The sequence below is a fragment of the Triticum aestivum genome, chromosome 6B (assembly GCF_018294505.1).
Source record: "Triticum aestivum cultivar Chinese Spring chromosome 6B, IWGSC CS RefSeq v2.1, whole genome shotgun sequence".
In the NCBI taxonomy this organism is placed as follows: Eukaryota; Viridiplantae; Streptophyta; class Magnoliopsida; order Poales; family Poaceae; genus Triticum; species Triticum aestivum.
The window spans coordinates 507,218,468-507,271,494 of record NC_057810.1 but is presented as its reverse complement, the minus strand read 5'-3'; the positions used below and the strand labels follow the sequence as shown (position 1 = coordinate 507,271,494).

Sequence of the window (53,027 nt, the reverse complement as noted above, 5' to 3'; positions counted from 1 at the left end):
GGCGTAGGCGCACCACCGTGGCCGCGTATCGATGCACGCCGCTGACGCACCCCCGCCTGTTCCATCTCGCACCTGGCCCCTTCCCCGCCTCGAAGCTTCTCCCTTCCCGGTCGCGGCCGCGGAAGCTACTCCTCGAAGCTTCCCTGCTCTGGATTGCACTTGCTAATCTTGGCCTCCTATCTTGGTGTCAGTCTGTCAGCATTGAACCTCTGCATCACAGCATGCTGCTTGCTCAACCAAAGGCAGTCCAGGGGGTGAAACGCATTGTATCATTACTCCGGGCTCCGGCGACAGCTCACATGAGGCCTTCCAATGGTCTTCCTCGGCTGGATTACAAATCTGGAGACAGAGTTGTTCCTAGGCAGAAAACTCAAGCCTTGTGCATACTGAATATCCAAGAGTAGTCTTCTGTGAAAATTTTCTGAATTAATGTAATGGCTTAGACTCTTAAGAAAGTGAAGTGATGTAGAGTTGAGATTTCCAATGTAGTGACTTAGACTCTGAAAGTCTGAATTAATGGTCAATTTTTTTGTGATTTTTTGTTCATGTTAGTCGTTGATTTGTTTCTTCATAAATCATGTGTTTGACACTTGGATGTTCATTGCTGGAAGATGGTTAGCCTAACTTCAGTTGCTCTGTTTGCTAGAATAGGCATGATTAGCTGGGACTGTACGGAACACATGGATTGCTCTATTTCTTATTTGTGCTAGAATAGGCATGCTCCCTCTCGAGAACGGCGATAGCGCTCCCGAGCTCGTGTGCTCTCGCTAAGTGGACCAATGGTACAACGTGCACATGGGGCCGACATTAATACGTGGCGGGCTTAGAAGTGTAGATAATGGTTGATATACGGCCCTTGGCCCGTATTGCAGGGTTACGGCGTCAGGCCTTGCCGTCACGGGAACTGACGAGCCGTTTCGTTGGGACCACACACACCAGCAAGACGCATGCGCGGGCGCATCGCCGGCGCCGACCGGCGAGGCTGCCTCAACCGTGCAGAAGCGGAAGCGGGTGGAGGAGGAGTACGCGACAACCGACGTGCTGGGCCTCGGCCGACCAAGCGGCTAGTGTTGGGGTTCAAGCGCCGCCTTCAGGACAACCTCGGCGCGCAGATGAAGCACCCCGACGAGGACGACCCGCCATGTTTGCCGACTTAGAGCTCGCTCTCCACGCCGAGACGTATAGACTTCGTCTCTTCGCGACACGCCCGAGATCTTCCCCGATCTCATCCTGCTCTGCTCGCATCGTCCCTCTCCAGTGGCGTCATCCCGCCGCCTCCCAGCAGGCTTCCAAGCGGTGACGGGTGTGGAGCTCCATGGAATAATCTAAGGCGGCAGATGAGGTACTTCCTCTCCTCATCTTTCTCTCACCATTTCCTTAGTGTCGACTGCAATGTGAAGCGAAGTAGTACTGTCAAAATGTGAGCATACTCTTGTTTTTCTCTATTTAGGTTCAGTCCAGTTCAGTTAGGTTCAGGTTCACCTTACTGGCATGACAACATGGGGCTCTGAAGATGGCATCTGAAGCATAGTAGTAATGTGTACGCTATCGATTTGTAACGTTGGCCATTTCTTGAAAACGTCTTGTAGTGGTCAATGGCATTCGTGAGCGAAAGTGTTTTCCTCTTGAACATGGCAAATTTGAAAGAAATTTCTATTGGTCACACAACAAATTCAGAAATTTATGTTCCCCAACACATGGCAGATTTTAGGAAGAAATGTAATCATCACATGACGATTTATGAATTCTGTTTTCTAAATCATGACAATTCTTGAAACAAATTTATAGTTGTCTGATGACAATTCTCGAAACAAATTGTGTTTTCTATAAAATGGCCATTGTTGAAATAAATAGTACACAACTATGCAACCTTTTTTGAATTGTATTTTCTATAGAATATGTCATCGTGTTCACATGGCAAATGCAGGTATTCTTTTTTGAATTGGACCATGACAAATGTAAAAAAAAATGTGTTTATAATGTCATTTTTATTGTAGAAACCATGGCAAATTCTCCCTTTATTGTTTGTACTATGGCATTTTTATGGCACTTTTGCCGTGTTTCTAGAAAACAAAATTCCTAAAAAAATTGGCATGTCCCATGGAAAAATCTAAATTTGCCATAATAAATGAACAAATTCTTTAACTTTGCCATGATGTGCACTGTTTTTAAGAACATGATGGCATATATTTGCGTAGGCACCATAGCAAAATTTATACGCAATTGCAATGCTTTGGTTTTTCTCAACATCATGGCAAGTAGTGTCGTGGTAATTTTTACACAGATTTGCCATTTTTGCCATGTTGTCATTTATTAGTTTTGAGTGTTTATGATCTCTTATTTGCTTCCAACTATGTACTACCTCCGTCCTGGTTTATTTGTCCTCTTCGTAATTTGTGCCGAATTTTTACCAAATATTTAACTAACAAAATGTTAATGCATGTCAACAAAAATTATATCGTTGGATTCATATTTGAATATAATTTAAAACGATATAATTTTTATTGACATGCATGAACATTTTGTTAGTTAAATTTATGGTCAAAATTTAACATAGAATACAATGAGGACCAATAAACAGGACGGAGGTAGTACATGACATGACATTTTACTTGGTTTTGTAGCTATAATCTTTGACGTTGCAAAAAAATTTTACATGGGCAATTTAAGTTTTGTACTACAACTATATGATAGCCATGACAAACTTTAATATGTTTTTGCCATGGCACTTAAGTAGCTATTCTACATCTCTTTAGTTACCATGGTAAAAAAAGTAAGATCTTTTTTGCCATGCCACCTTAAGTTTTGCAATACATATATAGACATGTCATGGCAAACCTTTGTATTATATATGTATTCATTACATGACAAAGTTTTACTTGATTTTTATTTATAAACTAGCCATGGCAAACTTTCTGATGTTTTCGCCATGTGCAGTTTAAGTTTTATACTACATTTAAAAAATTGCACTTATGGCAAATTTATTATATCTGACCATCGAAAATTTATTGTATTGGCCATGTCATTTTTGTTTGTGGGTAACATCACAAATAATTTTTTTGGAACCTAGCATGTAAAATTTATTGTACAAAATCTACGAATTTTGCTATGTCATTAGTTGCCATCATTTTAGAAAAAAATAGGGAAGTGAATTTTTCGTTACATGAAAAGATAACAGAAAAATTTGGAGTTGCCTTGGTCCACTATCTAGTTTTGCCAGCAAAGTCATAGAAAAAATAGTTGCCATGGTATAAAAATTGTAGGGGTGTTTAGAGAATTGTCATGCGTTATAGAGAATTTTTGTTCATGAATGCCTTGCGAGCATTACAAGATTGCCATGTGAACAACAACAAAAATATGAATGTGTGCGCTTGTAGAGAAATAGCAAAAAACAATTTTGAAATTTTCCATGTGAGTATTGAAAAAGTTTTTGTTATTATTTTTGTCATGCTTTTTCAGAAACCAAAGTCTTTTTAACTTGCCATTGTAAGTACAATGGGCTCGTAGGTCATCTAGGTCGCGCTAACATTAACAATTTTTATATAATGTTTATGACACCTTCGTATGTATATAGCATGACAATTTTATTTTTAGGAGCATGACAATCTATATTATCTAGATCATCTGTCATTGCACCGTCGGTGAAAAACAGCTACTATTTGGCAAAAACCGGTTTCGGTTTGATGGAAAGTGATTTCTATTTAGTGCAAAGCGGCTACTATTTTATGCAAAGCGGCTTGACATTTTTTAAGTTAATAAAGACGGATACTAGAGGTATGAAGTTGGATGGCCAGCTTCCGCATTCATGTTCACGAACAAGTCCACGTATGAATACTAGTTCTATTTTGTGGCTCATGCAAAAGTTGGTGCATCAAATCTCTTGATTTGTACCCTCAAAAAAATTTCTCCTGATCTGTAATAGGTGTGCCAAATCACAGGCGTGGACGTGGAGCAACACTGTTATTTCCAGTGGCATGTGCCGGCTCGCACGTCCTGGACGTCCTCGCTTCTACGCCGTGATACACCCGTTAGTTAATCGTGGGTCCTGTCCTACCTGCAAAGCTCAGTACACAGCGTATACGTCCGACAATACCTGACATGGCCCAATCCCGGCGAAAACGAGCGCCTAGCGATTTCAGGAGCAGGCGAGCTCATCCGCTCCTACGGATTTTCGTGCTCCCTTCTCCAGTTCTTATTGTTTCACGTAGTCTTTCCATTATTTGGCGCTAGAACTGGGAATAAGTGGGATCCCACTTAATCCGTGTAATCCATGCAATTTTTAGTGGGATGACAGAATTTCCCCACCAAATCATGTTGGGACTGGGTGGGCTGTGGTGGGATGCCCACCTACAGTCCCACCTGCAGTCCCGTGTCTTCTTCCTCCAGCGTCCTCCCGCTCCCATCCTCCTCCACCGACTGCCGTAAGCCTGGGTGCTCCTCTGGCCGCTACAACGCCCACCAACGCCGCATGCATACGCCACCGCCCTGTGCAGTTCCGCATCATCCAGATTGGCCCCATTCTGTCTCAGATCCCGTTCAGGAGGTTGCTTTGTCCTAGATCAGGCTGATGCTACCTCGTCGTGCAGGAGGTTGCCGCTGCCTCGTCCGCCAGGCAGGCCATGCACCTGGTCGCAAACCGGTCCGCACTGCTCTATCTCCAAATGGAGCCGCACCGCCTCAACTCAATTGAATGACGGTGTTGTAAACGGCGGCGGTGCTGCGCAACAGTAGCGGCATTTCTATAACATCACCTATGTTGTGAAGTTTCTGCAACATCATCGAGGTTGCAAGGGTTTCTATATCTAACTATCTCACACCCACTAACCTTAAGGGGAGTGCTAAGCATCGATCGGATGATAATCCTAGAAAATCGACCGTCCAGGCTATTATTCGGTGGAGCCGCGGACAACCGTCCGATCTCTCCTCGTGAGTTATTGAGCTTTTGCAACAAGCCCCGTGTTGCGCTTAGCGCTTTGCAACACAGCCTTGTTGCAATCCTCCCGGACAATTTTTTTGTTGCTTTTTCTGCCCAACAACCATCCAATCTACTCGCTGGGTCTTTGCAACAAGCATCATGTTGCACTCGCGTTCTGCAACCTTTGCAACAAGCCTCCTGTTGCGCTGCAACATGAGCCTTGTTGTAGTACTAAACATTTATTTTTCTGTGTCCGATCTACTCGCTAAACTTTGGCAACAAGTCTTGTGTCGCGCTCAGCTCTTTACAACACGAGCCTTATTGCAAATCCATCGAACAATTTTTTTTTCATTTTTTTCTGCGAAGCCTGCAATGTAGTTTGTGTTGCGCTTGTGCGTCTTGCAACAAGGGCCATATTGCAGACGGCTCATGCAGGAACACGTGGTGCGCGCACGACGCGGTGGGTGTTTCGCATCAGATTGGCCGGTTCATGGGAAGCGTTTCTGCTAACCTATCTATATTTTATATCTAAATAGCTAACCTCTGCTAAAATATTTCTTCTAATATGCAAGCATGTCACCTTACTATTAATCTATTTCTCCTGACATGCAGGCATGCTACCTCACCAAGTAACGTGGACGAAAACGGATCCATCTCAATATGCAACCCCCGACCAGCCCCAAAATAGTAAGCATCACGTTATTTAATCTGCACTCGCTGCCGGTGGTCAAATTAATGGTTCCAACTCCCAATGATTCAACAGGATAGCACAGAATCACTACAATATCTAAGCTCCCTCGAAATTAAGCATTGTGAGCGCTCCGGGGCTGGTATGGTCAACTGGCCACGTCTCTTATTTTCTTAGAAGAATCATTTTGATTTTCTTAAAAAAATTATGGTTTTTATTAGGTAAGTAGATATTGTTTTTTCTTGAACACGGTATAATCAAACTCGCTCACATACACGAGCATATACTCATCCCTATAAATGCACGAATGCAGGCCCTGTCTCTATGAGTATCTCTGAGAGACTGAGTCGGCATACCATCTTAAGATTGATGAAGTTTCCAATAGTTCATGGAACATCTCCTTCCACTAAACGCACATCGACGAAAGGCCTGTAGTAAATCAGGAAAATGTGAGCACTAATGTCAAGTCTGGGACTTGGGACTTGGACTCTGGCAGGAGGGGATACCAATGTCCTCCTAACCATCCAACACTAAATATTATTTACTATTTGGGTTAACACCCTAACTACGTGTGTCCAACACTTAATGTGTTATGTGTCACTTACTCCCTAAACTAAAACCACAATATTTATATTAGATCAGAGCGACTACTTTTTTGCGAGGAAAAAAAAGTTACATGTCGATCATGTACATCTGGTACGAAGAAAACTAATGATGCGGCCAATCATATCTACGCCTATAAAAGTGATGTGTCATCGCACAGCGGCACGATCACCGCCAGCTTGCCCCATCACCGCCTCCTCTGTGTCACATGGCTGCATGGGCGCTGTCAGTCCACCACCACGCCGCATGCCCCCGCCCATCTCTCCATCTCCCCCCTTCTCTCATGGTGGTACGTCTGAGCCATCACCGCCTCCTCCGCACCACACGGTTGCATAGGCAGCCGCCCATCACCTGCTCCTCCGCATCATATGGTTGCACAGGCACCGCCAATCCATCGCCGCCTCCGCACCACACGGTTGCACGGGCGCCCATCCCACACCGCCTCCTCCGCCCACAAGGTTGCACGGGCTTTGCCTGTCCACCACCACACCGCACACCCCACCCATCGCTCCATCTTTCTCCCCTTCTTTTGTGCGGTAATTAACGTCCAACGACTTCGACGCTTGGGGCCTAGAGACGACTATCGTCTTTGGAACTTGGTCGCCTTCATCAACACGCCATGGCCCACAAGGTCTGTAGTACAACTCTTGATATCTCCTTCCTCTCCCTCTGCCATCCCTTGTTTGGCAGCCCGATTCAAATTCAATATCGATCTCTTCGGTGCTAAATAAGTAGCAGATTATACCGGGATTTTATCTCACCGTGTAAGGTTTCAATTTGAAAGCATCATGCTTCACTTTTTAAGTACCAACTCCGTGCTTGTGGATTAACAACCTCACCCTGTCACGCAGTTTATACATGTCATGCTTTATGCTGCCTCTGTTCCACAGTGCAATGCATATTAGTTTTCTTTAAGTCAAAGATGTCCATTTGATCAAGTTTCTAAAATAAACTATCTATATCTGAAGTACTAAATAATTAAACTACAACAATACATGTGGATGTTGATTTTTTTTAAACACTTGGTCAAACACTGGCATGCTTGATTTTTAAAAAAATTATGTACTATATTTTAGAACGGAAGGAGTATTAATTAGGATATGGTTCCAAACCTAAGGAGCACGGTCTCTAACTGAATTTAATTGGCACTAACACAATAAGAAAAGATGATAAGTAGGTTTTCCTATGAAGATAATTTGGTTAATTGTCACCGCATCGCTTATTACACAACTGATCAGGCCTTATTAATGCATCAGTAATGTTACATTCAAATAAAAACTGAGATCAATCACTTGTACTGTTATCTATTGATCCTCCCATTTATGTCTCTTCCTCTTAGAGGCTGCTATAAACGTGATTCATTCCCTTTCCTGTCGTTAGCCAGTGCAAATCATTGCTTTCATTTCAAATATGTTCTTTCTATTTCGATTCTAACTACCCATATGAATGATCAATATTGAAAACCAGAAGCCATATACTTTGGTGCAGTGCTGCAACTTCCAAGTATTTCTCGCTTTCACTACCTTTTACCACTATTGTTGGTGTTTTGTATTATTTGTATGTGACCAAGGTAAATTACGAAATATTGATTGGTTAAATCATAGAGTTGTATGATTGTTGTAGATGAATACTACAATCAGAAGCCTCATTTACGCATATCATAGTTTTCAATTAGTTTTGCAAATGAATATTATCATGTCCATCCAGTAATATGGTTTAACCCTGCAGGTCCGGGACATGCTTGACGCCAACCACTACTTTGGATATGTTTTTGGCAATGCTGCTAACATATTTTTTTTGTGAAGAACAATAGTTGTAAAAAAATGTGAGTAATATTCTATCAAGTAAATGATGACGTGTCTTAGCATCTAGACATATCATGTAATGGAATAAAGGGTGTTCTCACCCCAAAATTATGGAAGCTAAAACATAAAAGGCCCATGAAAACACCTGCAAATAGAACAACAAGCAATCTATTCATGAATTAACAATCAAACAGATAAACGGTAGAAAAGTAGAACGGCGCAGCAAAGCGCGTGTATGTTTCTAGTCAGATCATATCTTTTGCAATTATTCAGTGCCAACGGGGCCGAATCGATCGACAGGGTTTTCTGGTGCACAAAACAACCAAGTCAACGGTTCTCTGAGATCACCAAGCGATCATTCCGTCAATCCGCAAGAAAGGAGCAATGTGGAGCACACTACAAAGTTGAGTCATCTATTTTGAAACGGATGGAGTACAAGTTAGTACTCCTTCCGTTCCTAAATATTTATCTTTCTAGAGATTTTAATTGACTACTACATACAGATATATATAGACATATTTTAGAATGTAGATTCACTCATTTTGTTTCGTATATAGTCACTTGTTGAAATATCTAGAAATACAAATATTTAGAAACGGAGGGAATAGTATAAAACTAGTAAAGCTATTTGCTACTCAATAGACAACCGGGCCTTGTATTACACATTTACACTACATGACCGCGCCTACACGCAATGAATTATGATTAGCCTAGCCACTCGGCATGGCTACTCTCTTCCCCTGTGACGCCGGCGTTACCACGCCGGAGGCCGACGAGGCTAAAACATCTTCTGCCGTTCGGCCCCCCAAGACGTCAAAAAACGCCGTCTAGGGTCGAGCTGGTGCGTACTATAGGCGTGGGGGGCGATTGCATTTCCAATCGTCGCCCCCGCGTTGCCCCAAACTCGGTGTAAATTTGGCGATTCGATTCGAATTTGGCACAAACTAACAATTTTTTCATACAAATTTGTACAAAGAAACAGAAAACAAACGAACTAGCCCTAGCCCTATTACGCCGCAGCCGCCCGCCATCTATATGCCGAGGAGCCTGTAGAACCGGGTGTAGTCGCCGCCGCCCTGCGTGCCGAAGCCGCCGCCGTCCCTGTTGCACCCCTGACCAGGGTCCCCGACGCGCGGGGGGTTGGACGACCCGATCGCGTCCTCCTCGTCGCTGTGGAGGACGACGACGCCGCCCTCCTCGCGATCGCGGCACCGGGCCTTGACGGGGCATAGCGCCGACAACCCGAAGGAGAGCGAACTGGAGCCCGACGACGAGGAGGTCGCCGACCCCATTCGCCTCGGCGTCCAGGAGCTGCCACGGTGGCAAGAGAAGGACGGGTGTGCCGGGTACTCGAGGCGCGGCGTGTTGCCGGTCTCGATGTAGTCGAGGACGGCCTCGAGGGTGCGGCCGGGCATGCCCTGTTGGGGAACGTAGCAGAAATTCAAAATTTTCCTACGAGTCACCAAAATCTATCTATGGAGAGACTAGCAACGAGAGAGAGGAGTGCATCTACATACCCTTGTAGATCGCTAAGCGGAAGCGTTCAAGAGAACGGGGTTGAGGGAGTCGTACTCGTCGTGATCCAAATCACCGAAGATCCTAGTGCCGAACGGACGGCACCTCCGTGTTCAACACACATGCAGCCTGGTGACGTCTCCCGTGCCTTGATCCAGCAAGGAGAGAGGTAGAGGTTGGGGAAGACTCCGTCCAGCAGCAGCACAACAGCGTGGTGGTGGTGGAGGAGCATGGCACTCCAGCAGGGCTTCGCCAAGCACCGCAAGAGACGAGGAGGGAGAGAGGTAGGGCTGCGCCAAGAGAGAGCAAAACTCATGTGTTTGCAGCCCCCAATACCTCAAGTATATATAGGGGAAGGGGAGGGGTTGCGCCCCCATCTAGGGTTCCCTACCTAGGGATGGCGGCAGCCCCAAAACCCATCTAGGGTGCGGCCAAGGGGGGGAGAGGGGGAAACTTGCCCCCCAAGCAAGGTGGAGGCGCCCCCTCCCCAAACCCTAGGCGCCTTGGGCCCTGGTGGGGGGGGGGGGCGCACCAGCCCACCTGGGGCTGGTCCCCTCCCACACTTGGCCCATGCAGCCCTCTGGGGCCGGTGGCCCCACCTGGTGGACCCACGGGACCGTCCCGGTGGTCCTGGTACGTTACCGATAGCACCCGAAACTTTTTCGGTGACCAAAACAGGACTTCCCGTATATAAATCTTTACCTCCGGATCATTCCGGAACTCCTCGTGACGTCCGGGATCTCATCCGGGACTCTGAACAACATTTGGTAACCACATATATCTATTCCCTATAACCCTAGCGTAATCGAACCTTAAGTGTGTAGACCCTACGGGTTCGGGAGACACGTAGACATGACCGAGACAACTCTCTGGCCAATAACCAACAGCGGGATCTCGATACACATGTTGGTTCCCACATGTTCCACGATGATCTCATCGGATGAACCACGATGTCGAGGATTCAATCAATCCCGTATTCAATTCCCTTTGTCTAGCGGTATAGTACTTGCCCAAGATTTGATCGTCGGTATCCCGATACCTTGTTCAATCTCGTTACCGGCAAGTCTCTTTACTCGTTCCGTAACACATCATCCCGTGATCAACCCCTTGGTCACATTGTGCACATGATGATGATGTCATACCGAGTGGGCCCAGAGATACCTCTCCGTCACACGGAGTGACAAATCCCAGTCTTGATTCGTGCCAACTCAACAGACACTTTCGGAGATACCTATAGTGCACCTTTATAGCCACCCAGTTACGTTGTGACGTTTGGTACACCCAAAGCATTCCTACGGTATCCGGGAGTTGCACAATCTCATGGTTTAAGGAAATGATACTTGACATTAGAAAAGCTTTAGCATACGAACTACACGATCTTTGTGCTAGGCTTAGGATTGGGTCTTGTCCATCACACCATTCTCCTAATGATGTGATCCCGTTATCAATGACATCCAATGTCCATGGTCAGGAAACCGTAACCATCTATTGATCAACGAGCTAGTCAACTAGAGGCTTACTAGGGACATGGTGTTGTCTATGTACCCACACATGTATCTGAGTTTCCTATCAATACAATTATAGCATTTATAATAAACGATTATCATGAACAAGGAAATATAATAATAATAACTAATTTATTATTGCCTCTAGGGCATATTTCCAACAGTCTCCCACTTGCACTAGAGTCAATAATCTAGTTCACATCGCCATGTGATTAACACTCACAGGTCATATCGCCATGTGACCAACATCCAAAGAGTTTACTAGTGTCACTAAACTAGTTCACATCATCATGTGATTAAGACTCAATGAGTTCTGGGGTTTGATCATGTTTTGCTTGTGAGAGAGGTTTTAGTCAACGGGTCTGCAACATTCAGATCCGTATGTACTTCGCAAATCTCTAGGTCATATTGTAAATTCTGCTTCCAGCTCCACTTGGAGCTATTCCAAATGGTTGCTCCACCATATGTATCCGGTTTGCTACTCAGAGTCACTCGGATAGGTGTTAAAGCTTGCATCGACGTAACCCTTTACGTCGAACTCTTTATCACCTCCATAATCGAGAAACATGTCCTTATTTACTCCAAGGACAATTTTGACCACTGTCCAATGATCCATTCCTGGATCACTCTTGTACCCCCTTGACAGACACGTGGCAAGGCACATATCAGGTGCGGTAGAAAGCATGACATACTGTATAGAGCCTATGGCTAAGGCATAGGGGCGACATTCGTCCTTTCTCTTTCTTCTGCCGTGGTCGAGCTTTAAGTCTTAACTTCATACCTTACAACTCAGGCAAGAACTCCTTCTTTGACTAATCCGTCTTGAACACCTTCAAGATCATGTCAAGGTATGTGCTCATTTGAAAGTACCATTTAGCGGTTTTTGATCTGTCCTCATAGATCTTCATGCTCAATGTTCAAGCAGCTTAATCCAGGTTTTTTATTGAAAAACACCTTTCAAACAACCCTATATGCTTTCCAGAAATTCTACATCATTTCCGATCAACAATATGTCAACAACATATACTCATCAGAAATGCTATAGTGCTCCCACTCACTTCTTTGGAAATACAAGTTTCTCATAAACTTTGTATAAACCCAAAATCTTTGATCATCTCATCAAAGCGTATATTCCAACTCCGAGATGCTTACTCCAGTCCTTAGAAGGATTGCTGGAGCTTTGCATACTTGTTAGCATCTTTCAGGATTGACAAAACCTTCTGGTTGTATCACATACAACCTTTCCTCAAGAATAACGTCGAGGAAACAATGTTTTGACATCCTATCTGGAAGATTTAAAAAATCATGCAGTAATTGCTAATATAATTCCAACAGACTCTTAGCATCGCTATGAATGAGAAAGTCTCATCGCAGTCAACTCCTTGAACTTGTCGGAAAACATCTTAACGACAAGTCGAGCGTCCTTAATGGTGAAACTTACCATCATTGTCCGTCTTCCTTTTAAAATCCATCTGTACTCAAGAGCCTTACGACCATCAAGCAGTTCTTCCAAAGTCTACACTTTGTTTTCATACATGGATCCTCTCTCGGATTTTACGGCCTCGAGCCATTTGTCGGAATCTGGGCCCACCATCGCTTCTCCATAGCTCGTAGCTTCATTGTTGTCTAGCAACATGACCTTAAGACAGGATTACTGTACCACTCTGAAGTAGTACACATCCTTGTCACCCTACGAGATACGGTAGTGACTTGATCCAAAATTTCATGATCACTATCATAAGCTTCTACTTCAACCAGTGTAGGCGCCACAGGAACAACTTCATGTGCCCTGCTACACACTAGTTGAAGTGATGGTTCAATAACCTTATCAAGTCTCCACCATCCTCCCACTCAATTCTTTCAAGAGAAACTTTTCCTTGAGAAAGGACCTGATTCTAGAAACAATCCCTTTTGCTTTCGGAACTGAGACTGGTGGTATACCCAACTGTTTTGGGTGTCCTATGAAGATGCATTTATCCGCTTTGGGTTCGAGCTTATCAACCTGAAACTTTTTCACATAAGCGTCGCAGCCCCAAACTTTTAAGAAACGACAACTTAGGTTTCTCCAAACCATAGTTCAAACAGTGTCGTCTCAACAGAATTACGTGGTGCCCTATTAAAGTGAGTGCGGTTGTCTCTAATGCCTAACCCATGAACGATAGTGGTAATTCGATAAGAGACATCATGGTACGCACCATATCCAATAGGGTGCAACTATGATGTTTGGACACACCATCACACTATGGTGTTCCAGGCGGTATTAATTGTGAAACAATTTCCACAATGTCTTAATTGCGTGCCAAAGCTCGTAACTCAGATACTCATCTCCATGATCATATCATAGACATTTTATCCTCTTGTCACGATGATCTTCAACTTCACTCTGAAATTACTTGAACCATTCAATAATCCAGACTTGTGTTTCATCAAGTAAATATACTCAGTATCTACTCAAATCATCCGTGAAGTAAGAACACAACGATATCCACTGCGTGCCTTAGCACTCATTGGACTGCACACATCAAAATGTATTACTTCCAACAAGTTGCTTTCTTGTTCCATTTTACTGAAAACGAGGCTTTCAGTCATCTTGCCCATGTGGTATGATTTGCATGTCTCAAGTGATTCAAAATCAAGTGAGTCCAAACGGTCCATTTGCATGGAGTTTCTTCATGCATATACACCAATAGACATGGTTCGCATGTCTCAAACTTTTCAAAAACGAGTGAGTCCAAAGATCCATCAACATGGAGCTTCTTCATGCGTTTTATACCAATATGATTTACATGGCAGTGCCACAAGTAGGTGGTACTATCATTACTATCTTATATCTTTTGGCATGAACATGTGTATCACTACGATCGAGATTCAATAAACCATTCATTTTAGGTGCAAGACGATTGAAGGTATTATTCAAATAAACAGAGTAACCATTATTCTCCTTAAATGAATAACCGTATTGCGATAGACATAATACAATCATGTCTATGCTCAACGCAAACACCAAATAACAATTATTTAGGTTTAACACCAATGTCGATGGTAGAGGGAGCGTGCGATGCTTGATCACATCAACCTTGGAAACACTTCTAACACATATCATCAGCTCACCTTTAGCTAGTCTCCATTTATTCCGTAGCTTTTATTTCGAGTTACTAACACTTAGCAACCGAACCGGTATCTAATACCCTGGTGCTACTAGGAGTACTAGTAAAGTACACATTAACATAATGTATATCTAATATACTTCTATCGACCTTGCCAGCCTTCTCATCTACCAAGTATCTAGGGTAATTCTGCTCCAGTGGATGTCCCCCTTATTATAGAAGCACTTAGTCTCGGGTTTGGGTTCAACCTTGGGTTTCTTCACTAGAGCAGCAGCTGATTTGCCGTTTCATGAAGTATCCCTTCTTGCCCTTGCCCTTCTTGAAACTAGTGGTTTCACCAACCATCAATAATTGATGCTCCTTCTTGATTTCTACTTTCGTGGTGTCAAACATCGCGAGTATCTCAAGGATCATCATATCTATCCCTGATATGTTATAGTTGATCACGAAGCTCTAGCAGCTTGGTGGCAATGACTTTGGAGAAACATCACTATCTCATCTAGAAGATCAACTCCCACTCGATTCAAGTGATTGTTGTACTCAGACAATCTGAGCACAAGCTCAACGATTGAGCTTTTCTCCCTTAGTTTGCAGGCTAAGAAAATCATCGGAGGTCTTATACCTCTTGACGTGGGCACGAGCCTGAAATCCCAATTTCAGCCCTCGAAACATCTCATATGTTCCGCGACGTTTCGAAATTGTCTTTGGTGTCTCAACTCTAAACCATTTAACATTACCCACTGAACTATCACGTAGTCATCAAAACGTGTATGTCAGATGTTCGCAGCATCCACAAACGACATTCGAGGTTCAGCACACCGAGCGGTGCATTAAGGACATAAGCCTTCTATGCAGCAATGAGGACAATCCTCAGTTTACGGACCCAGTCCGCATAATTGCTACTATCAACTTTCAACTATATTTTCTCTAGGAACATATCTAAAATAGTAGAACTAAAGCGCGAGCTACGACATAATTTGCAAAATCCTTTTGACTATGTTCAGGATAATTAAGTTCATCTTATGAACTCCCACTTAGATAGACATCCCTCTAGTCATCTAAGTGATTACATGATCCGAGTCAACTAGGCCGTGTCCGATCATCACGTGAGACAGACTAGTCATCATCGGTGAACATCTTCATGTTGATCGTATCTACCATACGACTCATGCTCGACCTTTCGGTCTCTTGTGTTCCGAGGCCATGTCTGTACATGCTAGGCTCATCAAGTCAACCTAAGTGTTTCGCGTGTGTAAATCTGGCTTACACCCGTTGTATGTGAACGTTAGAATCTATCACACCCGATCATCACGTGGTGCTTCGAAACAACGAACTTCCGCAATGGTGCACAGTTAGGGGGAACACTTTTTTGAAATTTTAATGAGGGATCATCTTATTTACTACCATCGTTCTAAGCAAATAAGATGCATAAACATGATAAACATCACATGCAATCAAAAAGTGACATGGTATGGGCAATATCATTTTGCTCCTTTTGATCTCCATCTTCGGGGCTCCATGATCAGCATCGTCACCGGCATGACACCATGATCTCCATCATCGTGTCTCCATGAAGTTGTCTCGCCAACTTATTACTTCTACTACTATGGCTAACGGTTTAGCAATAAAGTAAAGTAATTACATGGTGTTGTTCAATGACACACAGGTCATACAATAAATTAAGACAACTCCTATGGCTCCTGCCGGTTGTTATACTCATCGACATGCAAGTCGTGATTCCTATTAAAAGAACATGATCAATCTCATACATCACATATCATTCATCACATTCTTTTGGCCATATCACATCACATAGCATACCCTACAAAAACAAGTTAGACGTCCTCTAATTGTTGTTTGCATGTTTTACGTGGCTGCTATGGGTTTCTAGCAAGAACGTTTCTTACCTACGCAAAACCACAACGTGATATGTCAATTGCTATTTACCCTTCATAAGGACCCTTTTCATCGAATCCGATCCGACTAAAGTGGGAGAGACTGGCACCCGCTAGCCACCTTATGCAACAAGTGCATGTCAGTCGGTGGAACCTGTCTCACATAAGAGTACGTGTAAGGTCGGTACGGGCCGCTTCATCCCATGATGCCGCCGAATCAAGATAAGACTAGTAACGGTAAGCATATTGAACTAAATCAACGTCCATAACAACTTGTGTTCTACTCGTGCATAGAATCTACGCATAGACCTAGCTCATGATGCCACTATTGGGGAACGTATCAGAAATTCAAAATTTTCCTACGAGTCACCAAGATCTATCTATGGAGAGACTAGCAACGAGAGAGAGGAGTGCATCTCCATACCCTTGTAGATCGCTAAGCGTAAGCGTTCAAGAGAATGGGGTTGAGGGAGTCGTACTCGTCGTGATCCAAATCACCGAAGATCCTAGTGCCGAACGGACGGCACCTCCGTGTTCAACACATGTGCAACCCGGTGACGTCTCCCGTGCCTTGATCCAGCAAGGAGAGAGGGAGAGGTTGGGGAAGACTCCGTCCAGCAGCAGCACAACGGCGTGGTGGTGGAGGAGGAGCATGGCACTCCAGCAGGGCTTCGCCAAGCACCGCAAGAGACGAGGAGGGAGAGAGGTAGGGCTACGCCAAGAGAGAGGAAAACTCATGTGTTTGCAGCCCCCAATACCTCAAGTACATATAGGGGAAGGGGAAGGGCTGCGTCCCCATCTAGGGTTCCCTCCCTAGGGGTGGCGGCAGCCCCAAAACCCATCTAGGGTGCGGCCAAGGGGGGGGGGAAGGGGGAAACTTGCCCCCCAAGCAAGGTGGAGGGCCCCCTCCCCAAACCCTATGCGCCTTGGGCCCTGGTGGGGGGGGGGGCGCACCAGCCCACCTGGGGCTGGTCCCCACCCACACTTGGCCCATGCAGCCCTCTGGGGCCGGTGGCCCCACCTGGTGGACCCCCGGGACCCTCCCGGTGGTCCCGACACGTTACCGATAGCACCCGAAACTTTTTCGGTGACCAAAACAGGACTTCTCATATATAAATCTTTACCTCCGGATCATTCCGGAACTCCTCTGACATCCAGGATCTCATCCGGGACTCCGAACAACATTCGGTAAACATGTATATCTTTTCCCTATAACCCTAGCGTCATCGAACCTTAAGTGTGTCGACCCTACGGGTTCGGGAGACACGTAGACTTGACCAAGACAACTCTCTGGCCAATAACCAACAGCGGGATCTGGATACCCATGTTGGTTCCCACATGTTCCACAATGATCTCATCGGATGAACCACGATGTCAAGGATTCAATCAATCCTGTATTCAATTCCCTTTGTCTAGCGGTATAGTACTTGCCCGAGATTCGATCGTCGGTATCCCGATACCTTGTTCAATCTCGTTACCGACAAGTCTCTTTACTCGTTCCGTAACACATCATCCCGTGATCAACCCCTTGGTCACATTGTGCACATGATGATGATGTCATACCGAGTGGGCCCAGAGATACCTCTCCGTCACACGGAGTGACAAATCCCAGTTTCGGTTCATGCCAACCCAATAGACACTTTCGGAGATACCTGTAGTGCACCTTTATAGCCACCCAGTTACGTTGTGACGTTTGGTACACCCAAAGCATTCCTACGGTATCCAGGAGTTGCACAATCTCATGGTCTAAGGAAATGATACTTGACATTAGAAAAGCTTTAGCATACGAACTACACGATCTTTGTGCTAGGCTTAGGATTGGGTCTTGTCCATCACACCATTCTCCTAATGATGTGATCCCGTTATCAACGACATCCAATGTCCATGGTCAGGAAACCGTAACCATCTATTGATCAACGAGCTAGTCAACTAGAGGCTTACTAGGGACATGGTGTTGTCTATGGACCCACACATGTATCTGAGTTTCCTATCAATAGAATTATAGCATAGATAATAAACGATTATCATGAACAAGGAAATATAAAAATAATAACTAATTTATTATTGCCTCTAGGGCATATTTCCAACATGCCCCACCATTCACACCGCCCGTCGGTGTTGTATCGGCCGCGGGGGATGGTGCCGTTGGTGGAGGCGATCTGCTCTTCGCGACAATGCTCGAAGTACATCGTCCATAGCGTGTGGCTGTCGACGACGTACCTCGGCTTGTTCCGCTGCGCCTTCGGCAGCAACGATCGGATGCGGGCGATCTCGGCCCGCCGTTCAGTCCTGATGGGCACCGGGGGTACTGGGACGCCGCTGACGCTCAACTTCCACATGCCTGGCACCCGCATGTCTAGGGGCACCAGATAGTCGGCCTCATAGAGGAGGCGCGCCTCGGGCTCGTGGAGATGGCAGCAGCCGAAACCGTTCGCCGTCGCGGCAGAGCTGGCGTATCGCTCAGCCATTGCTCGTCAGTGGGGAAGTGGGGGAGAGTTGTTTCTGTGGCGAGTCGAGGCGAGAGAGAAGGCGAGTTGTGGCGACTGTGGCGTTCACTGGCGGGGAGGTCGACTTTTATAGCCGAAGCTGGGCGGTGAGAATCTGCATGCCGGGCGACGCGTGGCGGGAGCGGGTGGGACACGCGTCGTAGCGCCTTCACTGCGCCGCCTGTGAGGCATCAATGGTGATTGACCGGCGCGGCAGCGCGGCACCCTTGGTGTTGATTCCCGTGGGAACCGAGGCGATGAGGACGACGAAGCGGCGTGTCGCTAACTCGGCGGGCCCATTCTCGTTTGCGCCAAAATCGGTTTCCCCGGCGCCCCCAGTGCGCCAGGTTCAGGTTGGGTGTGCCGGCATCAATTTTGGCCCGAACAGAAGAAACGGGCTCCTGGGGCGTGACTGGGCCGTTTTTGGGGCGCCGGTGCTAAAAAACGGCCTGGGGGCCTGTTGGGGGCGCGGCTGGAGATGCTCCAAGAAAATTGACAAGGAAGCACGGAGAGTGGTGTCCACCTACGAGTCCGTTCCCAGGGGAACCCTGTGGGATTACTGCCGCCACCCGAGCCGCTGGCACATAATCCTGCCGGTCATGGTGAGCTCCATGGTCGCAGAGCAGCATTCTGACGTGCTCCTTGTTACGATGCCCAAGTCCGGGACTACCTGGATCAAGGCCCTCCTCTGAGTAAATAGCATAAAACTACTAATTTACAGGTTCAAAAAACAATTGAAAATATTTTTTTTCTCTGATAACTACCAAGCGAGAGGTCGGCTGTTTCAAAAAACCCAAATTGCCATGTTTTTAAGATTTAAACTGTTTTCTGACAGATGCAGCCCAGACGTCAGGTCCCACGTGGCACAAAAGTCAACGCGGTTAACTGAAAAATTAAGTTGACCGTTATGACCGATAGGGCCCACATGTTATTCTCAATAAAATTTGCAATGAAAAAAAGACAATGTAGTTTTTCCCCACCCCAACCGCGGACGATGGCCCAACAGGAGCGCGACCCAGCACGGCAGCGCCGCCACCCGTTGATCTGACTTCCCGGTATAATCCGCCGTCGCCGGCGAGGTCGCCCTCGACCGCCGCGCTCCAACGGCCACCCCCGCATGTTTCCTTCCTTCTCATGCCTCGAACTGAAACTCGCCGGCTGCGGCCATTGATGCATCCTCCGAGCTTGGCCCGACACCGCGCCGTCGCACCACGTCACCGACGGGACCACACCACCTCCCCCTACCGGTCCCCACGCTGGCAGCCGTGTTGCGTAGCCGGCTCCGCCTGCCGCAGGAGTGAATGCATACATAGGTCCCCCTCGTTCTCTCCTAGAATCCATGCAGTGACCACTCCCGCAGCCTAGTGCAGGCCCGAACCATGCGAGGGTGGCCAGGTCGAGGCTAAGGCAGCCACCGGAATTGAAACGCCGGCATTGGCTGGCGACGGATGCACCCCGCCGCCCGCATACAGCCATGAACGGCGCCAGCCTGCCTTGGACCTCGACCTCTGCCGCCTGGACCGCCATGGTCACATCTGAGGCCGCGCGCTGGATCTAGCAAGCTCTCCTCCCCAACGAGCAACCGAGCTCTCCTCCCCATGGAGATGCACACACACACAAGGTGATCGACGAAATGAGGCAGAGAGGAAATGATTCAAAAGAGGAGGTTGTGTAGCGACCCGACCTCAGACGGTCAAGCCTCTGTGTTACTGTGCCATCCCTGGATCAGTATGCTGGCACACACAGTACATCAATGTATATATCAAAGTGCAATCACATGTATAAATAACGTAAAATGATATATACCTCATAATACTCAGCGGAAACAATCAAACGGGTGTGGAGTCCCATCAACGCCATCGGCAGGTTGAGTGTAGACCGTAACCCTGTATCGTAATTCTTACTCGTCGAGGAAATATCTGCAACATGATACGTTGCAGCCGTGTAGGTCAGTACATTGAATGTACCGACAAGATCACAATAAAAAGAACAGATGATAAAACTATACTATATGCATTATGGCTTTGTGGCTCTGTATCTGAATTTTGTTTGCGTAAAAGCTGATTGTTTTCCCTACATCAAAGGAATAAATGAAGTCTATACTATGGAGTTTTCTATCATGACATGGTTCCGCCAACCGATGTCTCATAGCCCAAAATCATCATAAGTTGCCCACAATTAAGTTATCAGTCTGGTGTTGAGAGTTCCGAGATAGATCCAAGTCCAGAGGCTCAAATTGTCCGTAACCGGGGACACGGCTAATCGATTAGGTTTAAACCCTCTGCAGAGGTTTGTACACTTTACCCGCAAGATTCGATCCCTCTCTTTACGTTCTCGCACTTCAGGGTGTTTGAGAACAAGATGACCGAAACATGGTCTTCCGAAGAGTTCCTCTGACCACTGTCCGGTGCTCATCCAATCCTACCGTAGTTCTACATCTGCTAGCACCGTCCCAGCCAGAGTCACAACTAAGGTCAACCAAGCCAGAGCCCATAGTGACTTGCGGTTGCACAGGTAAGCTTCCGGGCATGAAGTATTCTTCCGTCTCTTTGAGTCTGGGTGAAGCTTTCCGCAAGATGTCATGGCGCTTCTCCATGCATCCCGGCCAACCACTGGTTTCTCCAGGGTGCCCGTCAACCATCCTTCACCCAGTAGTGTGTATTGAATTCTTGTCTCGAGTCTTGAAGTCTTGAGGCCTTGAAGATGCAGTCCTTGCAGATGCCATCATGGAGCTGTCGTCATTGACGTAGAGTCCTCCTTCTTCACACCACTCTCGTGCACTCATACCAACCCCGTCTACTATAGCGTAGCATTAAAGTAAATGACGTCCCGGGCTTGGTAACAGGGTGATGGGTTCCTACCTCATGCATACTAATCAACTACAAGAATTCAATATCACTACTGAAGGGTGGTTGCAAAGATGCCACTAAATGCAATAAAACATAGGTATGAAAGCATGGTCAAAGTGAACTTGCCTGGTAATACTTGATGAAGATAATAACGCTCTCAGAATAAAGACTTGGTAGAACTATTCGTCACTCCGTTGAAAATCTATATAGTCAAACATAGCATTCACATAAGCAAACATCCTAGCAAACAATTTTAGCACTCAAAATAACAATCAAAACAGCAAGGAAAATCGATAATAAAACTCAAACAAAATCAAAAGAAACTTCAAATAAAACTACAAAGAAAAATTACTAACGAAGATCTATGACTTTGCTACAAACATCTAATTTTGCCGTAAGTAAAAACTAAACAACAATTAAAATACTAAACTAATAAATTAACAGAAAATAAAATGCAAAATAACTAATTTAACAGAAAGTATTTTTTTTATAAAATTTTATTTGTAAAAAGAAACAAATAAAAAGCTTTTATAAAACTTTAACTATGACCTATAGAAGGTTTCATACAAAACTAAGGAAAATAATTTTTTTTTTAAATAAAATAAATTTTCTCCTGTTGTCTAACAGAAACACAACTAATTTTGTCAAAAGTGACAAAAAGAAATACTTTAAAACTAATAAAACAATAAAGAAGAAGCTAAAACAGAACTAATACTAAAACAGTACTGTTTTGCTAAAAACCTAATTTAAAATAATCTGAAAATAAAATACTAAATACCACTGGATAAACAAAAGTCCTAGAGACCAGGAGCAAAAGGAATTAATTAAAAACCTATTTTTAAACTCCCGGAATAAGTAAAACAAGCTTTAATTCAAATCTGATCTAACTCAATTTTTATAAATCCAAACATAGACAAATTATATATTTTTGGAAACTACAAGAAAATTGTGATCTAACGCAAAAAGAATCAGCATCATTGGACTTCTAGATCAAAAGTTATAAGCTAAACAAGAACGGAACTAAATCTGTTACGGAAATAAATCTGAAAACGAAAACGGAGTTACCTGTACGTGAGGCAGAGATGGTAGGAAGGAGACGGCGATGTGGAGGGCTGCTCCGGCGAGGGGGGCGAGGTCGCCGGCGAGGGTGGGGGTGGCGGAGGAGGGGGTCGGCGCTAGGGGAGGTGGCGCTGGGCGATGGGGAGGTTCCAGGAGAGCTCCTGGTGAGCGTTTCTAGGCAGGAAAAGGAGGACGGTGGCGAGAAGGCTACGGGCAGGGAGGGGGCGTGGTGATGGGAGGAATGGAACGAGGAGAGGGAGGGGGTTTTATAGGCGGTCTCGGGAGGCGCTGGGATGGAAAGACGAGGGAGATCGGGAAGGTGGGGATTCCTGTCTCCATGGATATGGAAAGCTTCTGTAACGTGAGAGGAAACAGAGGAAGGAGATGATCTCTTGTTGGGCTAGAATAGGAAAGTGCTTAATGGGCCAGGTTTTTCCTAATAAAAACGATTCCATTCCTATTTTTAAAATTAGGAAACAAAAGGGAAAAGATCTAGAAACAAATCGGAATAAACGAAACGGGATCAAATCCTACTAGTATTAGGAAAAAGGAAAAGGAGCGGCTCCCTGGCTCCCTTGGTGCGGCGCGTGTGATGGCCTTGTGGCTGGCCGGTGGTTTTGGCGGCTTGGGCCTTTGGCCCAAGGCGCTGCGGTATTTTTTTTTTAAACAAAAATTTCAGAGAACAAAAAAAAATGACTAAAACTTTTATATAAGCATATAATATACCAAAATTTGCAGAAAAAGATTTTCTACAACATGGACATTATTTTAGCTTCAAATAAAATTCACAAAAATTCTAATAATTCACACAGTGTTACTGGTCCAATAAAATCCAATAAAAATTATTTTTAAAATACCAAAATGACTTCAAATTAATTTCTCTCCAATTTTCTGATGTAGGGAATCATGTTACCCTATTTTCCATATATTTTGTTTTTGGAGAAAAATAATTTGAATAAAACTCAAATAACTCCAAATTGAAAATAAATTCAAAAGAACTTTGAATTTAATTCTTTGAAACTCCCAACTCATATTTCATATAATTTGAAGAAGTCATTTTATCTTCGCTCGTGAAAATCACTGAGTTGCATGAAGTTTATGAATTAGAAAATATTTCCAAATGAAATTCAAATATTTTCAACACCCCTTTTTCATTTAAATGGAAGAAGTCATGTTATCCTCTCTCCAGGGTTTTGTGATGAGAAATATTTGAATTCACGGAGATCAGAAAGCAAAAATGAAAGTTTGGGAAAGTCCTTTTATTCCCTCTCATTTAACTTTCAAAAAGTTTCAAATTTCACTCAATCAATCACACAACAATTCAAACAAACAAACAAATCTATCTATTTATTATAACATTCCAAAATTTAGAATTTTGGGATGTTACAAATCTACCACCCTTAAAATGAATCTCGTCCTCGAGATTCGGAGAGGCTAGCAAGAAATAGGTTAGGGTTTGGGGGTCTTCAAAAATCCATCGATCATCTCCGGGGTCTCGGGTGCTACCACCCTTAGAAGCATCGTTACAGTTCCATCAAAACTCATATACTCCATCCTTATCGTTGACAGTGTTGGTCTTCTCAGATTGTAAGGATAAATCCTTCTCTGGGCTCTTTCGGTAGTGGCATAAGCTTTTCCTCAATTCTTTTGTCCTTTCATCTTGGTAAGGTTATTCCGAGATTGGGTCTTCTTAGCTGATAGGTCCGTGTCCATTCTAGTCAACTATCGAAATACTCATGGTGGTCTACAATTTATGGTTTCTCCTGCAGAAAACGGGTCTGGGTTGAACCTCACCGTATAACCTACGATTGGCAACGGTTGCCTGTAAAGGGGTTCCATCGTCCTACCATTCTATGGTTTCATGGCTTATCGCGTCGACACCCTTCAAAGGTTTTTGAGGCTCTCTGATTTTCCATCAACATATGATAGTTCCTGATAGAAGTCTTCGGTATGGGGGCCAATCCATCCCGTACTTGAATCATTACCACATACGTAAACAGTGAATCACGTATTCTAACACTTGGGCATACTCACAAGCATTGCAGAATTTCTCTTGTTCTCGAACTAGGTTCGAGTAAATCCATGGTTTCTGCAAGCCAAACAAAACATCTATCGTCACTTCACCACTCTCAGGTTTTTGCGTAACCTCCTACGAAACATATGCTGATTGGATTACTGATTCTTCCAAATTGATTCCTTTATCAAGGTTACATCTGTTCCTTTTCAAAATCCTGGGCCTGTGGGTTATGGCCCACTTCAACACTAGTGCAGCTTTAACTCATCCTTGGAGTAACTCTCATGTTACACCTCCTTTAATTCCAGTAGTACTCTGTTTCTTCATACCATCATATCAAAAGCAAAACTCCAACTTATTTTGTCCAGCTTCCTTCTATGGACCGTCATGAATAACACATTTCTTTCTTCATTGATCCTGTGGCTTTACGGAGTACTACGGCACCAAAGACAAATGCACTAGTTTATCCATAAATCTCATTTTTCATATCAATCCTTTAGTACATCCTTAACCATTTTTCGTGAATCCAAATTCCAAAAGTTTATTACAAATGTCGCCACCCACATGGTTCGGTATGGTCAGACATTACTTCTAACTTTATTTATTTATCTTTCTCGAGGATTCTTCAGTCCCACTGGAATTGTGCGACATGCGCCTTGAAATCTTCAATCTTCTGTTTCATCGTGGTGGCCTTGAGCTTGACCTCCATCATCTCTGCATGCACTTCGCTTAGGTATTCCTGAGTATAACGGAGTCTTGCTTCAAGTATTTCTCCGATCTGGCGTATGGCTTCCATGGCTGCTTCACGAACAGCATCGAAGAAAGTTGCTTGTGGCACACGTGAAATGAAAAAGTACTGCCCCATCATCTTTGGGCAAACTCCTTTCAAATGGTGGAGGTGTACCTCCACATACCAAAGTTCCACTCCCTTTTGCATGAAAGGGTAGCCTTTGTAGATTGCATCTCCTTCAAGGTGAATATGCTTCATCATGTCCTTCAGGATCTTCGGGTAATCATGATCACTTGTCAGGGTCATGATTGTTTCCGGACCTTTAAGGAAAGACTCATAAAGGGTCGTCATCTGCAGTTGTGAAACAGAAATGATGCTCAGAATAAGGTACTTATCCCCTGGGGCATACATTCATATCATCCAAACAGAACTTCAAACTCAATTTCCAATTTCCTGTTTATGCATCACAACTCATCTTCTTCCATGTTCATCAAGAATATTAATTTCCAAGATAAGATAAAATATGACAACTCCTTAAAGCTTTTCAGCATGTGACATTACAACTTTATTGAGTCATGAACTATTACAATCTCAGAGTAATCTATTACATAACTCAACTCATTGAGCTCATGAAAATGAAATTGCTTTCTACTACTCTTATTATCCATATCAAAATTCCAGCTACTCAACTCCAGCTTTCATCTTGTCGGGACTTTTAATAGCATAATGTCCTGCCTCCTTGCAGCGAAAACAAATGACTTCTGACATGTCTCGGGGCTTCTTTGTGATTATGCGTGCTCCTTGGATTCTTGGCTTCTTTTCTGGACATTTACTAGCGTAATGACCTAAATCCTTGCACCTGTAACAGGTGATATGACTCAAGTCCTTCTCTGCAAAAATTGTGTTGTTCTCGGGTTGCCTTCTTTTTCTCTTCCTGGATTTCTCTGTAATGATCAGAGTTTCTATTTCCCGAGGATCAAACTTCACTACTGCTCTCGGGAAATATCCCAGATACTCTTTTATTCCCTTGGGGCAGTACTGCGAAAAATGTCCTTCTTCTCCACATGAATAGCAGGCATTGGAGTAAAATCTGTTGAGGCCTTCTCCATCAGGGTCTTCAACACATTCCTTCATCACAGGTTCTTTCATAACTTCTCGGAGGGCTTCTTTCATTCCTTCTTCCTGCTCCTGAATAGTTTGTTGCACCATGGGGTAAATGTGACACTGGGTCGGGTAGTGGGTGGTTCCTTCACACAAGAAACAAGTCACCTGACTAGTTGGGCATTCCTCAGCTGGGTGTTTCTCCTCACAATGAGGGCATCCATCCTTGTGTTCCTCCTGGGTGTGTCCTATTTCTCCGCAAATCTTGCAGGCACAAGGTTTATTTCTTGGTGTATCATGGTGCTTCCGGGTAAGACGTGATCTCAACAGGGTCTTCTTGAATTCCTCCCAAGTTCTTGCTCCATTAAATCCTTGTATGGCTTGATGCATTTTCCACCAGGTTGCAGCACTTTCTGTAAAGCACTGAAGAGCGTATTGAACCTCATACTTCCTTGGAATCAAATTGCTCCCGAAGTGATTTTCCATGTTCTGAATCCATAGCTCTGCCTCCGGCTGAGTCTTCGGTTCAGAGAATATCAGTCCAACTTCATTCATCATCTATGGGGTTCAAAAGTTTTGGGATGAGATATGAGAGAGGCGGGGAGGGATATACACACAATACAAACAATAGTTTTTGAAGAAACAAGTTTTACTTTGTGGCTGTCGGAAAACATCAAACAAATGACAGCTCATAAATCATCGCATCTAACGTAGGTGTATAACAGGGTTTGGTCTCTAAAGGTCAAATAATTCTTCAGGAACTTCAAATTCTTCAAGTCTTCGGAGTCTTCAATTGTTGCAGCTGCAATTCTTCCAACGCATGGTGAAATCCTGTTTACTCTGAAATGGCCATCAGTTGTCTGATATCTTTAATTCTTGGAGCGACTTCAGTTGATCTTCCGTGTGGTCAAAAGGGAAAGGTGTATATTCTAACTATTTGAGGTGAGAGTGTTTATTTGATAAAATCAGAAAAGATGAGGAGTAAGAGTCTTTTTGAAAATAAAGTTTTTGAGAAATCCTGTCCAAGGGCTTTCCGATTTCTAGGGTCACGTCCTACAGTCAACATGTGCTCTGATACCATTTCTGTAGCGACCCGACCTCAGACGGTCAAGCCTCTGTGTTACTGTGCCATCCCTGGATCAGTATGCTGGCACACACAGTACATCAATGTATATATCAAAGTGCAATCACATGTATAAATAACGTAAAATGATATATACCTCATAATACTCAGCGGAAACAATCAAACGGGTGTGGAGTCCCATCAACGCCATCGACAGGTTGAGTGTAGACCGTAACCCTGTATCGTAATTCTTACTCGTCGAGGAAATATCTGCAACATGATACGTTGCAGCCGTGTAGGTCAGTACATTGAATGTACCGGCAAGATCACAATAAAAAGAACAGATGATAAAACTATACTATATGCATTATGGCTTTGTGGCTCTGTATCTGAATTTTGTTTGCGTAAAAGCTGATTTTTTTACCTACATCAAAGGAAAAATGAAGTCTGTACTATGGAGTTTTCTATCATGACATGGTTCCGCCAACCGATGTCTCATAGCCCAAAATCATCATAAGTTGCCCACAATTAAGTTATCAGTCTGGTGTTGAGAGTTCCGAGATAGATCCAAGTCCAGAGGCTCAAATTGTCCGTAACCGGGGACACGGCTAATCGATTAGGTTTAAACCCTCTGCAGAGGTTTGTACACTTTACCCGCAAGATTCGATCCCTCTCTTTACGTTCTCGCACTTCAGGGTGTTTGAGAACAAGATGACCGAAACATGGTCTTCCGAAGAGTTCCTCTGACCACTGTCCGGTGCTCATCCAATCCTACCGTAGTTCTACATCTGCTAGCACCGTCCCAGCCAGAGTCACAACTAAGGTCAACCAAGCCAGAGCCCATAGTGACTTGCGGTTGCACAGGTAAGCTTCCGGGCATGAAGTATTCTTCCGTCTCTTTGAGTCTGGGTGAAGCTTTCCGCAAGATGTCATGGCGCTTCTCCATGCATCCCGGCCAACCACTGGTTTCTCCAGGGTGCCCGTCAACCATCCTTCACCCAGTAGTGTGTATTGAATTCTTGTCTCGAGTCTTGAAGTCTTGAGGCCTTGAAGATGCAGTCCTTGCAGATGCCATCATGGAGCTGTCGTCATTGACGTAGAGTCCTCCTTCTTCACACCACTCTCGTGCACTCATACCAACCCCGTCTACTATAGCGTAGCATTAAAGTAAATGACGTCCCGGGCTTGGTAACAGGGTGATGGGTTCCTACCTCATGCATACTAATCAACTACAAGAATTCAATATCACTACTGAAGGGTGGTTGCAAAGATGCCACTAAATGCAATAAAACATAGGTATGAAAGCATGGTCAAAGTGAACTTGCCTGGTAATACTTGATGAAGATAATAACGCTCTCAGAATAAAGACTTGGTAGAACTATTCGTCACTCCGTTGAAAATCTATATAGTCAAACATAGCATTCACATAAGCAAACATCCTAGCAAACAATTTTAGCACTCAAAATAACAATCAAAACAGCAAGGAAAATCGATAATAAAACTCAAACAAAATCAAAAGAAACTTCAAATAAAACTACAAAGAAAAACTACTAACGAAGATCTATGACTTTGCTACAAACATCTAATTTTGCCGTAAGTAAAAACTAAACAACAATTAAAATACTAAACTAATAAATTAACAGAAAATAAAATGCAAAATAACTAATTTAACAGAAAGTATTTTTTTTTATAAAATTTTATTTGCAAAAAGAAACAAATAAAAAGCTTTTATAAAACTTTAACTATGACCTATAGAAGGTTTCATACAAAACTAAGGAAAATAATTTTTTTTTTAAATAAAATAAATTTTCTCCTGTTGTCTAACAGAAACACAACTAATTTTGTCAAAAGTGACAAAAAGAAATACTTTAAAACTAATAAAACAATAAAGAAGAAGCTAAAACAGAACTAATACTAAAACAGTACTGTTTTGCTAAAAACCTAATTTAAAATAACCTGAAAATAAAATACTAAATACCACTGGATAAACAAAAGTCCTAGAGACCAGGAGCAAAAGGAATTAATTAAAAACCTATTTTTAAACTCCCGGAATAAGCAAAACAAGCTTTAATTCAAATCTGATCTAACTCAATTTTTATAAATCCAAACATAGACAAATTATATATTTTTGGAAACTACAAGAAAATTGTGATCTAACGCAAAAAGAATCAGCATCATTGGACTTCTAGATCAAAAGTTATAAGCTAAACAAGAACGGAACTAAATCTGTTACGGAAATAAATCTGAAAACGAAAACGGAGTTACCTGTACGTGAGGCAGAGATGGTAGGAAGGAGACGGCGATGTGGAGGGCTGCTCCGGCGAGGGGGGCGAGGTCGCCGGCGAGGGTGGGGGTGGCGGAGGAGGGGGTCGGCGCTAGGGGAGGTGGCGCTGGGCGATGGGGAGGTTCCAGGAGAGCTCCTGGTGAGCGTTTCTAGGCAGGAAAAGGAGGACGGTGGCGAGAAGGCTACAGGCAGGGAGGGGGCGTGGTGATGGGAGGAATGGAACGAGGAGAGGGAGGGGGTTTTATAGGCGGTCTCGGGAGGCGCTGGGATGGAAAGACGAGGGAGATCGGGAAGGTGGGGATTCCTGTCTCCATGGATATGGAAAGCTTCTGTAACGTGAGAGGAAACAGAGGAAGGAGATGATCTCTTGTTGGGCTAGAATAGGAAAGTGCTTAATGGGCCAGGTTTTTCCTAATAAAAACGATTCCATTCCTATTTTTAAAATTAGGAAACAAAAGGGAAAAGATCTAGAAACAAATCGGAATAAACGAAACGGGATCAAATCCTACTAGTATTAGGAAAAAGGAAAAGGAGCGGCTCCCTGGCTCCCTTGGTGCGGCGCGTGTGATGGCCTTGTGGCTGGCCGGTGGTTTTGGCGGCTTGGGCCTTTGGCCCAAGGCGCTGCCGTATTTTTTTTCTTTAAACAAAAATTTTAGAGAACAAAAAAAAAAATGACTAAAACTTTTATATAAGCATATAATATACCAAAATTTGCAGAAAAAGATTTTCTACAACATGGACATTATTTTAGCTTCAAATAAAATTCACAAAAATTCTAATAATTCACACAGTGTTACTGGTCCAATAAAATCCAATAAAAATCATTTTTAAAATACCAAAATGACTTCAAATTAATTTCTCTCCAATTTTCTGATGTAGGAAATCATGTTACCCTATTTTCCATATATTTTTTTTTTGGAGAAAAATAATTTGAATAAAACTCAAATAACTCCAAATTGAAAATAAATTCAAAAGAACTTTGAATTTAATTCTTTGAAACTCCCAACTCACATTTCATATAATTTGAAGAAGTCATTTTATCTTCGCTCGTGAAAATCACTGAGTTGCATGAAGTTTATGAATTAGAAAATATTTCCAAATGAAATTCAAATATTTTCAACACCCCTTTTTCATTTAAATGGAAGAAGTCATGTTATCCTCTCTCCAGAGTTTTGTGATGAGAAATATTTGAATTCACGGAGATCAGAAAGCAAAAATGAAAGTTTGGAAAAGTCCTTTTATTCCCTCTCATTTAACTTTCAAAAAGTTTCAAATTTCACTCAATCAATCACACAACAATTCAAACAAACAAACAAATCTATCTATTTATTATAACATTCCAAAATTTAGAATTTTGGGATGTTACAGGTTGAGGCTGACATGTGGACCCCATGTGTAAGCTAACAGTCAAACAAACATCCTCTTTAGGTGCGGGCCCGACCTGTCATAATCTGGATTGATTTTAAATCACATGATGATTTGGGTTTTTTGAAACAGCCGACCCCTGACTTGGTAGTTATCAGAGAGAAAAAATATTTCCGGTAGTTTTTTGGAACCCTAGCCTGTAAAGTAGTGGTTTTATGCTATTTACTCCCCTCCTCTATGCTGCGGCCCACCGCACCGACAACACATCATCGTCCATATTTCGGCAGCTCACCTCCCACAACTCCCACCAGCTCATTCCTTTCCTCGAGACCCAGGTCTACACCAAGGGACAGATTCCCGACCTGAGCTCGCTTCCATCCCCACGGCTCTTTGCCACACACATCCCGGCTGAGCCTCTGCCACCCTCCATTGTGGTGTCGGGATGCAAGGTGCGTACGTTGTCTATGAGTGATAAGTCCTTCAATTATTTCAGGATGTCACGTAAGTCCTCGAACCATGAAAGTTGACATTGGAATCCTTGAAATGTAACAAGTGTTGGAAATATGCCCTAGAGGCAATAATAAAAGTGTTATTATTATATTTCTTTGTTCATGATAATTGTCTTTTATTCATGCTATAACTGTATTATCCGGAAATCATAATACATGTGTGAATACATAGACCTCAATATGTCCCTAGTGAGCCTCTAGTTGACTGGATCGTTGTGATCAACAGATAGTCATGGTTTCCTGGCTATGGACATTGGATGTCATTGATAACGGGATCACATCATTAGGAGAATGATGTGATGGACAAGACCCAATCCTAAGCATAGCACAAAGGTCGGTTAGTTCATTTGCTAGAGCTTTTCCAATGTCAAGTATCTCTTCCTTAGACCATGAGATCGTGTAACTCCCGGATACCATAGGAGTGCTTTGGGTGTACCAAACGTCACAACGTAACTGGGTGACTATAAAGATGCATTACAGGTATCTCCGAAAGTGTCTGTTGGGTTGACACGGATCGAGACTGGGATTTGTCACTCCGTGTTACGGAGAGGTATCACTGGGCCCACTCGGTAGTGCATCATCATAATGAGCTCAAGGTGGCCAAGTGTCTGGTCACGGGATCATGCATTACGGTACGAGTAAAGTGACTTGCCCGTAACGAGACTGAACGAGGTATTGGGATACCGACGATCGAGTCTCGGGCAAGTAACATACCGTTTGATAAAGGGAATAGTATACGGGGTTGCTTGAACCCTTGACGTCGTGGTTCATCCGATGACAACATCGAGGAGCATGTGGGAGCCAACATGGGTATCCAGATCCCGCTGTTGGTTATTGACCTGAGAGCATCTCGGTCATGTCTGCATGTCTGCCGAACCCGTAGGGTCTACACACTTAAGGTTCGGTGATGCTAGGGTTATTAGGAAGACTTGTATGTGATTACAGAATGTTGTTCGGAGTCCCGGATGAGATCCCGGACGTCACGAGGAGTTCCGAAATGATCCGGAGGTAAAGATTTATATATGGAAAGTTGTTAAACGGACTCCGGAAAGTTTCGGGGGCATTACCGGTATTGTACCGGGGCCACCGGAAGGGTTCCGGGGGTCCACCGGGAGGGGCCATCCCTCCCGGGGGGGGCACATGGGCTGTGTGGGAGAGGGAGCCAGCCCCTGGTGGGCTGGGCGCGCCTCCCCACCTAGGCCCATGCGGCTAAGGCATGGGAGGGGGAAACCCTAAAGGGGGCGCCCCCTAGCTTGGGGGGCAAGCCTCCCCTCTTTCCCCTCTCCCTTTGGCCGCCGCCCCCCTCTAGGGTTTCCCCTAGAGGGCCGCCCCCCCTTTCCCCTTCCCCTATAAATAGAGGGGTGAGGGGAGGGCAGCCACCACCACAACTCAAGGCGCAGCCCCTCCCCTCCCCAACACCTCTCCTCCTCCGTACGTGCTTGGCGAAGCCCTGTCGGAGTACTGCTGCACCAACTACACCACGCCGTCGTGCTGCCGTTGGAGCTGTCTTCCTCATCCTCTCCTTCCTCCTTGCTGGATCAAGACGAAGGAGACGTCGCCCGTACCGTACGTGTGTTGAACGTGGAGGTGCTGTCCGTTCAGCACTTGGTCATCGGTGATCCGAATCACGACGAGTACGACTCCATCATCACCATCCACTTGAACGCTTCCGCACTCGATCTACAAGTGGTATGTAGATGCAAACTCACTCCCTTGACTCGTTGCTTAGATGAACTCATAGATGGATCTTGGTGAAACCGTAGGAAAATTTTTAATTTTCTACAACGTTCCCCAACAGTGGCATCATGAGCTAGGTCTATGCGTAGTTCTCTATTGCAGGAGTAGAACACAATTTTGTTGTGGGCGTGGATCTTTTCAACTTGCTTGCCGCTACTAGTCTTATCTTGCTTCAGCGGTATTGTGGGATGAAGCGGCCCGGACCAACCTTACACGTACGCTTACGTGAGACCGGTTCCACTGACTGACATGCACTAGTTGCATAAGGTGGCTGGCGGGTGTCTGTCTCTCCCACTTTAGTTGGAGCGGATTCGATGAAAAGGGTCCTTATGAAGGGTAAATAGAAGTTGACAAGATCACGTTGTGGTTATTCGTAGGTAAGAAAACGTTCTTGCTAGAACCCAATTGCAGCCACGTAAAAGATGCAACAACAATTAGAGGACGTCTAACTTGCTTTTGCAGCAATTGTCATGTGATGTGATATGGCCAGAAGTTGTGATGAATGATGAATGATATATTGTGATGTATGAGATCATGTTCTTGTAATAGGAATCACGACTTGCATGTCGATGAGTATGACAACCGGCAGGAGCCATAGGAGTTGTCTTTATTTTGTATGACATGCGTGTCATCGAAGAACGCCATGTAAACTACTTTACTTTATTGCTAAACGCGTTAGTCATAGAAGTAGAAGTAGTCGTTGGCGTGACAACTTCATGAAAACACAATGATGGAGATCATGATGATGGAGATCATGGTGTCATGCCGGTGACAAGATGATCATGGAGCCCCGAAGATGAAGATCAAAGGAGCTATATGATATTGGCCATATCATGTCACTACTTTATATAATTGCATGTGATGTTTATTATGTTTATGCATCTTGTTTACTTAGATCGACGGAAGTAAATAAGATGATCCCTTATAACAATTTCAAGAAAGTGTTCCCCCTAACTGTGCACCGTTGCTAAAGTTCGTCGTTTCGAAGCACCATGTGATGATCGGGTGTGATAGATCCTTACGTTCACATACAACGGGTGTAAGACAGTTTTACACATGCAAAAACACTTAGGGTTAACTTGACGAGCCTAGCATGTACAGACATGGTCTCGGAACACGGAGACCGAAAGGTCGAACACGAGTCGTATGGAAGATATGATCAACATGAGAATGTTCACCGACGATGACTAGTCCGTCTCACGTGATGATCGGACACGGCCTAGTCGACTCGGATTGTGTAACACTTAGATGACTAGAGGGATGTCTAATCTGAGTGGGAGTTCATTCAATAATTTGATTAGATGAACTTAATTATCATGAACTTAGTCTAAAACCTTTTGCAAATATGTCTTGTAGATCATATGGCCAACGCTCATGTCAACTTGAACTTCAACGCGTTCCTAGAGAAAACCAAGCTGAAAGATGATGGCAGCAACTATACGGACTGGGTCCGGAACCTGAGGATCATCCTCATAGCTGCCAGGAAACAATATGTCCTAGAAGGACCGCTAGGTGACGCTCCCATCCCAGAGAACCAAGACATTATGAATGCTTGGCAGTCTCGTGCTGATGATTACTCCCTCGTTCAGTGCGGCATGCTTTACAGCTTAGAACCGGGGCTCCAAAAGCGTTTTGAGCATCACGGAGCATATGAGATGTTCGAGGAGCTGAAACTAGTTTTCCAAGCTCACGCCCGGGTCGAGAGATATGACATCTCCGACAAGTTCTATAGTTGTAAGATGGAGGAAAATAGTTCTGTCAGTGAGCACATACTCAAGATGTCTGGGTTGCACAACCGTATGACCCAGCTGAATATTAACCTCCCTGATGAGGCAGTCATTGACAGAATCCTTCAGTCGCTCCCACCAAGCTACAAGAGCTTTGTGATGAACTACAATATGCAGGGGATGGTAAAGACCATTCCTGAAGTATTTTCTATGCTGAAGTCAGCAGAGGTTGAAATCAAGAAAGAACATCAAGTGTTGATGGTCAATAAGACCACTAAGTTCAAGAAGGGCAAGGGTAAGAAGAACTTCAAGAAGGACGGCAAGGAGGTTGCCGCGCCCGGTAAGCCAGTTGCCGGGGAGAAGTCAAAGAATGGACCCAAGCCTGAGACTGAGTGCTTTTATTGCAAGGGGAAGGGTCACTGGAAGCGGAACTACCCCAAATACTTAGCGGATAAGAAGGCCGGCAACACTAAAGGTATATTTGATATACATGTAATTGATGTGTACCTTACCAGTACTCGTAGTAACTCCTGGGTATTTGATACCGGTGCCGTTGCTCATATTTGTAACTCACAACAGGAGCTGCGGAATAAGCGGAGACTGGCGAAGGACGAGGTGACGATGCGCGTCGGGAATGGTTCCAGAGTCGATGTGATCGCCGTCGGCACGCTACCTCTACATTTACCCACGGGATTAGTTTTGAACCTTAATAATTGTTTTTTAGTGCCAAGTTTGAGCATGAACATTGTATCTGGATCTCGTTTAATACGAGATGGCTACTCATTTAAGTCTGAGAATAATGGTTGTTCGATTTATATGAGAGATATGTTTTATGGTCATGCTCCGATGGTCAATGGTTTATTCTTAATGAATCTCGAGCGTAATACTACACATATTCATAGCATGAATACCAAAAGATGTAAAGTTGATAACGATAGTCCCACATACTTGTGGCACTGCCGCCTTGGTCACATTGGTGTCAAGCGCATGAAGAAGCTCCATGCTGATGGACTTTTAGAGTCTCTCGATTATGAATCATTTGACACATGCGAACCATGCCTCATGGGCAAGATGACCAAGACTCCATTCTCCGGAACAACGGAGCGAGCAACCAACTTGTTGGAAATCATACATACCGATGTGTGCGGTCCAATGAGTGTTGAGGCTCGCGGAGGATATCGTTATGTTCTCACTCTCACTGATGACTTGAGTAGATATGGGTATGTCTACTTAATGAAACACAAGTCTGAGACCTTTGAAAAGTTCAAGGAATTTCAGAATGAGGTAGAGAATCAACGTGACCGAAAGATAAAATTCCTACGATCAGATCGTGGAGGAGAATACTTAAGTCACGAATTTGGTACACACTTAAGGAAATGTGGAATCGTTTCACAACTCACGCCGCCTGGAACACCTCAGCGTAACGGTGTGTCCGAACGTCGTAATCGCACTCTATTAGATATGGTGCGGTCTATGATGTCTCTTGCCGATTTACCACTATCATTTTGGGGATACGCTCTAGAGATAGCTACATTCACTTTAAATAGGGCACCGTCTAAATCCGTTGAGATGACACCATATGAATTATGGTTTGGGAAGAAACCTAAGCTGTCGTTTCTAAAAGTTTGGGGATGCGATGCTTATGTCAATAAACTTCAACCTGAAAAGCTCGAACCCAAGTCGGAAAAATGCGTCTTCATAGGATACCCTAAGGAAACCATTGGGTATACCTTCTACTTAAGATCCGAGGGCAAGATCTTTGTTGCCAAGAACGGATCCTTTCTGGAAAAAGAGTTTCTCTCAAAAGAAGTAAGTGGGAGGAAAGTAGAACTCGATGAAGTACTACCTCTTGAACGGGAAAGTAGTGCAGCCCAGGAAAATGTTCCTGTGATGCCTACACCAACTGAACAGGAAAATCATGATGATCAAGGTACTTCGGATCAAGTTGCTACAGAACTTCGTAGGTCCACAAGGACACGTTCCGCACCAGAGTGGTACGGCAACCCTGTCCTGGAAATCATGTTGTTAGACAACGGTGAACCTTCGAACTATGAAGAAGCTGTGGCGGGTCCAAATTCCAACAAATGGCTAGAAGCCATGAAATCCGAGATAGAATCCATGTATGAAAACAAAGTATGGACTTTGACTGACTTGCCCGATGATCGGCGAGCGATAGAAAACAAATGGATCTTTAAGAAGAAGACGGACGCGGATGGTAATGTTACCATCTATAAAGCTCGACTTGTCGCTAAGGGTTATCGGCAAGTTCAAGGGATTGACTACGATGAAACTTTCTCTCCCGTAGCGAAGCTTAAGTCCGTCCGAATCATGTTAGCAATTGCCGCATACTATGATTATGAGATATGGCAGATGGACGTCAAAACGGCATTCCTTAACGGTTATCTTAAGGAAGAACTGTATATGATGCAGCCGGAAGGTTTTGTCGATCCTAAGAACGCTAACAAAGTATGCAAGCTCCAGCGATCCATTTATGGGTTGGTGCAAGCATCTCGGAGTTGGAACATTCGCTTTGATGAGATGATCAAAGCGTTTGGGTTTATGCAGACTTATGGAGAAGCATGCGTTTACAAGAAAGTGAGTGGGAGCTCTGTAGCATTTCTCATATTATATGTAGATGACATACTCTTGATGGGAAATGATATAGAATTCTTGGACAGCATTAAGGCCTACTTGAATAAGTGTTTTTCAATGAAGGACCTTGGAGAAGCTGCTTATATATTAGGCATCAAGATCTATAGAAATAGATCGAGACGCCTCATAGGTCTTTCACAAAGCACATACCTTGATAAAATTTTGAAGAAGTTCAAAATGGATCAGTCCAAGAAGGGGTTCTTGCCTGTATTGCAAGGTGTGAGATTGAGCTCGGCTCAATGCCCGACCACGGCAAAAGATATAGAAGAGATGAGTGTCATCCCCTATGCTTCAGCCATAGGATCTATTATGTATGCCATGCTGTGTACCAGACCTGATGTAAACCTTGCCGTAAGTTTGGTAGGAAGGTACCAAAGTAATCCCGGCAAGGAACACTGGACAGCGGTCAAGAATATCCTGAAGTACCTGAAAAGGACAAAGGACATGTTTCTCGTTTATGGAGGTGACGAAGAGCTCGTCGTAAAGGGTTACGTCGACGCTAGCTTCGACACAGATCTGGATGACTCTAAGTCACAAACCGGATACGTGTATATGTTGAATGGTGGAGCAGTAAGCTGGTGCAGCTGCAAGCAGAGCGTGGTGGCGGGATCTACATGTGAAGCGGAGTACATGGCAGCCTCGGAGGCAGCGCATGAAGCTATTTGGGTGAAGGAGTTCATCACCGACCTAGGAGTCATACCCAATGCGTCGGGGCCGATCAAACTCTTCTGTGACAACACTGGAGCTATTGCCCTTGCCAAGGAGCCCAGGTTTCACAAGAAGACCAGGCACATCAAGTGTCGTTTCAACTCCATCCGTGAAAATGTTCAAGATGGAGACATAGAAATTTGCAAAGTACATACGTATCTGAATGTCGCAGATCCGTTGACTAAACCTCTCTCGCGAGCAAAACATGATCAGCACCAGAACTCTATGGGTGTTCGATTCATCACAATGTAACTAGATTATTGACTCTAGTGCAAGTGGGAGACTGTTGGAAATATGCCCTAGAGGCAATAATAAAAGTGTTATTATTATATTTCTTTGTTCATGATAATTGTCTTTTATTCATGCTATAATTGTATTATCCGGAAATCATAATACACGTGTGAATACATAGACCTCAATATGTCCCTAGTGAGCCTCTAGTTGACTGGCTCGTTGTGATCAACAGATAGTCATGGTTTCCTAGCTATGGACATTGGATGTCATTGATAACGGGATCACATCATTAGGAGAATGATGTGATGGACAAGACCCAATCCTAAGCATAGCACAAAGGTCGGTTAGTTCATTTGCTAGAGCTTTTCCAATGTCAAGTATCTCTTCCTTAGACCATGAGATCGTGTAACTCCCGGATACCGTAGGAGTGCTTTGGGTGTACCAAACGTCACAACGTAACTGGGTGACTATAAAGATGCATTACAGGTATCTCCGAAAGTGTCTGTTGGGTTGACACGGATCGAGACTGGGATTTGTCACTCCGTGTTACGGAGAGGTATCACTGGGCCCACTCGGTAGTGCATCATCATAATGAGCTCAAGGTGGCCAAGTGTCTGGTCACGGGATCATGCATTACGGTATGAGTAAAGTGACTTGCCGGTAACGAGACTGAACGAGGTATTGGGATACCGATGATCGAGTCTCGGGCAAGTAACATACCGTCTGATAAAGGGAATAGTATACGGGGTTGCTTGAACCCTTGACGTCGTGGTTCATCCGATGACAACATTGAGGAGCATGTGGGAGCCAACATGGGTATCCAGATCCCGCTGTTGGTTATTGACCTGAGAGCATCTCGGTCATGTCTGCATGTCTCCCGAACCCGTAGGGTCTACACACTTAAGGTTCGGTGACGCTAGGGTTATTAGGAAGACTTGTATGTGATTACCGAATGTTGTTCGGAGTCCCGGATGAGATCCCGGACGTCACGAGGAGTTCCGGAATGATCTGGAGGTAAAGATTTATATATGGAAAGTTGTTAAACGGACTCTGGAAAGTTTCGGGGGCATACCGGTATTGTACCGGGGCCACCGGAAGGGTTCCGGGGGTCCACCGGGAGGGGCCACCCCTCCCGGGGGGGGCACATGGGCTGTGTGGGAGAGGGAGCCAGCCCCTGGTGGGCTGGGCACGCCTCCCCACCTAGGCCCATGTGGCTAAGGCATGGGAGGGGGAAACCCTAAAGGGGGAGCCCCCTAGCTTGGGGGGCAACCTCCCCTCTTTCCCCTCTCCCTTTGGCCGCCGCCCCCCTCTAGGGTTTCCCCTAGAGGGCCAGCCCCCCTTGCCCCTTCCCCTATAAATAGAGGGGTGAGGGGAGGGCAGCCACCACCACAACTCAAGGTGCAGCCCCTCCCCTCCCCAACACCTCTCCTCCTCTGTACGTGCTTGGCGAAGCCCTGTCGGAGTACTGCTGCACCAACTACACCACGACGTCGTGCTGCCGTTGGAGCTGTCTTCCTCATCCTCTCCTTCCTCCTTGCTGGATCAAGATGAAGGAGACGTCGCCCGTACCGTGCGTGTTTTGAACGCGGAGGTGCTGTCCGTTCAGCACTTGGTCATCGGTGATCCGAATCACGACGAGTACGACTCCATCATCACCATCCCCTTGAACGCTTCCGCACTCGATCTACAAGTGGTATGTAGATGCAAACTCACTCCCTTGACTCGTTGCTTAGATGAACTCATAGATGGATCTTGGTGAAACCGTAGGAGAAATTTGAATTTTCTGCAACGTTCCCCAACAACAAGTGTGTCATCTACTTTCAAACCAGTGCAACCCTAGAATAGCCTTTGGACCTATATTTTGCAGAGAAGATTTGGATGCCTGTCATTCAAAGTTTGAGGGCTGGCGTCACACCTCTAGACAATTTAGGGATCTAAGCACGCAACAACATTAATGGCTTGCAACAATTCATCATGCATGCAGGTGGTGTATTTGTGTCGGGACCCCAAGGACTGCTTTGTGTCTCTCTGGCACTTTGTGAGAAAGTTCACCCCACGTGACATAGACGAGGCACACGACTAGTTCTGCAATGGTGTCTCATTGTATGGGCCATTCTGGGAGCACGTGCTGAGCTACTGGCGGTGGCACGTTGAGAGACCGGGATAGGTGCTCTTCCTGACTTACGAGGAGCTCAGCGCTGACCCTCTCGGCCAGCTGAGGCGCCTTGCCGAGTTCATCGAGCGCCCCTTCACGCCAAGGGAGCATGAGGCCAGAGTGGACAGGGAGATTGCGGAGGCATGTGCCATGAAGAGCATGCTCAACCAGGAGGTGAACCAGTCGGGGATGACCGAAATCGCTGAGATGCAAATTCCCAACGGGATCTTCTTCAGGTGCGGTGTGGTTGGAGGTTGGACCAACTACCTCATGCCAGAGATGGCGGGAAGGATTGATGAGATTACCAAGAGCAAGTTCGAAGGATCCGGCCTCAGGCTGCCCAAAACAATCTCAAAAATCCCAAGATCTAGCATTCCTACGTCGCATTTGATGTTTGAAATTGTTTACCTTAATTTTCTTGCTCTTGTTGTAAACTGCACCCTGCTGTCACTACCTTGGCTGAATAAAAAAATCTTGCATTGTTCTTGTTGATCAACGGAATACCAGTTGGCAAGAAGTTGTTACGGAAGAGGCCTACTTAGTATTAGGTGTTGGGAAGCGTAGTAAAAAACAAAAAAAATCGCGCCTATACACACCCAAAATCAATATGAAGATGCATAACATGTTGTGATCAACAATCATTACCTACTCCGAGTTGCATTGAAAGAAGACGAGTCGGTGTAGATCGTACTTGGATTCCCTCGAACCGTCGATGAACGATCCCTCGTACCGCCCATGAACAGTCCCTTGAATCAAAGACCAAAAGCACGACCTCTCTACTTGGTTGCAAACATGCAGCCTTCACGATCCGACAGCGCTTCGCCATCCAGAGCTAATAATCACCAAAGAATTAGAGGAAGGAGATTAGAACCACACTGGGTTTCTAATTATGAGGACTAGAGGAACTAGACCCAACTCTAATTAGTTAATTAGGACACTAGAACTAGGGCTAGATGAACTAGAGGATGCTCCAAAACTTGTGTTCTAGGGGCTAGCCTTGCCCCTCTATTTATATGTTGAAGGAGCCTCCCCAAAGTCAGCTTGGAGTAGAACGAAGGGTACTCCTCGGATTCCAGCATGAAACGCTAAGGTTCCTGGCATTTCCGAAAACGCGACGGACCACAGCGCCTGGCCTAGGACTAGGCACCAAGGACCCTGGCGTCTGGCCCGTGTCCTTCGCAAAACTACATTTGCACTGACCTCAGACCTCATTGGCCTTATCCCTTGGCCCAGCCAAAGTGTCCTAGCACAAGAACATTTCTGAAAACATTTGAAACTCTTTCGATTACCCCGAAATGCTTTTGGATCCTCTCGAAACTATTTCAAATATTAATGAAACGATTCCAGAAATAAATCTTTGATACTCTCGTCCTTCTAACACTCAACAGATCGTGATTGACTTAAGCTTGTGACCCCGTAGGTTCGATAACTCAAAGACATGAATGAAACCCCTTCGTTCAATAACCGACAACGGGACCGTGGACGTCCAAACCGATCCTTGTGAGCACACGGATGTTATTCGAGTGAACCTCTCATTATCATGTGATGTTCCCTTTGCTCCGCGATACTTCACAAAACTCAGGATCCATCAGTATCACCCTGAGTCATCACATGATCACTATACAGTTATCCTTGTTACCAGTTTTGTTCTTGTTTCTCATTATCGTGTTCTGGCATCCCCATGACGTAGATCACTTGTGTCTGGCCAAACGATGATGGATGCCATCACACCGAGAGGGCCCTAAGAATATCTCTCCATCGCCGGAGGAGCAAATCCCAGTCTTGAGCTATACGACCACTTGTCAAACTTTCCTATGAGCATGTAAGTTGTCATTATGATCACCGTGTTACATGTGATGTTTCAGCAACCCCAAAGTACATAGTACGGTAAGAAGTGACCATGATACTCTCATGCTCTAAGGAGCAAAATCACACGTTAACACTCCGTGTTATTACAATTGGTTATAGATGATATTACCTCAATTCATAACAACAAGTTTGGGTCGATTCAATATGATTGTTCTTTCAACATCATAATATGAATGTTGTTTTAGGACTATCGCTACACTTAATGATATCCTATGATCTGGAAAATGTGATCACCAACAACACTTGAGCTAGTCTTAGATGCGAGACTAGGAACCTTTATTTTATCCGTTTATAATTTCACACGTGCATATGAGTTTTCCACTGAATCGCATATTCCAGGATCATAACAGTTATAGCATAAAAAAGAAACACTTAATTATGAACATGGAAGTATAATAATACAATATTATTGCCTCTAGGGCATATTTCCAATAGTCTCCCACTTGCACTAGAGTCAATAATCTAGTTAGCACTTTTAACTTTTGCACCAATGGCAATCTGATGTCAATCCATGTTCTGCTTGTGGTATAGACATCATCCTATCGAATATGACAATCTCCAGATCCGTGTGTATCATTTGCATTTCAATGCATCTGTCATGATTTCACATGAATTCATAATTTATCTGAAACAAGCTTAGTATATATTGAATCACTGGCAACACATTTATTAAGGATGACAATTTTACCCATGGGTACGAGTACCCACATATACCATACCCGCATGGGCAGGGTATGGGCAGAATTTATACCCATGGATAGTACCCATACCCTGCTTGTTAAGTCATGGGCAGGGCACGGGTATAGTCTTTTACCCATGGATATACCCATACCCTACCCGTTCATAGGGACATGTGAACCTTACACGTGATTCACAAGCGTACCTATGTTAAAGTTGTGTCATGAGCTTGTGAACCTATGTTAAAGTTGTCACCAATTTTCAATTTGAATTGAGGTAATTTCCATGTACTCATCTATATGTTATTGAGTTGAGATCAATGCTTTTTGTCAAATGTGTTATAGATGAATGTAAAATTGCAAATAACTTGTGTATCGTTTGATCTACCCATTGGGTACCCAATGGGTATAGGTAACCGTCGGGTATGGGTACGGGTAAAGTTTCATACCCATGGGTATGGATATGGGTAGAATTTTGTGCCTATTGACTACACGAGCATGGGTATGATATTGCTCTACCTGCCCCATACCCTACCCATTTCCATCACTACCTTTGATTCCTTAGATTGAGCTATAGAACCACTATTTGAGATCAGTGTTCTATTTGCACAATCATTTAGAAACCATGCCAAGTTCATAAATGAACCTTTGATTCATCACCCTCTATTGTTGCTTCTAAAGTGACAATATACTCAATCTTCTATTATAGAATTTACCATAGTAACTTTCTTGGACCAATTCCAACTTACTATACCACCATAAATCATTTAATTGAAATCAAAATTCGCTTGAAGTACCGATTGAAGATTTTTATCGATGTACTACTTGCATCAAGCATGTATTGGTCTAACTCCTTACATCAATCTCTTCAATTTCTTCATATGTGAGAAACATGTCGTTAGTACTCAATGACATTCTCACTGTTGTCATATGATCAATAGTTTGACCATTCGGTAACTTTACTCACAACTTACTTGGACTACTAGACATATCTGGTTATTTACATACCATGGAATTAACACAAGTGTGATTGAAATCATGTATTTTGCTCATCAGTATTTCAAGATACCGATACTTGCTAAGAACTCCTTCCATCTAACTTTGACAAGAAACTCTTCTTGCCTTTTTTTCATACTAAACTTCTTTAGTATTTTGTCAATACGTATTTTGGCTAAGCCCGATTAGACACTATTATCTCCATAGATTTTAATATCTAACACAAGGACTACATTGCCTAAGTACTTTACAGGAAAACTATTTTCAATATAATCTTAAACTATGTCAAGAAATTTATATAATTTCCAATCAACATTGTGTCATGCATACATAGTGTCTAGAAATATTATCATGCTCCCAATTAAATTCTTGTAAATACAAGCATCTTTGTTTCTATCTATGAAATCATATTATCTGATCAATTCATCAAAACAAAGAATCCAGCTCCACTATGCTTGCTTCAGATCATTACTGGTTCTCTTGAAGTTTGCACATTTACTAGCATCCTCTGGACCGAGAAAATTACCTTGGACTATATCAAATCTACCTTGGTTATATTTCCACCTCATGGGAATCATTTTGACATCCATCTGTTATATTTCATAATTGAAATATTTAGTAATTGCTAGTTTAATCTGGCTTGACTTTAAGTATTATTAGGATGAGACAATCTTGTCATAATCAATTCCTTGATCTTGTCATAAACTATTTGCAACAAGTCAAGCATTATAAAACATTTTTATCTTTGTCAATCTATAGATCCATCACTACACTTTAGACTTTAAGTCTTTAAAAGCGTCCATCAAGTTCTAAACTTGAATTATGTGTATGGATACTATTTCGGATTATTTTGGCGCATAGTCAATCCCGGAGTCTGGGCCCATCAACGCTTCTCTGTGTATTATAGGTTCATTGTTTGTTTCAACAATATTTCATCTGCATACCATAAAGGTATGTACAAAATTTCCAACCTATATAGTTCAGTTGCACGTTCGACAGAAATCACTACATCTCATGAAATATTGGAACCAATTCTAGCATTTCTTTTCTTTGACCTGATTATGAAGATTATGTAATTTTATTGAGTTGCATTGTCTCCCACTCACTATTTTGTAGAAAAGATTTTCTTCAAAATTACCGCACTCTCTAGCAAAATACTTTACCTTGGCATGGTGATAGGGGAATACCCAATCATTTTGGATAACCTACAAAGTAGCACTTATTTCAACAAATTTGATGGCGCTCTTTTAGTGTAAAAGCCACGTTCTCTAAGGCATACCATTAAAAAGTATATTGGAGATATAATTAATGTAATCTTTGATCGCACTATGTCATACATAGCTTGATTACATCTACTCAAAACACTCTGCTCTTAGCAGTGTTTCTGTAGGTGTAAGCTATAAAATTCGTTTACGGCTCATCAAACATTCACTAAATTTGTAACTCAATTTTTTTTTCTGCAATCCAATTGTAGAAACATAATTTTCTTGTTACAATAATTTATACTTCATTCTTAAAATCTTTTGAAACATTTCAAAAGATCCAGATTTATGTCTCAATTAGTAAATACAAATACCTACTTGACCTTGAAGACAGAACAATCCACTTCTTGCAACAACACTTATTGGACTACATACATCAATATGCATATTTCCAATTATTTTGCTGCTCGTTCTTCATGGTCTGTGAACGGTATTTTAGCTTACTTCACTATTTGGACGAAAGTTGCAAGTGTCAGATGATTCACAATCATAAAACTTCAAAATCCATCACCGTGGAATTTCTCCATCCGGGTTTCTCAAATGTGAGTAAATGTAGTGCCACACATATGTGGCATTCTTTTAGTGTTGCGACGTTTAGCATCAGTGTTATGGATGTTCAATTTTATCATCAATATTCATAAATTAAATCCTATTCATGATAGGAGTATGGCCATTTCATTGATTACATCGAACAACTATTGTTCTCTTATGAACAACCTCCTTGCAACTTCTATGCAATGGGCTAGAGTGTACAAAACTCTAAAATGGATCATGACAATAATTCCAGAGTAATATGTTGATGAAAAGTATCATAACTTTTACAAAATTTTCAACACATATTTTAACCTCATTAATTTGTTGGTCATTAGGTCATAGTAATTCTTGCATCGATTCACAACTACATGCAATCGAGTCAGTATCCTTGTGTTCAACTTTTAATCACAATTCCCGAAGAATACAGTGTTTAACAATTTAATCAAAATTCTCAAGAATTACACTTTACTTGACCAACTTTCTCTACATCGTATAACTTGTATGACATTCATACCTGAGTTGGAAATTCTAGTCTTCCTTTTTTTCCGCCTCTAAACTTCTTATAGTTTTACTTTCAATATTTATTCCACTCCACAGAAGAATTATCTAACCTTTTAAGAGTGGCGTGAGCCCCGAACTTCACTAGGCATATAGGTCCCATTACATACTTTGGTTTATTCTTTCTCTTTAAGCTCCCACCATCAACTCATGACTCGTGTTTTTCCGGATCTTACACATTTTAGTCTCAAACATAGTCTTGACTAGAACTTGCAAACAAAACACTTCTTTAGATATCATATATATTTTATCCTTTGTTTGTTTCTGAAAACAATTTCCAGTTCCAAGAATATCACATAATTATCCCAAACATTTTGAAGTTCGGGTTTCTTGGAAGCAAGCAGATCGCAATGTAATTCTTAGTATTTTGGATCGAAAGACGTAAGTCTTGTCATCCATAGCATTAGTAGGAGAGCATTAGGATAAAATCCTACTTGGCACTCTTAGAGGGAAATCCTCTCAATCGTAAAAGATTCAACCAGATAAACAACAATTAATCAATTTCAACAGAAAACATTGTCATGGTGACAATTTCAGAAAATGTTGCCATGGCACCAAATTCAGAAATTCCTCCATGGCACAAAATTATAGCTCCTCGTCCCGCTCTAAGTACACATTCTCCATGTCGGGGTCCTTCGTGTATGATTGCCATCGTCACGTGTAACCTGTAGTCTATCTCTACAAAATTTACATTAATGTGGCAATCTCGTGGCTCCAGCCATCATGTCGTGACGCAGAGGCCACTTAACATTACAACATATAACCATCTCATACATAAACTCATTATCATGATGAAGGCTATACCACATCATATGCATATCCCGCAAAACTAAGTTAGAAGTCCTTTGATCGGTTTTAGCACGATTTGAGTTACGTGGCTAACCAGTTTTAACAAGTAACACTAGCACCTACGTCCACAACATAGGTGACATTTCTTGATGCTAGATTACATTTCGGGGTCTGTGAAATAAGAGACTTAATTAAAAATCTCTAGCCCCACACTAAACTTCATCAATACGCGTGACCCCCTTTAAGATCATCCATCTTTGACACCCTCTTGTGTATGCGAGGTTCACTATTCTCAACTATGGTGAATCCCAAGGTACTATTAGCAGATCGTCGATAGCCAGAGTCGATCGATTGTCTGAACCTTGTGAAAAGCAACACCAAGCCGTCGATGAATTTAACCAAAGCAACACTCGAGGGAAGCATAGCAAGAACATCAACCCTCACAATCACATGTGATCTATATCGCAACCTACATCTACTCATAAAATCGCTCATGATGCCACTGTTGGGAAACATAGTAGAAAAACAAAAAAATCGCGCCTACGGACACCCAAGATCAATATGAAGATGTGTAAGGGCATATTTCTCCCTAAGTGGTTTTGGTGATTGATGACAGTGCATTTGCGGACTAATCGTGTGCATTGAGCATTTTAGATATCTCATATCTAGGCACAAGACAATTTGGTGCCCCTCGGAGCCTATCGAAGATGGTTGTTCTCTATGTTTCTTTTCGGTGGATTTGAGTCATAGGAAAACCGTACTATTAAGAGGGGGCCGCTTCGGAAAGGTTAGGCTGGAATCAACACACACATATATGTTCCTTTGCACCACCTTTCCTTTGCTTCGATGGAGCACCGTCCGTTTATCCATGTCTCTGTGATATGAAGGCTACCAAATGCTAAAGCTTCTGTGGCATGCAGTAGTACTGCTCAAGGGAGCGGTAGTACTGCTCCTGGTGAGCGGTAGTACTGCTGCCTCCAGCCCTGAAGCTGGTATATGCAGTAGTAGGCACGGACGTAATTTTTTACATCTGCCCATACGCAGTAGAATCGCGACGGATATCCGATAGTACCGTGCCGGACTTCTGCACAGTTCCATCCTTAGCGGAAGTTGTTATGGAAGTAATTTATTACTTTCATGCATTTCTAGTACCAGTTGATACCTACCTTACGGTAGTACCGTAGGGGCGTGCGGTAGTACCGGTCCAGCGGTTGCTACTTCTTGAGCCTGCGTTGGTTTTCCCTTGAAGAGGAAAGGGTGATGCAGCAAAGTAGAGTAAGTATTTCCCTCAGTTTGAGAACCAAGTTATCAATCCAGTAGGAGACAACGCACAAGTCACTGAATACCTGCACAAACAATCAACAAACTTGCACCCAACGCGATAAGGGGTTGTCAATCCCTTCATGGTTACTTGTAAAAGTGAGATCTGATAGAGATAGATAAACGGTAAAGTAAATATTTTTGGTATTTTTGGTTTATAGATCGAAAAGTAAAATATTGCAAAATAGTAGATCGGAAACAAGTATGATGGAAAATAGAACTTATATGATAGAAAAGAGACCCGGGGGCCACAGGTTTCACTAGTGGCTTCTCTCAAGATAGCAAATAATACGGTGGGTGAACTAATTACTGCCGAGCAATTGATAGAAGAGCACATAATTATGACGATATCTAAGGCAATGATCATGAACATAGGCATCACGTTTGTGTCAAGTAGACCGAAACAATTCTGCATCTACTACTATTACTCCACACATTGATCCACTCCTGCCTGCATCTAGAGTATTAAGTTCACAAAAACAGAGTAATGCATTAAGTAAGATGACATGAATTAGAGGAATTAACTCAAGCAATATTATGAAAACCCCATCTTTTTATCCTCGATGGCAACAATACAATACGTGCCTTGCTGCCCTACTGTCACTGGGAAAGGACACCACAAGATTGAACCCAAAGCTAAGCACTTCTTCCATTGCAAGAAAAACCAATCTAGTAGGCCAAACTAAACTGATAATTCGAAGAGACTTGCAAAGATATCAACTCATGCATGCATATAAGAATTCAGAGAAGACTCAAATAATATTCATAGATAATCTGATCATAAATCCACAATTCATTGGATCTCAGCAAACACACCGCAAAAGAGTATTACATCGAATAGATCTCCAAGAACATCGAGGAGAACATGGTATTGAGAATCAAAGAGAGAGAAGAAGCCATCTAGCTACTAGCTACTAGCTATGGACCTGTAGGTCTATGGTAAACTACTCATGCTTCATCGAAAGGGTAATGGTGTTGATGTAAAAGCCCTCCGTGATCGAATCCCCCTCCGGCATGACGCCGGAAAAGGCCCCTAGATGGGATCTCACGGGTACAGAAGGTTGCGGCGGTGGAAAAGTGTTTTCGTGGCTCCCCCTGATGGTTTTGGGGTATAAGAGTATATATGGGCAACATAATTAGGTCAGGAGAGCTCCGAGGGGCCCACGAGGTAGGGGGCGCGCCCTCCACCCTCTTGGCCACCTCGTTGCGTCTCCAACTTCATCTCCAAGTCTCACGGTTTTCTTCTGGTCCAAGAAAGATCATCGCGAAAGTTTCATTCCGTTTGGATTCCGTTTAGTATTCCTTTTCTACGAAACTCTAGAACAGGCAAAAAACAGAAACTGGCACTGGGCTCTAGGTTAATAGGTTAGTCCCAAAAATAATATAAAATAGCATATTAATGCATATAAAACATCCAAAATAGATAATATAATAGCATGGAACAATCAAAAATTATTGATACGTTGGAGACGTATCAAGCATCCCCAAGCTTAATTCATGCTCGTCCTCGAGTAGGAAAATGATAAAAACAGAATTTTTGATGTGGAATGCTACCTAACATATTTATCCATGTAATTCTCTTTATTGTGGCATGAATGTTCAGATCTGAAAGATTTAAAACAAAATTTTAATATTGACATAAAAACAATAATACTTCAAGCATACTAACAAGGCAATTATGTCTTTTCAAAATAACATGGCCAAAGAAAGCTTATCCCTACAAAATCATATAGTCTGGCTATGCTCCATCTTCATCATACAAAATACTCAAATCATGCACAACCCCGATGACAAGCCAAGCAATTGTTTCATACTTTGATGTTCTCAAACCTTTTCAACTTTCACGCAATACATGAGCGTGGGCCATGGACATAGCACTATGGTGGAAAAGAATATGGTGGTTGTGGATAAGACAAAAGGAGGGAGATAGTTTCACATCAACTAGGTGTATCAACGGGCTATGGAGATGCCCATCAATAAATATCAGTGTGAGTGAGTAGGGATTCCCGTGCAACGGATGCACTAGAGCTATAAGTGTATGAAAGCTCAAAAGGAAACTAAATGGGTGTGCAACCAACTTGCTTGCTTATGAAGACCTAGGGCATTTGAGGAAGCCCATCGTTGGAATATACAAGCCAAGTTCTATAATGAAAAATTCCCACTAGTATATGAAAGTGACAAAATAAGAGACTCTCTATCATAAAGATCATGGTGCTACTTTGAAGCACAAGTGTAGAAAAAGGATAGTAACATTGACCCTTCTCTCTTTTTCTCTCATTTTTTTCTTTTTTTCTTGGCTTCTTTGGCCTCTTTTTTTTCTCTTTTTTTTATTTCCTCACATGGGACAATGCTCTAATTATGATCATCACACTTCTATTTCCTTACAACTCGAAAAATTAAAACTCAATGCTTAGAACAAAATATGGCCCTATGTGAATGCCTCCGGCGGTGTACCAGGATGTGCAATGAATCAAGAGTGACATGTATGAAAGAATTATGAAAGTTGGATTTGCCACAAATACTATGTCAACTACATGATCATGCAAAGCAATATGACAAGATGAAGCGTGTCATAATAAACGGAATGGTGGAAAGTTGCGTGGAAATATATCTCAGGATGGCTATGGAAATGCCATAATAGTAAGGTATGGTGGCTGTTTTGAGGAAGGTATATGATGGGTCTATGGTACCGGCAAAAGTTGTGCGACACAAGAGAGGCTAGCAATGATGGAAGGGTGAGAGTGTGTATAATCCATGGACTCAACATTAGTCAAAAAAACTCACATACTTATTGCAAAAATCTATTAGTCATTTAAAGAAGTACTATGCGCATGCTCCTAGGGGGTAGATTGGTAGGAAAAGACCATTGCTCGTCCCCGACCGCCACTCATAAGGAAGACAATCAATAAATACTTCATGCTCCAACTTCGTTACACAACGGTTCACCATACGTGCATGCTACGGGACTCACAAATCTCAACACAAGTATTTCTCAAATTCACAATTACTCCACTAGCATGACTCTAATATCACCATCTTCATATCTCAAAACAATCATAAAGAATCAAACTTCTCATAGTATTCAACGCACTTTATATGAAAGTTTTTATTATATCACTCTTGGATTCCTATCATATTAGGACTAAATTTATAACCAAAGCAAATTACCATGCTGTTCTAAAAGACTCTCAAAATAATATAAGTGAATCAAGAGAGTTCATAAATTTCTATAAAATAAAGCAACCACCATGCACTAAAAAGATATAAGTGAAGTACTAGAGCAATATTGCCTAGCTCAAAAGATATAAGTGAAGCACATAGATTATTCTAATAAATCACGATTCATGCGTGTCTCTCCCAAAAGGTGTGTACAGCAAGGATGATTGTGGTAAACTAAAAATCAAAAACCCAAATCATACAAGACGCTCCAAGCAAAACACATATCATGCGGTGAACAAAAATATAGCCTCAAGTAAAGTTACCGATAGAAGAAGACTAAAGAGGGGATGCCTTCCAGGGCATCCCCAAGCTTAGACTTTTGGTTGTCCTTGAATATTACCTTGGGGTGCCGTGGGCATCCCCAAGCTTAGGCTCTTGCCACTCCTTATTCCACATTCTATTCCATAGTCCATCAAATCCTTACCCAAAACTTGAAAACTTCACAACACAAAACTCAATAGAAAATCTCATGAGCTCCGTTAGTATAAGAAAATAAATCACCACTTTAAGGTACTGTTGCAAACTCATTCTTTATTTATATTGGTGTAATATCTACTGTATTACAACTTTTCCATGGTTCATACCCCCCGATGCTACCCATAGATTCATCAAAATAAGCAAACAACACACAGAAAACAGAATTTGTCAAAAACAGAACAGTCTGTAGCAATCTGTAACTCGCGAATACTTCTATCACTCCAAAAATTCTGAAAAATTAGAACTACCTGAGAAATTTGTGTCCCAATCCATATAAAAAAGAATCAGAACAAAATCATGTTTCTGTGAATTTTGAAAATTATATTCCTGGGTGGAAATGTTTCTGATTTTCAGCTGAATCAACACAACTATCACCGTAAGCTATCCTAAAGGTTTAACTTGGCATAAACACTAACTAAAACATAAAACCACATCTAACCAGAGGCTAGATGAATTATTTATTACTAAACAGGAACAAAAAGTAAAGAACAAATATAAAATTGGGTTGCCTCCCAACAAGCGCTATTGTTTAACGCCCCAAGCTAGGCATAAAAACGTGAATAGATCTAGGTATTGTCATCTTTGGTATGCAATCCATAAGTGGCTCTCATAATAGATTC

The 53,027-nt window shown here is 43.2% G+C and overlaps 1 pseudogene; it reads left to right on the top strand.

Moving 5' to 3' along the window:
* The first annotated feature begins 8,734 nt into the window (after positions 1–8,734).
* On the top strand, positions 8,735–41,198 carry LOC123139324 (cytosolic sulfotransferase 5-like; annotated as a pseudogene).
* Positions 41,199–53,027: the final 11,829 nt, after the last annotated feature.